At 34.5% G+C, this 72,089-nt stretch overlaps 4 protein-coding genes and 2 pseudogenes across 4 annotated transcripts; 1 reads left to right on the forward strand and 5 right to left on the reverse strand.

Moving 5' to 3' along the window:
- Nucleotides 1–1,012: 1,012 nt before the first annotated feature.
- On the reverse strand, nucleotides 1,013–4,211 carry LOC112765635 (receptor-like protein 49). Its single transcript, XM_072223810.1, has one exon. The coding sequence runs from the start codon at nucleotides 3,132–3,134 to the stop codon at nucleotides 1,407–1,409; it is 1,728 nt and encodes a 575-aa protein (XP_072079911.1). The 5' UTR covers nucleotides 3,135–4,211; the 3' UTR covers nucleotides 1,013–1,406.
- Nucleotides 4,212–9,123: 4,912 nt separating this feature from the next.
- On the reverse strand, nucleotides 9,124–9,920 carry LOC112765637 (pheophytinase, chloroplastic-like; annotated as a pseudogene).
- Nucleotides 9,921–15,826: 5,906 nt separating this feature from the next.
- Nucleotides 15,827–21,591, reverse strand: LOC112764715 (ABC transporter C family member 3). The gene is given in 11 exon segments (XM_072223046.1): nucleotides 15,827–16,267; nucleotides 16,368–16,607; nucleotides 16,672–16,735; nucleotides 16,822–17,127; nucleotides 17,250–17,464; nucleotides 17,576–17,870; nucleotides 17,969–18,133; nucleotides 18,248–19,004; nucleotides 19,108–20,770; nucleotides 20,773–21,212; nucleotides 21,214–21,591. Coding segments are annotated over 11 exon segments (4,500 nt in total). The 5' UTR covers nucleotides 21,444–21,591; the 3' UTR covers nucleotides 15,827–16,142.
- A 3,907-nt stretch (nucleotides 21,592–25,498) lies between these two features.
- Nucleotides 25,499–31,568, reverse strand: LOC112766421 (ABC transporter C family member 3-like; annotated as a pseudogene).
- Nucleotides 31,569–35,166: 3,598 nt separating this feature from the next.
- Nucleotides 35,167–41,281, reverse strand: LOC112766850 (uncharacterized). The gene is made up of 12 exons (XM_072223047.1): nucleotides 41,153–41,281; nucleotides 40,510–40,603; nucleotides 40,279–40,315; nucleotides 40,119–40,176; nucleotides 39,825–39,935; nucleotides 39,487–39,554; nucleotides 37,590–39,238; nucleotides 36,899–37,450; nucleotides 36,333–36,449; nucleotides 35,865–36,178; nucleotides 35,567–35,648; nucleotides 35,167–35,479 (listed from the first exon to the last, which is right to left on the reverse strand). Exons 1-7 carry the CDS (start codon nucleotides 41,168–41,170, stop codon nucleotides 39,175–39,177), a joined length of 450 nt encoding a protein of 149 aa, XP_072079148.1. The 5' UTR covers nucleotides 41,171–41,281; the 3' UTR covers nucleotides 35,167–35,479; nucleotides 35,567–35,648; nucleotides 35,865–36,178; nucleotides 36,333–36,449; nucleotides 36,899–37,450; nucleotides 37,590–39,174.
- On the forward strand, nucleotides 41,195–42,454 carry LOC112765639 (uncharacterized). Its single transcript, XM_025811522.2, has 5 exons — nucleotides 41,195–41,318; nucleotides 41,469–41,597; nucleotides 41,696–41,758; nucleotides 41,961–42,085; nucleotides 42,373–42,454. Exons 1-5 carry the CDS (start codon nucleotides 41,232–41,234, stop codon nucleotides 42,452–42,454), a joined length of 486 nt encoding a protein of 161 aa, XP_025667307.1. The 5' UTR covers nucleotides 41,195–41,231.
- The last annotated feature ends 29,635 nt before the right edge of the window (nucleotides 42,455–72,089 follow it).

A 72,089-nucleotide genomic window follows, 5' to 3' on the forward strand; every position in this document is an offset into this window, starting at 1 on the left:
TTTATCACAACTTTTGAATGACAAAAGAATCATGAGCACTACTACTCTACTAGTTAGATTGTAATTCCCCCTGAATTTTCGTCATTGTCAAGAAATTTCTAAGTTTTGGTATTTTGCACCCTTTTTCAATCAGTGATCAGCAGATTTCTCAAAAGTGGATTTAGACCTCATTGGATACTCTGCAACAAGTTGAGCAAAAGATGATGATCTATCCTCTAGCAATTTTAAAGGTGAATCATATTCCTCAATTAATCCTGCATCAAATTAATTTACAATGAAAAAATCAGAAAATGGGGTAATCAATAAGATACAATAGAGTTTAATTATGAATAATTGGTATTTGTTAGTTCTTACCTTGATGAAGAAGCAAAACCATATCACTGTCAAGAACAGAAGTGATTCTATGTGCAATGGTTATGACTGTTGAGTCGGCGAAATGTAATCTAAGAGTTTGTTGTATCAAATTGTCTGTAGCAGTATCAACTGATGCAGTCCCTTCATCAAGCATCAATACTTTGCTCTTCTTATGCCTTAGAAAATGATTTATTTATTTATTTTCTATTTTTTAAAACAGATGTGAGTTATGACATGCTGCCACAAAGTGCTTAAATAGATCAAACCTTGGATTAGTGCACAAGAAACTGAGATGATAGGAATCAAGAACATCATAATTGCACGTGTGATGTATTTAACATTGGGCTTTTATGTCCAGTGTCCAATTTTATTAATTATAGTTATCGAGAAAGTAATAGTGACTAGTTGTACAATCTGAAATTCCATTTTTTAGATTCATGAAAATGAAAAATCTAGATGGATCAACATTAAATAAGAGTTCCAATCTATTTCTGTTTTATTTAAAAGTCAAGCACCCTCTTCTAAATCAATAAGAAGGCAGAACCTAGCTTTATTGCAAAAACTGCTTCTTACTTTGCTTTTTTCTTCAACTTCTCATCACTATAATATATCTGTTTTTATAACAATAATCTTCTCTGTTTTGAGTCTTTATGGCCAAGTTTAAATTCAACAGAGAAATAGATTTCTTAAGATATTGACAAATGTGCATTTCTTAAGATATTGACAAATGTGTGCTTGGTTAGAAGTTGGAACACTAACCAGTAGAATGAAGCAAAATCAATGAGTGTTGTTAGATATGCATGAAAAAAAGAAAAATATCATAATTTACTTGCAGCATCATATATATGTAACAATAGACTTAAAAATATAAAAAGACAGAAACAGAAACAACCAAATTAAAGCCTCAAACGAAATATAAAAAGACACAGCAGCATAGCATACAAACTTAATTATTGCACATTTATGTTACAACAAAAACCTGAAACAGATTTCTCATGCAGAAGTTGTGGCCACTAAGTTGTTCTTGCACGCCGGTTCCACGGCTCCTCCTTTTAATTCTTTTGCCTCCAAAGATGATCACAAGCCATTGAGGTTTTCCAATTGAGAAAAACACAGCATCCCAAGCCAATTCCAAATACCATTCCACATGCATATCCTATTGCCACTGGTTTCCAACCAAATCCAAACTTGTCTTCAGCCTCAGAAGATGGATATTGCTGTTGAGGGACATTGTTGTTGCATTGAATTGACAATGGAAATCCACATACCCCCATGTTTTCCTCATAGGAATCATTTGAAAATGTATCAAACTGTTTCCCTCGAGGTATTGTTCCCTCAAGATGGTTACTGGAAAGATTCAAGACTTCAAGAGAGATCAGATTGGTCAATTCATCAGGAATTTTCCCTGTAACCATATTTGAGGAGAGGTCCAATGATTCGAGGTTTGACAAATTTCCCAGAGAGTGAGGAACAGGACCATTGAGATTGTTATGAGAAAGATTGAGGCCTATGAGTCGATGAAGCTCCCCAAAATCATCTGGAATCTCTCCTTCAAATCTGTTACTTGATAAATCAATACTTACAAGAAATTCTGGAATTTTCTCAAAATTGGTTCTAAGCCCTTTCATTGTTGCAGTCATAGACTCATGGTATTCTATCTCAATTTCCTTTGTTATAAAGACATAACTACTTTTGATGTAATAAAAACTTGTTTGCACTCCAACAACACTCTTCATAGCTTGAAAACTTTTTATGTAGACTTTTGGTAATTGACCACTAAAATGATTGGATGAGATATCAAAAATAAGTAAATGGGGAAACATATCTTTAGTTTTCAAGCTGACAATCGGCCCATACAATTTATTGGATTGTAAAACTAATATTTCCAAATACGGTAAACTTTGAAGCCAGTTTGGAAATGTATCCTCAATTTGATTGTTGCCAAGATTCAAATCTATCAAATCTTTGCAGTTGGATAGAGATCTAGGCAGATGTCCTTCCAATTGGTTCCCATTGAGATTTAATGAAATGAGATCCCTTGAAAATGTACTTGGTAAAGTACCATGAAATTTATTCATCGGTAAATCCAAATCCTGAAGATCTGGTGAATTGGCAAGGCATTGTGGAATGGTATCTTTAAACTTATTGTGTGACAGGTTGACAATCTGGAGAGAAGTTGCATTGCAGATAAAGGAAATATTGTCATCGGTTAGCAGATTGAAACTAAGATCAAGGTATTTAAGTTGATACCATGGGAATTGGCCTATTGATGACAATTGGTTTTGTGATAGTTTCAGACGCTCTAATGAATGTATATCATGTATCCATTTGGGCACATTTCCTTCAAGTTTGTTTTCTGACAAAACGAGAGTTTGCAACTTTGGAAATTTCCACAAGATTTTGGAAATATTAGTTAAATCAACCTGTAGCAACTGCAATGATAACAAGTTGGTGAACTGGTAACTTACATTGGTTTCAGAAGCTAATAACAATGAATTAAAACCTGAAAGAGAAAGAGCTTTAAGGTTTTGAAGCTTGGAGAAAAGTGAAAAGTAGAGGGAACCACTCCACTTGCTTGACAAACATAACTCTGTGAGGTTTACAAGGTTAAACATTGATTTTGGAACATTTCCTTGTAGCTTATTCCTGCATAAATCTAGATACTGTAAAGAATGGGATGAGATTGCACTTATATGCCCTGTAAACAGATTATCTGATAGATCTACGAATGTTAAAAATGGTAAGGAGAAACACCAAGATGGAATTGTTTCATTCAACATGTTATCACTTAAAAGCAATCTAATCAAACTTGAGAAACCAATTATTTTGTTAGGTAGAGGCCCCTGAAACTTATTATCAGAAAATCCAAGTGGGAAATTTGAGTTAAGTTAGCTAGTGAAGATAACAACAACTTCCCTCCTAGATTGTTACTTCCAAGATTGAGTGTTTTTAATCTGGTTAATTGACCAAGTACGTTTGGAAATTGACCACTAAATCTATTGTCTGAAAGGTCCAAGTGAGTCAGATGTTGAAGATTTGAGAGAAATGATGGAATTGAACCATTTAATTCACTTGCAGACAAGTACAAAGAAGTTAAATGTGTGAGGTTAGAAAAGGAAGAAGGGATTTGTGATCCTGGGAATTGACACAATGAAAGATCCAAGACACTCAGAAGAGATGTGCTACAATTCAACTTTGGAAGATAAATTTGAATGTCTTCATTGCCACCTAGATAGAGCTTTTGAAGATGTCACATGTCCCCTTATTCCAGTATTGGCAAGGCTAAGAGCAGTAACCAAAGAGGAAGACATGTTAGCAATCAAAGACAAAGGACTTGCTGTTGCACTAATGGAAGACATGTCTGTATCATCCAATACAATCTCTCTTAAAGCAGTTGCATTTTGCAAGATTCTCTTCCAAGTGGTTTCTTTCGACATCAAACCAAAGTTCCCAGAGAGATCAAGTGATTGTAAGCAAGACTAAGTGTATGGAGATGAGTCTGTTAGGATGGATATTACCTACAAGCCCACTGCAACTGAGATCAAGGCCAATCACGTGACCAGACACAGAGTGGCACGTGACACCCATCCATGAACAACAATCTGTTCCATTATCCCATGTCCTCATCTTTGGATAAAGATTGGGGCACACATACTCATAATATGTATTCTCATAAAAGGTAGTGTTTGTAATGAGTTGGGTCTTGAACTGAAGTAAAGCAGAACTTTCATAGGAATGACATGAATGTGAAGACAAACATGCAAAGTGAAATAGCAAAAACATATGAACACACACCACCACTCTAAGAACCACCAACATGATTAGTTATTAATTATTGCTTCATGGTTTTGCTAAGAATCAATGAATCATGATCCATGTATTTATGCCCAAATTGGAATTACAACCATATGCCTAATTTCTATATTAAAAGCTACACCTACCAAAAAATATTCATACTATATCCCAATCTATCAATACCAAAGACCAAATCATATTCTAAGGTTTCTTCTAACGTCATACTCAGATGTATATATGTGCTTCTCAAATTAGAGTACTATTAATTAAACCTACAGTACAATTAAATGTTGTTCTATCATGGCCGGCCTTGGATAAAGCCATAATGGTATTTTATATTTACTCCAATCATCAAATTTTAGAAACCATTATTGCTTAAACCATTGATTAGCTTCATAAAATAATTGAAATAGTAGACCTAAAGTTAAACTTTTATCCGGAAGGAACTTGGTCAAGTTTATTTCAAGGAGATGTGTGTTGCATGGTATTCGATAACATTTATATGTACAATATTTTACTTCTTTAGCAGATTTTTGACGTGGTTATGTATATGGCTATTTCTATCAGTCATTATATTAACTCAATATAATAGACAAACATTTCTTTATATATACATCATAGCTTCGTCATAATCAACAATATATGCCAAAGACTATTTCAAAATGAACATTTTTTCCCCAGCCCTTCAACAACGCAATCCCAAGTCTTCCCCATTCCCCAAGCAATCCATGATATAAGATTTCATGTTAACAATATAATAATGCAAGTTCTTTTCATAAGTTTGAATGAGCATTTCTGTTATACTTTAATCATGAAATGAAAATATGAACTTATCTTGATGCATTTTTACCATCAATTTCTGTTATACTTTAATCATGAATTTAACTTATCGAACGGTTAATAAGTCGATCTCAAACTCGTTTATAAATTGGCTTGACTTACTGCTAAACCTAGTTTTGTTATAAAATTAGTTAATGAAAATGTGTGTTTATTTTTCATTTAAAAATAATTCTCTGTGGGAAAAATTTTTATTTTCCATAATATATACAAGACATTTTGTGGATAACCTCAGTTAGGTTGACTGACCAAGCGTTTTGTCCATGAATTCACGTTAAAAGTTATATTTTTGTTTGCTGTGCTTCTTCCAAGGCCAAAAGAACAAATTAAGACGGGGTTATTATAATGGGTAATCAATAACTTTTTTAAATAATATGAACAATTACCAATCAAATTAAAATACACTACACCTCCAAATTATCCACCTAAATCTTAATATTAGAATAATCATCTGCACACCTAATTATATAAGCTGAAATCTAAGTCAATATATAATACAAAAATGTTATGTGGAAATTAATATAAAAGACGTCCAAGACAAAAGAAGCACCATCGAGAGGTCCATGCATGCAATGAATGGAATTGGAAACTACATATGAAAATAGCGTCATGGATGGGTTAGAATTTAGGAGATAATCTATTTTTAATATATAAAAATAGATGCATAAGTTTATCCACATTACTTTTAAGTTTTAAGACATTTTTCTTTTCCTATTAATACTATGTCAGCAGTATTGTTTACTTGACAAAATTTTAGTGTCATGGCCTAAAATGAGTCATGACCGGCGCTCAGGAAAATAATCCTATAACAAGCCTAACATAGTCAAATATAAGTTGAATAAGTAAGTTACAAATATTTTACAAATTCTAAAAAAAATAGTTATATATTTTTAACAAAAAATTAAAATAAGAGTAAAGGACAAATAGGTCCCTGATTTTTTTTTTCGCGGATATTTTCGTCCTTAAGAATTGGAAAATATCTTCATGTCCTTGACCCTTCCAAAACGCGGACAAATTGACCCTTCCATTGAAGTGACTCCGTTAGACTTAACGGAAAATGCTGACGTGACTCCCGTGGCATTGACCTGGCCGTTACGGAAGCACACGTGGCATGTAGCTTTTCAAAACAGGACATATTAGTCCTCTCACACCAAAACGTGTAATTTTTCAAAACAAGACATATTAGTCCTCCCACCCCAAAATGATGTCGTTTCTCCCAAACCCCCAATCTTTCACATTATGAGCCCTAATCCTTCCACATGTCAGCCACCTCTAACCCTAACCACCTCCTGCCCTTGACTCCCTCTTCCACCACCACCTACGTTGCCCCTCATCTCCTTGCCTCATCCTCATCCCTCTCCACTCCATCGCTTACCCTAACACACTCTACTCCCTTCCCCATGCCCACCCTCCACAACCACCGTGTTCCATGATGTTGACGCGTACTACGTAAGATGTTGATTCTGCCAGGAAGATGCCGACTTTTGACCCACTTTGCTTTCGGGTTCTGTATGTGGTTCACCCACCACCATTTTCATTATTATCCGCCGTCACCACCTTCATTTTCCTAGATCCCCCGTCCATGGTGGCCGGAGCTTCTCCACCACCGCACATACGCATAGATGACGACGAACCGTGACATCGCCTCTCTCCTTCTCACCCCTCAACAAGCTCAAGTGCTTCAAATCCCTCAAGCTCTGCATTTCAAAGTCTCTCCTCAACACTCCTTCCGTCTACGAAGCCGTTTCATCTCTCAATCACTTCCACCCTAAGGGCATTCGCTTACCTTCTCGTGTTCTTGCCATCCTCTTGCGCCATTGCTCTGCCTCCAATTCCTACCGTGAGGGCAAATTGGTCCATTTGCATCTCAAGTTCACCGGTTTCAAACGCCCACTACGTATTTGGCTAACCATTTGATCTGTATGTACTTTAGTTGCGGCAATTTTGTTAGTGCCCGCAAGGTGTTTGACAAAATGGAGGCTAGAAATTTGTACTCTTGGAACAATATGATTTCTGGGTATGTGAAATTGGGCATGATGAAGCAGGCTCAGGGTGTGTTTGATAGAATGCCTGAGAGGAATTTCGTGTCGTGGAATACGATGATTGTTGGGTATGCGCATAATGGGGTGTTTGGTGAGACTTTGGGGTTTTATGGGGAGTTGAGGAGATTATGTATTGGGTATAATGGGTTTAGTTTTGCAAGTGTGTTGATTGTTTGTGTGAAGATGAAGGACTTTGAGCTTTCTAGGCAGGTTCATGCGTAGGTTTTGGTTGTTGAATTTTTGACCAATGTAGTTGTATCATGAGACTAGAACAGAACAGTGGGACACGGCAGTTGTGGAGGGTGCGCATGGGTAGGGGAGTAGAGTGTGTTAGGGTAAGCGAGGGAGTTGAGAGGGAGGGGGATGGGGCAAGGAGAGGAGGGGAAGCGTAGGTGGTGGTGGAAGAGGGAGTCAGGGGCAGGAGGTGGTTGGGGTTGGAGGTGGCTGATCTGTGAAAGGATTAGGGCTCATAAATGTGAAAGATTGGGGGTTTGGGTGAAATGACGTCGTTTTGGGTTGGAAGGACTAATATGTCCTGTTTTGAAAAGCTACACATTTTGGTGTGAGAGGATTAATATGTCCTGTTTTGAAAAGCTACATGCCACGTGTGCTCCCGTAACGGCCAGGTCAGCGCCACGGGAGCCACGTCAGCATTTTCCGTTGAGTCTAACGGAGTCACTTCAACGGAGGGTCAATTTGTCCGCGTTTTGAAAGGGTCAGGGACATGAATGTATTTTCCAATCCTTGAGGACGAAAATGTCCGCAAAAAAAAAAGGTCAGGGACCTATTTGTCCTTTACTCTTAAAATAACTAAGAATGCTTGAATCCTGCCTGTGACATATGAAGCATACACTTCTAGGAATTCGACAAAGAATAAGTACTCATTGCAGATCGTTATTCTTGAATAGAAAGTCTTACATAGTCAAATATTTGTTCCTGAAAAATATTTTTAGAAAAAAAAGGTGAGTTTTGTAACTCAGTGACTAGACAATACATCTATAATTAACATGAGACTATACAAATATTATGGGATAATATTATGGGATAAGGTGAGTTTTGTCCCTGACCTTTTAAAACGTGGACATTTTCGTCCCTCAAGATTGTAAAATACATTTCGATCCCTCACCATGTAAATTCCGTGACAATTAAATCCTTCCATGGAATTGGTGCTCGAAACGGTAACAGAAATTGCTGAAGTGGAGGGGTGGAGAGTGATGTGTACGTTATGATTACTGAAGTAGATGGGGAACAAATTGTTGGAGGACAAATTGGTTCTTAATGACCAAAACAACGTCGTATGCATTCCCACTTTCATGCCCATGATCCCATACCTCTTCTTCTTCTTCTTCTTCTTCCATGGCAGTTTCATCGCGCCCTTTCTTCACTTGCACTCCCCATACTGGCTTCACCCATGGATCTTCTTTCCCATATATCAGGCATATCGGCACATCGTTTTCTCTACATCTACATTGCAAACAACAATCAAAATCCTCAAGGTTTGAACCATAAATCATAAATGCATATCCATAGCCATAGCAGTATTCAAATTCTTAATGCTATAATTGTTTTAGTATTCTGCTACCTATATAAAGCTTCAGCAAAAGATATTTTAGCCTGAGGAGCAAACATGATTGAAGCAAACGATGCTGCAGCAGCAGGGTGCCTTTGTGGTTTCAATTATGCGCGAAAACATATTATCTACATTTGTCGAATGATCTGCATAAACCTGATTAAGCACCTGAGCAATGCTTGCAGGGTCACTAATATTCTCCACCTAAAGGTCAAAACAAAATGTTTTATAAGAAACATGCCTTTTCAAAGAGACAAATGAATAACATTGAATGAAACTTACACCAATTCTGTGAACCTCCTTATACTAGAAGGTAGAGAAAAAGTTCCCGCCCATGGAAACAATTTCGCTGGATTCTTGATTGGATTAGGAAGAAACCCCCAAAAAGGTTTTGCATTAAGCAATGTGACACCCTTCACCAAATGAGGGTTTCATGCTGCGAAATACAATGCAACATATCCTCCTAGTGAGTTCCCCACAACATAAACAGGCTCCCAGATCACCTGCCGAAAACCGAAAACACAGTCATTCCACTAAGAATCAATAAATTTTCAAAGTAAGTAGTTGCAACCAGTCTAAGACAATGTCATTTACCTCTTCAATGAAGTATCTAACTTGATCTTGCCACAAATCAGCAGAGTAAACAAGCTTAGTTGCCCAAGGTTCAGCTTCTTCTCCAAAACCCCATGAAGAAGTACTATCCCTATCCATATCCCTTTCACCTTCCTTAATCTTAGGGGCAGGGTCTTCAAAAGCAAGGGACATTCCTTGGCCTAAAAAATCCAATGCCTACACTTTATTATCACGCCCCAAATCCTTAAGCTGTTTCTCATAATGGAAAGAACCAACACCAAAACCAGGAAGAAAAAGAACATTTGGTGAACCAATGTTTTCACAACCAGCTTTCTCATAGTGTACATTAAGTTTAGGTTTCCATTGCCAGAAACAACTACTTATAGGAGCACCAAATTCACCATTTGAACCATCTGGTAACACTGGAACTAGAATCTTAGAAGTAGCATGTTCATCAATCCCTGGAATTTCATCTTCACTACCAATCACATAGCCATCAGAAGTTTCACTATAAACCCTGAAACTCTTTAATCTTCTGGACTCTTCTGGAACACTTAGTGACCTATGATAAAATCTCATGGAATCACTTCTGGGTACGGTGTTGGTACAAGAAATTCCATGATTTACAAAGCTTGGAAACCTTGATTGGCGTGAATTGAAGTTCTTTTCAACCAATTTTCACTTTGTCTGCACCACTTGGCAGCATGGTGTGAAACCATAACAAAGAATTTTCATACCCAAAAACTCAAATCTGCACTAACAAGCCATAGCAAGTGAACTCAGTAGAAATTCAACAAAAACTTTTGTGATCATCATATAAAGATTTCAACTTTAACTGCATACATATTTAAAGGGTGCGATGAAACTGCCATGCAAGAAGAAGAAGAGGTCTGGGATGATGGGCATGAAAGTGGGGATGCATATGGCGTTGTTTTGGTCATTAAAGACCAATTTGTCCTCCAATAATTTGTTCCTCATCCACTTCAACAATCATAACGGACATATCACTCTCCATCCTTCCACCACAGCAATCTCCATTACCGTTTCGAGCACCAATTCCAAGGAAGGATTTAATTGTCATAGAATTTACATGGTGAGGGATCGAAATGTATTTTCCAATCTTGAGGGACGAAAAATGTCCGCGTTTTAAAAGGTCAGGGACCTATTTGTCCTTTACCCAAATAATTTTAATTAGAAAATAATAGTTGATTATAATAAGTGAATCAATAAGGGAGTTCTCATATAGAAATCAAATCAAAAGTCCACACTTGGCCGGCTCCACCTCTATGAGTAGCCCTTTCTTCTTGTGTGTCCTAACAGAATAACAGATCTAACGTGTGGCCTACACGTTAGGCTAGCAACACCCCTGCTAGCTGGAGTTAGATGCATCTAAGTTAATGTCATAACCGCCGTTAACTACGGTTTTCTAATACGAGCCTCCCAAACCAATTCAAAACATATAATTTCAAATACAACAAATATTTTATCTTTCAAATTTATAAGATATCGAATCAAATCAAATCAGATAATACTTTCTCATCAGAAATCTTTTTCAATCATACTTTTTCAATCATAAGAGATTTCAAATATATTTCACAATTTTTAAAGTAAGTAAGTACCAACAAATACTTCAAAAACAGATATTCAAGTAAAATCAAACATTTTGGAATAATGCAAAACTTCATCAAAAATATATATAGTCTTATGTATAGTTCCGAAAATATAAATTTCATAAAAATGAATTGTTTAATTTTAATAAATTAATTATTCTAATCAATTTAAAATCGTTCAAAGCAAATATAATGAGTATAATTCAAAGATCATAATAGATATATGTCAAAATAATTATAAATGTAAAGCCTACTCACAACGTGGTCCCAAGAGACCGAAGATACCAAACCCAGAGTGCCAAATTCAAGGTAAGGGGGATTGAAGTGGAATGGAACGAATGAACGTAGAATTTGGACCGGAGTAGCGACAAGATGGAGCTGGCGATAGTTCTCGATTGTTGAAACTATAATCCAAACGCGTCAATGGACCATTTCCTCTCAACCCGAAACTGCGGCTGCGGCAGCCGCAACCTCAGTTCCAACCCACTTTCTCAACAACCACAACGACTCGGACTTAAGGGAAACAAGTAGTGGCAGCACCGGTGGTGGTTCCGGCAACAACAGCGCCATACCCATTAACCAAAAACCTCGGCAGTAGCGACGGCAGAAGAACGGCGACCTCAATGTGACTTCCCGGCGGCCAGAGGTGCGGTGGCACTTGTGGCAGCGGCGAGCCACTCCAGCAACCCCCTGTGCAAGCTCTCTTCCTCCGGTAGCGACCCAGACGGCGACGACTCTCCACGGACGGCGATGGGTCTTAGCCGGCGGTGAGCTCGTCGCAGCAGCTCCCCCAACAGCCAGCCCTCCAGTACGACGACAACAACACAAAGGCTTCCCTCTCTCTCCTCGTGTTCGCCTCTTTCTCTCTCCTCCATCGTTTTTTATGACGGCGGCAACTGCCAGCAAGGTGTGGCGGGTTTGGCGGCTCAGTGGGGAGGGCAGCGGCAGGATACGTAGCAGCGGTTCTCTCTTCTCCCTCGCAGCGCAGCTCTCCCTCCATTCTTCTCTTCTTTGTTCATGTGATTTGTGTGTGTATTGTGAGTCTGTGTCCGTGTGTGAGTGAGGAAGGAGGGTTTGGGGAGGGTGACGGCTAGTGAGGGACTAAAGGTTGAGAGAGAGTGTTTTGTGTGTGATTAGGGTTAGGGAAAAAGAAAAAGAAGAGTGGCCCACAATTTTTTTTTTTGAGTTATTACATTTAGAATCAACCACTCAAATTTTGCCAAATCAACTATTATTTTCAAATCAGCAAAAAATAAAAATATACAAGTAATAGAAGTATATGGAAATTAGGCTGCAAAATTACCAATGATAATAATTAGAAATTAATAGTATCTAACCAAATTTGTAACCTACAAGAATCAATATCCTTATATTTATTATATTTTACCGTTATAAACATTACAATAAATTTATAACCCCAATCATTAATTTATTAATTTTTATAAATAACTCATTAAATATAATAAACATCCATATTACAAATGTCATAATCTATTAATCATAATAAATTTAACGTTACAAATATTCAAATTTCATACTATTTGAACTACTTATATAAGTCTCTTATCACTATTTCTTCAAATAACATCAAATTTAGCACAAGAAATTTATTTTCGCACTATACAACATCTCAAACTTACTCAATAGAGCATCATTCTTTGGACAATATCACCAAACAAATAGACAATTGGTTTATCAAAGTTCACGTGGTTCGTCTACGAGAAACATTAACACCCACAAATGAAGAAGAGTTTCTTTGCTTAGAAATGATTATATTAGATGAAAAGGTACAAAACAAACATATTTATTGTATTTTTAAATTGAACATTTCCCAACACTATTTTGAATTTGCAATACTTGAGACATTGTCCGATAGAGTGGGTCAAAAAAAAATATTAACAGGTAATTTCACTTTATACTATTTCAATTATTCTTATTAAAAATAACTTATTTAATAAAAAAATTCTACACATTTTTGTTCTTTTTATTGTAGATGTCATTGGAAAACTACATGCATATCAAGAGATTAAAGAGAAAGAAAACCATACAAATTCAATACTCATCTTCAGAAGAAGAACATACATGCAAAGATGAAACAAACAACACAATAGAAAATGCATACAATTCAACAATTCATAAAGAACATACCTCCATAAGAATCTACAACAGAAGAAGGACGACTAGCGCCACATAAGGAGACTAAATTCATCGACCAAAACAAATGCAAAAATCAAACCACCAAATAAAAATGTCACTTTGTACAACTCCAACATTCAAATCTTTTGTACTATAAATTAGTTTAAATAAAACACATTTTAAATTTAACTTTAATTTACACATATTTAATTTAATTTTACCAAATATAACAATTTTTAATATTTATTATATATTATCATTAATTTACCGTTGACGCATAGCAGATCTCATTCTAGTTTCATTTAATTAGTCTTTGAATGAGTTAAATGAGAAAAAGAGTTGGAGTGATGGCTTGTGAGAGTTCTTATACGACGCCTTGGAGTGAGAGTATCTATTCAATACAATTTGTTTTAAAAAAATAAATTATAATGGAAATAAATTATGTATGACAAAAATTAATTTTAATGTTTTTTTTTAATGCAAACTTTTTTACTTAGTAATTATCTGCTACTATATTTATTTATTTTTTTTTACAACAGACTAGAGTGAGACCCGCATAATGCGCGAAGAGGTAGATTATTTATATTATATAATATATTTTAATAAATATTATATTAAAAATATGTTAGAGAACATATTATAAATAGATTTTGAATTTATTTATTTTTAAAAAGGACATAGGTTATTTATATTAGAGTTATATAAAACTGCATTTTCATTTTTTTTCATGTTTCATTTTGCATTAATTGCTACACTTTGTCTTTTTTTTTACGTTTTTTGTTTGTTTGTAAATAAAAATGTTATATTAAATTTAAGAAATATTTTACAATTAGTATGAGAGATTAAGAAATGAAGAATAGTAAGAGTTTTAATATGTATAAGTTGTAAAATTTAAATATTTGTAATTGAAATTTTTTATAATTATTATTATTATAGCACTTTTAATGTATATTTATTGCATTTAATTAGTACTTGATGTTTCAATTGAATAATAATAGATAAGAGTTTTTTGTTTTAATTTTTTTAAAACATTTTATTTTACTAAATAGTGATTGGTTTATTTTCATCTTTTGCCAAGTCATTAGAATTGCTGAATTGCTGATGTGGCATCATTAGCAAAGAAAAGATGGCTTAAACTCATTGTGGAGAGAGTTTGTATCAACTTTTATATATTATAAATAGATAGACTAGAATGAGACCCGCGCGACGGTAAATTAATGATAGTATATAATAAATATTAAAAATTATTATGTTTTGTAGAAATAAATTAAATATGTGTAAATTGAAGTTAAATTTAAAAGGTGTTTTATTTTAAATAATTTGTAGTACAAAAGATTTGGATGTTGGAGTTGTACAAAGTGACATTTTTATTTGGTGGTTTGATTTTTGCATTTGTTTTAGTTGATGGACTTAGTCATCTTATGTGTCGCTCGTCCTCCTTTTTTTGTTGGTTGTTAGAGTTGGTGCTTTCTTCTTTTTGTCGTAGGTTCTTGCGAAGATATGTTCTTTATGAATTGTTGAGTTTGATGCACTTTCTATTGTGTTATTTGGTTCCATCTTTATATGTATGTTCTTCTTTCGAAGATGTGTGTTGAATTTGTATGGTTTTCTTTCTCCTTAATCTCTTGATGGTGTGGTGCTTCAATGTCATTATTTTTCTGAAATGTCATTAGATTTGAAGCAATTGTGCCCAATAAATTTTTTGCGTCGCCATCAAATAGTACAAAAATTGTTGTAACACTTTGATCTAAAACCTTTAATTGAATTCTGAACCTAAAATAAGTATTGGGCTAGCAACTAATAATTTGATAGATGAGATTATAAAAAGTATATAGAGTTACTTTATTGTTGGATATTGTGGTGTTTGATTACATGTGCCACAAATGTAGTTGTTTCTTTTTTTATATGCTTTCTTCTGACACTTTTTACATTTAACATAGTTCCATCCTAATTTGTCATCAATTTCGTTTATAGTTGCTAAAATTGTGAAGATCTTTTCCTATTCCAATATTCAATTTATGTTATCATTAGGTATATGATATTTGAGTAAGTGTGAATGGATGATGCATGTTGTGATTTTTTTTCTGTCATACATGATCATCAGATTCTCATTGCATGGCCATTAGATCTTGGATAGTTATTCGATTTCTAATCGTTCTGCTTTGAAAGAATGATGCTCTATTGAGTAAGTTTGAGATGTGCAGTTCGGAAGTGTTTATTACCTTTAGTGAGTTATTTATAAAAATTAATAAATTAATTATTGCGGTTATAAATTTATTGTATTGTTTATAACGGTAAGATATAATAAATATAGGAATACGAATTCAATGTATTTAGATGTTACAAATTTATTGGATTTTATTTTTTAGTTTTATATATATATATATATATATATATATATATATATATATTGCTGATTTGAAAATAATAGTTGATTTGGCAAGAATTGAGTTGTTGATTTTAAAATTGTGCCAAATAATAATTATTCTAAAGTTGGCATGCAATTGACGTAGTCAGTGGCCTAAACTTATGGAGTTGTGGTCAATATGGGAGACTATGCCATTTGAGGTATAACTCATTGACAAAAATTAAAATGATTATAATAAACATAATTATAATAATAAAATATAATTTCCATTTTTTAAACTTTTAATTTATAAATTAATTGTTGCGGTTATAAATTTATTGTATTGTTTATAACGATAAGATATAATAAATATAAAAATATAAATTCAATATATTTGGAGGTTACAAATTTATTGGATTCTATTTTTTAGTTTTTTATTTGTATATTTTATTTTTTTGCTGATTTGAAAATAATAGTTGATTTGGCAAGAATTGAGTGGTTGATTTTAAAGTTGTGTCAAGTAAGCAATATTGCTGATATAGCATTAGTAAGAGGAAAGAAATGTCTCAAAAGTAATGTAGTGCCTGCTTATGTATCTCCTTTTATATATTAAGAATAGATAGATAGATAGATGTGTAAGTATAAAGCTCTTGGCAATAGAATCATTAATGGTCCAAACTAATAGCTCAAGTAAGAAAGCTGCAATACGGTTTTTCAATGAAAAAGCATTTTTTTACTACGTACACTTTTCTATCACAACTTCTGAACGACAGAAGAATCATGAGCACTACTACTCTACTAGTTAGATTGTAATTCCCTCTGAATTTTCGTCATTGTCAAGAAACTTCTAAGTTTTGGTATTTTGCACCCTTTTTCAATCAGTGATCAGCAGATTTCTCAAAAGTGGATTTAGACCTCATTGTATACTCTGCAACAAGTTGAGCAAAAGATGATGATCTATCCTCTAGCAATTTTGAAGGTGAATCATATTCCTCAATTAATCCTGCATCAAATTAATTTACAATGAAAAAATCAGAAAATGGGGGAATCAATAAGATACAATAGAGTTTAATTATGAATAATTGGTATTTGTTAGTTCTTACCTTGATGAAGAAGCAAGACCATATCACTGTCAAGACCAGAAGTGATTCTATGTGCAATGGTTATGACTGTTGAGTCGACGAAATGTAGCCTAAGAGTTTGTTGTATCAAATTGTCTGTAGCAGTATCAACTGATGCAGTCGCTTCATCGAGCACCAATACCTTGCTCTTCTTAAGCAACACCCTACCTAAGCACACCAATTGCCTCTGACCCATACTCCAATTTTCGCCATTCTCGCTAACTGCAGCAATAAGTTCAGGATAGAGGTGCTATTTCATCATGTTCATGAAAACTAGAATACTTACCCGACGAGTCCAACTTTCCTTCTTTTTGTCTAACTTCATCACCAAGCTGACACTTGTCCAGGGCCTGTAAAAGAGAAATCAAATGTTTAATCTTGAATAGAACTCTGTTTGTGCATCTATTTAACAAATAAAAGTACAAAACTAACCCACCTCCCATATTTGTTCATCTGTGTACTCTTCTAGAGGATCAAGATTATTTCTGACTGTCCCTTCAAACATGGTTGGATCTTGAGGAATAATGCTTAGTCTAGACCTCAAATCATGAAGTCCTATCGAAGAGATGTTGATGCCGTCAATCATAACTTCTCCTGTGGTTGGTTCAACAATTCGGAAGAGTGTTTGTATGAGAGTTGATTTACGACTTCCTGTTCTCCCAACAATCCCAGTTTTCAGTCCTCCGTGAAATGTGCATGTGAGGCCACGCAACACAAGTGGAAGGTGCGGAGCATAACGAACCTTCATGGACAATGAATTGTTACAACTATGGCACAAACATTTTATAAAATAATAAAACTATTAACATAAATTTAGAAGCTTGCATGGTGTCTTACAAAATATTATGATATATCTTTAACTACCTGCAAGTTATGTATATCAACCTCTCCATATGATGGCCAAGAAGGAGCTGGTCGATTTTCTTCTATAACAAGGGGAGGCTCACTAGGAATGGAAGTGTACTGAAGTATTCTTTCTACTGATATAATCTTGTTCTCCAAGTTACAAAGATTCCATATCACCCAAGCTTGTATCATGTTTAAATTAAGACCATACGTAACAGCTAAACCGGCAATGCCTTCAATCACAAAATTAGATGGAAAGAAAACAATTACATTTAATCCTTCATCACCTATGCAATTTGAATTTTTTTTTAATTGATAATAAATAGAATATTTGAATCATATACCTGGATCTATGACTCCTTGAGGAATAGATATCAAGAATATCAAGGAAAAGGCAAATGTGATAGAGGACAACATATCTAATCGGAAGCACAACCACTCCATAGCACCAGCAATATTAAACTTTGGCCGAGAGTAGCCATCGGTCAATTTCATATTTGTTTCCTGAAATCTAGACTGCTGATCAAAGCTTCTAATGGTTGATGTACCAGAAATTGTTTCAGCAAAGTGTTGAATGATTGGAGCTTTGCATACTCCAACTAAACGTGATAGTTCTCGAGCCGATGGTATATAGTATTGCTGCAGAATTACAGGTTAGTTAGGACCATATAAGATCACTTAATGGAGTCAAATCCTCTGCAAATTCAAATTTGGTAATATACACATCTTTATTATACCTGATACCATATGCTGGCTGCTATCATAGGTATAAAGACAATGAAAACTTGCCATGCAACTTGGGACATCACTGCTATAATTCCTACAAGCTGGATCATGGAGAAGGCGAACGAACCAATTTGATAAGGAATATCAGTATCTACTGCACTTTGGTCAGTAGAAGCCTGCATAGAACAGATAGCAGAACACTATTATATCCAAACTTTAAAAGCAATTCAGATACAAAAATCACATCTATCTTAAAAACTAAAAGAATGGAGTAGCAGTGTAGCACATACTCTGTTAAGGATTCGACCACTCGGAGTGGAATCAAAGAATGACATTGGGGAACGGAAGATGCAGAAATGCATTTTATTGAAAAGTATAGTAGCCGTCTTATAACCAGCCGTGGCAAGAAACATTGCTCTAGAAAGGATGCAAAATGCACTTCCAATGGCCAAAGCAACATAGACAGCCAAAAGAGTTGTTCCTTCAACAGGTGGCTCCACATCTTGTGAGACTGGAGTTGCCCAAGCCATCCAATAGTTGCTTCCAATTTGGAGAACTTGGAAGAGAATCTGAGACAACAATATGAAAGGAACGAGAGCTCCTCCATACGCCATCGTGATGTATCTCCAATAGACTGAAAGTCCAACTCTACCTTTCTCCCTTTCTTCTTCCTGAACAAGCTGCCCTTTTGGCTCATCTTTCTCATCTGTTTTACCATTTTGCTCGTATCCGTTTACCTCTTTTACTTTAATACTTCCATTAGCACTAGAAACACTTCCATCTTCCATGGTGCTTATTTCATCTGATGTTGTTCCTCCATCCAAAGACTCGAGTGTAGACAACGCTTTCTTGTGTGCACCAACAAGTTCCATGAAATCATTCCCACTGTTAAGCAAGTCATTATACTTTCCACATTGAGTAATCTTCCCATCTTTCATGACCTAACAACAAGGCATTATACTCACCAAAATAAGATCAGCAGCTGGCAAGAACTCTACTTGATGAGTAACATATACTACTGTCTTTGAACTTAGTTGGCCAAGCAAGCTTCCTGCCATACACAAACAAAATAGAAAAACTCAGTTATTAAAATAGTTATGGATGATGTGTAAGTAATCATGTTGGGAGAACTAAATTATAGAAGACTTGAGTTACCTTAAAGAGGTGAGATCCTGTATGAGCATCCACAGCACTAAAAGGATCATCAAACAAATATATATCAGCATCTTGGTAAAGGGCACGAGCAATTTGTATTCTTTGTTTCTGTCCTCCACTCAAATTGATACCGCGTTCTCCTATAACTGTCTGATCACCAAAGGACAAAACTTCTACATCCTTCTTCAAGCAACAAGATTCAAGTACCTTCTCATACCTTTCCCTATCCATCTCCTGTCCAAACAATATATTATCCTCTATCTTTCCGCTTTGTATCCATGGAGACTGAGCAACATAGGCCTTTGTTCCACACACCTTCAAGATACCTGATTTCTTTGGCACTTCTCCTAATATACAGGAAAGTAACGTAGACTTGCCTGATCCTACAGTACCACAAACAGCAACCCTCATGCCATGTAGAACTGTGAGATTTATGTTCTTCAATGTTGCATTCGGTGCAGATAAATCCCAAGAGAAATTTCCATCTACCACTTCAATTGCTTTATCAGAAGAACCGCGAGGAAGCCTCTCTACAACGTCGGACTGCAAGTCGTCAAGTCGAAGGAATGATGAGATCCTATCAACGGAAACCTTAGTTTGTGCTATCATTGAAATTGTATCTTGAAGATTATATATAGGCTCTTGAAGAATCCGGAAGGTAGCAAGTGCAGACAAGATCTTCCCTGATTCAAGTGGAATCCCCATAAGCATACAAGTTCCAAAAGTAGCCACAGATACAAATGTTGGAGCACCCCAGAACACAAATGTGGTCATGGCTGATGTATAAACAAATTTCTTTAACCAGCCCTTCTCGGTTTTCCTGAGTTCAGTTATCTTAGCCAGAAACTTCATTTCCCACCCTTGAAGTTTGAGAATCCTCATGTTCCTGAGAATCTCTGATGTTGCCTTCATTCTTATATCTTTTGAATCCATCAACTTATCCTGATATTTTTCTTGCAATGATCCCAAGGGGACATTTGCCAACATTACAACAATGGTTGCAACAAATGCAGCAATTGAAGCAAGGCCAAGGCTTTTATACAAAATCAACAAGGCTAAAGAAATTTGCAGAGCTACCATCCACAAATCATGAATGTACCAACTGAAGACACCAATTCTATCAGCATCAACTGACATGAAGTTGATTACTTCCCCGGAAGTATGGCCTTGCTTTGATTGACATGAAAGTGTCAATGATTTATTATAGATCATGGTCACAAGTAGTGCTCGCATTCGAAGTCCAATTTGCTGCAACCTAAAGAACCAATGCCTCTGAGTCAAACACTCAACAAGCTTCGCCAAGAAAAATGTATAAACCAAAACATAGCCCTGATTCTCATATAGCCTTTGTCCATCAAGGTATTGAACAAAAGCAACAATGAGATAAGGACCAACATAAGAAGCCAAAGTGTTCAACAATGCAAGAACTGCTGTGAAGAGAATCTCCTTCCATTCCGAGATTATCAACAACTTCACCAACTTAATTGTGGTCAAATTGTTAACTGCACCACAATCTGCCTCCACCTTTTCTCTGAATTTCGGAAAGGCTCGAACCACACTATCGCTGCTATCTAGTTGTGGCACATCCTCAAGGTCCAAGGTCTTCTTATTGCCAACAGCAATAAGAGGACCAACCCAAGAGAATGTAAGAATGCTGAAATTCCAGCATTTGAATAAGGGGTAACAGTTTCAGCCCCTTTCTTATTATCACTAACATGGGCATCACCATTCAATAGAGTCTCCTCAAGAGTGCTAAATTCACACTCATTCCTCACAAAACACACAAAGTAGCAGAAGAATAAACCCACACAAGCTGAAACTACTTCAGAAACTAAGTACTGAGCAGGTAAAGCCACATGTTTTTCATACACAAGAACAATGTCTACTACAAAACAATAACAAAAAACAAACAGGTAGAAGACACACCAAGTTCTAAAGAGTAATGGAAATCTTCTATCACCTGAACTGAAGAAGAAGAAGAAACCTTTTTGTAAGCAAACACCAACAACACCCCAAGCCAGAGCTTTGAGTGCCAAATCCAAAAGAGTCACGAGCTCTTCTTCTGACCAACCACTTCTATACCAATAGAAGTAATTAGAGACATAGAATAAGGTTAAATGCTGAAACAAAAACAGAACAAAACAGAGCCTTTTTATTATAATTAGTCTTATTAGACTCATATCCAGTAGCAGAAGCTCCCACTCTGACTTTCTTCCAAATCCACAACACCAAAATCACCACCACCAATAAGAGGTGGAGGAAGCTCGAGAAAGCATGAAGAAAGAGTGGTTGGAGGAGAAAAGAAACGGTGGCAGAGTTCACAGAAAACATAGTGTAGTTACTTATTACGTGTACGAAAAAAGGAATAGAATTAAAACAGGAAAAAAGAAAGGTGCTTCTTTGATTGAAGTTCTGTGAAGCTCTGCCAAAAGGGTGTCAGAAAGTAGCAAAATTTTCTGAGTTTTTGAGAAAATAAGATTTTGTTTGAGGCTATAAATAAAGCAGCTATCATATAGTGTGAAGTCAAAGAATGAAGAGAGAGAGAGAGTCAAATGAGTGAAAAGAAGGTTCCTTGGAAAAAGGGAAAACGTGGTGGCCAAGGAAGAACGAAGGAATCAAGGAAGGAGATTCGAACTGAGTCAGAAAAGGAAAAACAGTGGTGGCTAATTTTCCCAGGAAAAAAAGAGAGAGAAAGAAAAAAAAAACAGTTTCAGAAAGTGACAGAAAAGAGATGCAAACAGAGAGAGTGTGTTTGTTTTGGCGCTTGTTATTTTTTATGTGGGAGAGAGAGAAGTGTATAACAAGAAGGTGGGAACAGAAGTGTGTTTTACATTGGTATGGGGTTAACAAATCGGATGCACCGATTTGTTTGTTTTATTTTTTTTTCAAACAAACAATTACAAATCGAACGGTTCGATTTGTGAATTCGAAAAAAAAATATTTTAATGTTGAAATCGAACCGTCCGATTTCTATTTTAAAAAATAAAAAAAAATAAAAAATGCAAAACGGACCCTCCGATTTGTAGTTAATCTTTTCCTCCATATTAGCCCTATTTATTAATAATAATTTTATAGTGTATTTTAAAGATATATATGTTGGCTAAATTTTTTAATTAATTAAAATAAGACACTCAATTAAATTATTACTAATAAAAATGCAAAGTAGATAAACTTGCTTTAATAAAACTGAATTGGATTTTTTTTCATATGTGTTATTATTATTATTATTATTATTATTATTATTATTATTATTATTATTATATGAGTGTCATTATTTTGAAGTAGTAATAATTCTCTCTTTAAGAAATAATGTATAAATGTATGATTGACGGATTGAGTGTTAATATAAAAGTTTTAACTTATATTTAAATTAAATCCAAATATTATATATATAATATTGATAAGCCTTTAATTTTTTTTACACTTAATATGATTGTTTATTAAATTAAGAAAAAATTTAGAGATCAACACTTTTATTAAAATCTAATCAGTACTTAATCAGTAAAAAAATAAATAATTTTATATTATTAGATATAATTTTATATCATTAAAAATATTAATAATAAATTCATAACTAATTAATAGTTACAAATAACAAAATTTACTGTCCTACCGTCCTAGTACTTCTCTTAAATTAAATAAACCTGTACGACAAATTTATCGGCCAGAATATGAATTTTATAATAAAATTTTTTAAAATTTAAGTAAGGATATGAATTTGAATTTTTAAAATTTAAGTAATGATATGAATTTGAATTTTAAATGATATAATACACTTTTGTATAGCAATTTCTTTTCTAATATTCCAAACTCGTTTAAACATTCTTATAAGAAAAAGCTATTTTCTAATTCACATTTATGAGTGAAATATTAATTATTTCCGGAAAAATAAATAAATAAAATAAAATAACACCTACATTAGCCAGAAGCTCATCAATAATGCATGCATGCATGATGAATGGTAAATGGTTGGCGATTATGATTCATGCATGAGTGATCTTATTTCCTTTTTGCTGCATGTGACATGCGTGCCACGCATGTATGCTTATGATACAGTACAATATCATATGATATTAATTAATTTCCATAATAATATATTGAAGCATCAAATCTTTCAGAATAAATCATAATATTTATGTAGTTTATATATAGTTTATTCATTTGATGCTGCTGTTGATTGCTGAATTATCCTTCCAGAAGGAATAACTATGGATTTATTTTGGATTACCTAACGTGGTATATATTAATTAAGTTATTGACACTGTCTGCATGACTGCATGCGTGGAGAATTGTCTCACGAAATGAAAATGATTATTATTAAATATTAATGACTTTGATTATATATAAAAAAGATTATTGTTAATGACTTTTAAGTTTTAAAGCTAAAGGGAGCCTTACTCTTAGCTTCGTCAATTTCGATTTAACGAGAAATATTAGGTCAGTAATTTTAGTGTGTTGTAACTATTAATTGGTTATTAATAATATTTTTAATAGTGTGAAATTATATCTAATAATAAAAAATCACTTATTTTTGTTTTGATGGTTAAATATTGACCAAATAACACTAAAATTACTGACTCTTAGACTTTTCTTTATTTTAAAACCGGAATTTGTTGATGAATTCTAATAAGTTGTATTGAAGATGTATATACTCAACAAAAATAATTATTATTTGAATCTATGAATTCATCAAAATTGTTAGATATCAATAATTTTTTTTGTAGAGGATAAAATACCGATATTATAAATATCACAAACAATAAAAGTAACTAAAATGTTAATATTTATATTTTGAATTCAAGCTTAATAATTATGTTATTAACGCAATAAACAAATAATCAAGCTTAATATTTATGGTATATAAAAATGTTATTCGTACACTAAAATCAGTCACTAAATTAAAATCAGTTTTCAATGTATTTATATAAATACATATATAATTTAGCTTAGTTTTAATATATATTTATATTTTAATACATATTTTATACTAATAACTAATTTTGATAACTGATTTTAGTTTACAACGTAATATAGTTGATATTATTATACGAATATTTAATGACTAATTTTGTATATATAAATAGTACAATTATTATTAAAAAATATTAAAAAATTATCAGAATTTATTATTTTTAATCATTAATATTTAAAAATATGAAATAAAATATATTGTTATATTATTAAATTAAAAAAATTAAATTAATAATTAAAAATAATAAATTCTTATAACTTATAATATTTTTTTATTATTATTAATTTATGAATTTATCATCGTAAAGTGAGTGGACTATAGTCTATATATATGATTCAGTTTTCGTTGTCATGATCCCCTCAAATACAGCCAAAAGTAGCAGTGTAGTTTGGACTTCAAAACAAATATATTTTGAGCATGATGTTGATATCTTGTATATATATAAGTAATTATTCAAAAATCATAGAAACCGCAATTAATGCAACTATGCAAGGTCACAGCGTCACCTTTTTCTAGCAATCTCAGTCTGATAGATGATTTAATATTCACAATTTTGGCTGCTAACAACCATACCCCACAACCAAAAACAGTGGTCTAAGAGCCAAAATTTCCAAATTCCTTGATCATCACATCTAGAAATTTCCTCAATTTTTTTAAATGGATAATGTTAAAAAAAAAAAACAACCAAAATTTATTTTATTTAGTCTTTATTAATTATTATTAATTGTTAAATAAGATAAGTTATAATTATTTTTTATTAATTTTTTTTGTTACTAAACGTTTTCGTTTTAAGAGAGAGAGAATTAAATAATGTTACTCAAATTCAATCTAATCCGGCCAATGTTTATTACAAGTTGGTTAATAATAATAATTTAGACCTCGTATCTACTATCACAAAATCTTCAATCTTTTGTTGCTATTGACGATTGTGTTCATAGTTGGAAATTTTATATGCAATATGTCTCTTTTGAAATTAACTTTTCCCATGCCAAAAATTCAAACTTAAAAGCATTTACTAAGAACAATCATATTATTTGTAAATAAAAATTTTATTATTGGTATAAATTATATTAAAATAAAAAATATAAATAAAAATATATTAAATTACATAGATAAATATATACAAATACATAATGATTAATTTAATAGCTAACTTTTTTAATATAATATAATATTTTTGTATTAAGAAAAATTAAAAAGTTAAAGAATACATATAAGACTTCAACTCCAACTAAATTTCTTATTTAATTTTATAAATAATGGCATATATTATGATTATCATTAATAGAAGTTTTCAATTTCTTAGTTAATAAATATATAAAAAATACATTGTAAACTTAAACTTTGTATATCTTTTATAAAAAAAAATTAATTAATAACTTTAAATGTGTACTTAGGACAAAAGCCTTTAAAAAACACCAAATATATCTCTCTCTAAATTTTAATTTCAAATTAAACTTTAGAGTTGCACTTTTCAGATATTTGCATTTATGTGTGTTGGGTAGATTAGATATGGGCCAAGAAAGAGACAGCCCAACATATGACCCATTATAGGCCCATCAGAGCTTCATTACATCTAACATGAACTGAGTGCAAGTTATGAAACAAATTACATTAACTGATTTAACAGATTTCTCAAAAGAATCTTCATTGATCAACATATTTATCAAAACTTGACTTGGACCTAGTGGAATATTCTGCCACAAGTTGGGAAAAAGAAGAACACCTATCCTCTAGCAATTTTGAAGGTGACTCATACTCTTCAATGACTCCTGCATTATATAAATGGACAATGAAAAATCAGAAAATAGCAGATAAAAAAAAGAGTTTAATTAGGAATAATAGGCACTTTATAGTTCTTGCCTTGATGAAGAAGCAAGACCATATTGCTGTCAAGAACAGAAGTGATTCTATGCGCAATGGTTATGACTGTAGAGTCAGCAAAATGCAGCTTAAGAGTTTGTTGAATCAAATTGTCTGTAGCAGTATCAACTGATGCAGTTGCTTCATCAAGAACCAATATCTTGCTCTTCTTTAGCAGCACCCTACCTAGGCACACCAATTGCCTCTGTCCCATGCTCCAATTTTCGCCATTCTCGCTAACTGCACATTAACAAGAAAGGGTTGAAGTACTATATAGAGGTAATCAAGATCAAGAGATCACCTAAGCTATAAAGGTTAGGTAAATTTAAATCACCATGTTCAAGAGAACTTAAACACAAACCTGGAGAGTCCAACTTTCCTTTTCTTTCTAACTTCATCTCCAAGTTGACACTTATCTAAGGCCTATACATAAAAGAATGTAAATGTGAGAATGTAATGACTTTATTCTTTTTATCTGTCACTTTGGTTGAATGTACAATTATTAAGAAACTTGTATTAAAACTAATATATCTTTAATGAAAAGAGAAGACAATAGAATAATTAACTCTTTTATAGATTAAGAGGATAATTAATAATTTAAAAACAAACTTTAAGTGTTTAACAAACTAAACCAACCTCCCAAATTTGTTCATCAGTGTACTCTTCAAGAGGGTCCAAATTGTTTCTAACTGTCCCTTCAAACATGGTTGGATCTTGAGGAATAATGCCAAGTCTAGACCTCAAATCATGAAGTCCTACTGAAGATATGTTGATGCCATCAATCATAACTCTCCCAGCAGCTGGTTCGACAATTCGGAATAGAGTTTGTATGAGAGTTGATTTACCACTTCCTGTTCTTCCAACAATCCCAGTTTTCAGTCCTCCATAAAATGTGCATGAGATTCCGCGCAACACAAGTGGAAGGTGTGAAGCATAACGAACCTTCATGAATCATTTCAAATATGGCACAATTTATAATGTTTTAGAAGCTAATTTCTAAGAGAAGTAACAATAACTTGTGTCGCAAGAAACAAAACAATTTCTTAAAATACCTGCAAGTTTTGTATATCAACCTCACCATATAATGGCCAAGAAGGATCTGGTCTATTTTCTTCTACAAGGGGAGGCTCACTAGGAACACAAGTATACTGCATAATCCTTTCGACCGATATGATCTTGTTCTCTAAGCGGCAAAGATTCCATACAACCCAAGCTTGCACCATGTTTAAATTTAGTCCATAGGTAACAGCTAAACCAGCAATGCCTTCAATCACAAAATTAGATAAAAGTGAAAAAGGATACATAGAAGTTAAAGTTCTTCATTAATATGCAGAGTAACCTTTGAATTGTTTGCAAAATATCATAGTTATGTTGTTACATACTTGGATTTATGACTCCTTTTGGAATAGATACCAAGAATATCAAGGAAACTGCAAATGTGATTGAAGACAACATATCTAAGCGAAAGCACAACCATTCCATAGCACCAGTAACATTGAATTTCGGCTGAGAATATCCGTCTGAAAGTTCCATATTTGTCTCCTGAAATCTGGACTGCTGATCAAAGCTTCTAATTGTTGATGCACCAGAGATTGTTTCAGTAAAGTGTTGAATCACTGGCGCTTTGCATACTCCAACTAAGCGCGATAGTTCTCGCACTGCTGGTAAGTAATATTGCTGCAGAAAATTTAAGTTCAGCACTACATATATTAGTTCAAGATCATCCATAATATCACATTGTAAAATCAAGTTTTTCTGCAAAATGATGTTACCTGGTACCATATGCTGGCTGCAATGACAGGTATGAATACAAAGAAAACTTGCCATGCAACTTGAGACATCACTGCTATGATTCCAAGAAGCTGTATGAGAGTGAAGGCTACTGAACAAATTTGATTTGGAATGTCAGTATCAACAGCACTTTGGTCAGTAGAAGCCTGCATTAATAAATGTTGTATGAAATGTTATAATGAGATATAAGTACACAAATTATACCTCAAAAATTAACCATGGAAGGAAGAGAAAAAGATAAAGGGTCAAAAGAATGGAACATCACATACTCTATTGAGAATTCTACCACTTGGAGTAGAATCAAAGAATGACATCGGTGCGCGGAAAATGCAGAAGTGCATCTTATTGAATAGCAGTGTAGCAGTTTTGTAACCGGCAGTAACAAGAAGCATAGCTCTAGCAAGAATGCAGAAAGAACTTCCAATAGCCAAAGCAACATAAACAAGTATAAGAGTTGATCCTTCAACAGGTGATGGATCCACATCTTGTGAGATTGGTGTTGCCCAAGTCATCCAATAGTTGCTTCCAATTTGGAGAGTTTGGAACAGAATCTGAGCCAACAATATGAAAGGAACAAGAATCCCTCTATATGCTGTGGTGATGTATTTCCAATATATCAAAAACCCAACTTTACCTTTCTCTCTTTCTTCTTCTTGAACTAGCTGGCCTTTTGGCTCACTATTACCAATTTGATCATCTTTTCTTGCCTCTTTTTGTTTCATAACATGAGCATTAGAGACACTAATATCTTGTTCAAAGGTACTTGTTGAATCAAGTGTGGACAAAGCTTTTTTATGTGCACCAACAAGTTCCATAAAATTAGTTCCATTGTTAAGCAATTCAATATACTTTCCACATTGAGTAATTTTTCCATTTTTCATGACCTAACAACAAGGCATAACAACATCAAGGGTAGTAACTAATGAAAACCACTTTTTGAATAAATGGCAATAAAATTCCAGAATCAATTTCCAACCATGCTTTTTCACTTTCCTTCTATTCAATTAACTAGTAGCATAAAAATTGTCATACAATATTAAGTTCCTAGAAATTAATCTCATAAGATTATAAGAACATATACTCACCAATATAAGATCAGCAGCAGGTAAGAACTCTACTTGATGAGTAACATAAACTATTGTGTTTGAACTCAAATGGCCTAACAAACATTCCTGTCAATCTACAAATAAATTAGAAAAAGATTAGTTAAAAAAAGTTATTCATATTTTTAAATTATGCATAAGAGACCAGATCATAGTGACACGATAAATAACAGAAAAAGTGTTACTTTAAAGAGATGAGAACCTGTATGAGCATCAACAGCACTAAAAGGATCATCAAATAGATATATATCAGAATCTTGATATAAAGCACGAGCTATTTGAATCCTTTGTTTTTGTCCACCACTCAAATTTATCCCACGTTCACCTATACTTGTTTGGTCCCCAAATGACAAAGTCTCAAGATCCTTCTTCAAGGAACAAACTTCAAGAACCTACTCATACTTTTCCCTATCCATCTTCTTACCAAACAATATATTGTCTTCAATTTTCCTACTTTGTATCCATGGTGATTGAGCAACATATGCTTTCTTACCACACACTTATAGAGTTCCTGAAACCTTTGGTACTTCTCCTAATATACAAGAGAGTAATGTAGATTTTCCTGATCCAACAGTGCCACAAACAGCAACTTTCATGCCATGAAAAACACTTAGATTTATGTTCTTCAATGTTGTAACTGAAGAAGATAAATCCCAAGAGAAGTTTCCATTAGTTACTTCAATAGCTTTATCAGAAGTACCTAATGGAAGCTTCTCTACAACATCGAATTGCAAGTCTTCGAGGCGAAGGAACGACGAAATCCTATCAAGAGAAACCTTAGTTTGTGCAATCATTGAAATTGTTTCTGGAAGATTGTATATAGGCTCTTGAAGAATTCTGAATGTAGCAAGTGCTGTTAAGATTTTCCCTGATTCAAGTGGAATCCCTACAAGCATGCAGGTGCCGAAAGTAACAACAGAAACAAATGTTGGAGCACCCCAAAACACAAATGTGGTCATGGCTGAAGTGTAAACAAAGTTTTTTAGCCACATTTGTTCAGTTTTTCTGAGTTGAGTTATCTTAGATAGAAACTTCATTTCCCATCCTTGTAATTTGAGGATCCTCATGTTCCTAAGAACCTCTGATGTTGCCTTCATTCTTGTATCTTTTGATTCCATCAACTTTGTTTGGAACTTCTCTTGCAATGATCCTAAAGGGACATTTGCCAACATTACAAAAACTGTTGCAAAAAATGCAGCAATTGAAGCAATGCCAAGATTCTTATACAAAATCAACAATGCTAATGAAACTTGCAATACTACTAGCCATAAATCATGCATGTACCAACTGAAAACACCGATTCTTTCAGCATCAACCGTCATCAAGTTGATTGTCTCCCCTGAAGTATGTCCCTTTTTTGATTGACAAGAAAGGGTCAATGATTTGTTATAGATCATTGTCACAAGCAGTGCTCTGATTCGGATTCCGATTTGCTGCAACTTAAAGAACCAATGCCTTTGTGAAAGACATTCAACAATCTTTGCTACAAAAAATACAGAAACCAAAACATAGCCCTGATTTTCATAGAGTTGTTTTCCATCAAGAAACTGAACAAAAGCATCAATAAGATAAGGACCAACATAAGAAGCAAAAGTGTTCAACAATGCAAGAAATGCAGTTAACAGAATCTCTTTCCATGCTGAAACTATTAACAATTTCACAAGCTTAAGAGTGGTTATGTGGTTTGTTCCACCACAATCTGCTTCAACCTTTTCCTTGAAAGATGGAAAAGCTTCAACAACACTATCTCCGGAATCTAGTTGTGGAACATCCTCAAGGTCTAAAATTTTCTTATTACCAAGAGCTATAAGAGAACCAATCCAAGAGAATGTTAAAATGCTGAAAATTCCAGCATTCGAATAAGGCGTAACGGTTTCTCCCCCTCTATTAGTCTCTTTTTTCTCCATGGAAGAAGCATGATCATCAGCATTCAATAGAGGTTCCTCAATGGTGCTGATATCTTCACACTCATCATTCTTCACAAAACACATAACATAACAGAAAAACAAGCCAACAAGAGTAGCTACCACATCAGAAACTATGCACTGAGGTGGTAAAGGAACATGTTTATTGTATAGAATAAGAACAATGGTGTCCACTAAATTCTGAATAGTAGTAAGGGAAATCTTCTATGATCATTATGCATGGAAATACCAAGAACACCCCAAGAAACGGTTTTGAGACCCAAATCCAAAAGGGTAAAAAGCTTTACTTGTGTCAAACTAGTTCTATACCAAATGAAGTAGTTGATGAGAGAGAGGAAAAGGTTGAAAGCTGAAAAACCAACAGAACAAAACAGAGTCTTTTGAAACAAAGCTTTATTATTATTATTAGTTTTCTTATCTTTGGATTCTACTGTGATGATCCTCTTACAAAGCAATGGCACCAAAACCATTGCCAACAATAGAAGATGGAAAAAGGAAGACAAGGCATGAAGGAAAATGGGTTTGAGTAGAAAACAAGTGGGAGAGTGCATGAGAGAAGAAAATAAAGATGAAACAAACCACATTGCTTAGTTGTATGAAGCAATCAAACACAAACAAGCAATGAGGCTTATTATGAGGAAAAATGAGAAACTCTATAGAGGTATATAAAGGAGTTCTAACTTGTAAGAAATGTGAAACTCGTGTGAAATGAAAAGGTGAATTATAGAAGGGAAAAAGAAAGCAAAGAGAGTTAAAGGGTTAAAGGAGAAAAGGAGGGTGATAACTGATAAAGGTGTTGCCCCATGCATGGATAAAGCTATATATACGTCAAAGTTTCACATTGATTATAAGAACATATTAAATAAACATTTGTATAATAATTATAGGAGGTTCTTATAGTTTTTGGTTAAATATACTTTGTATATTATATAGTAGTAGTAATAATAAAAGTGACATAGTATAAAGAGGCTCAAGAGATTCTTTGCATGCTTTAGTTTAATTGGAAAAAAAGGGGGTTTCTTTGCATTGGTTGTCACCTAACGTTTTTGATTAAAAATGTTGGAGTTTTGACCTATTGCTTTTGTTAAAGGACAAAATGTTGTTTCAATATATCTATAGATTTGACAATGCTCTGAATATTCATAGACAAAAATAATTAATTTTATTTATTCATATGTAGATTAGTGGATCAAAATGAAAGTTTATTCATCTATAGTTTATTTTTAGGATTTAAGTTATTAATTTAAAAAAAAACTTATAAAAAAATACAAAAGGTTAAATTTTTCAATATATTTGTATATACTTATTAAAAAATTAAAAACTTTTACTAACGATAACTTCAACATATATTTTTATATATTTTAAATGAATTAAATTTAATATAGACTCCACCTATTTTTTAAATGTGTCTATACAAATAAAAGAATATATCTGTATATAAATTTAAATTCACAATTACTTAATCCGAAATTCACTTACTCGTAAACAATTTAGTATAATTTTTTTTTATATTTTTTTGGATGATAAATCTAGGAGACCAACATTTTTATTAAAATTTAGTTGGTACTTAAATATTAAAAAAAAAAAAATAATCTCACACTATTAAATATAATCTCATACTATTAAAAATACTAATAATAATTAATTAATGACTATAAATCACAAAATCTGCTTATTTTCTTTCGTTCATGACACATTTTCTTTCATTGGACACTACACGCAAGTACACATATATGTAATCTTAGTTGCTAAGTATGCTTATAGGTATATTTATAATAATAAATAAAAGCAATGGGTAGAGCCTTGCTTTATCAACTTAATTGCCAAGAATAATGCTTTATAAGGCGTGCATTAGTGAAGCTTAATAATAATAATAATAATGACAATAATAATAAATATTATCCACATACAAGTTATTTATACATATAAATTCATACAAGTTTCTTTAATCTAATTTACCTCTCGCATTATTATCTAACAAATTTTTTAGTCAACGCATGAATATATATAACTGTCTTTTTCGAAAAAATTTTGTTTTTTTTTTCGAATTTCCTCAGCATTTTCAATCTACGTTTTTTTCGCGATTTTCTTTTTCTCTGCGTTTTTGAAATCAAGCTCTAAAATCAATTTTAAACAGTTATCTCGTTGTTGAAGATAATGAATTATTCAAGTTCAAATTGTTAAATGTTAATTGAACCAGAGTGAAGTGGATTATTGTTTTAAATCCAATCAAGTGACTGAAGTGTGGTTCGATTCTAGTTAATGTTTTTGTTAGTAATTTATAATTCTGTAAGTGAATAATGTTATTTTTTATAGTGAAAATTGCTATTCATCGTTGATGGTTTGAATTGAATGTAAAAGAAATTTTTTTGTGTATTTGTAACAAATTTTAGTGTAAAACTAAGATATTTATATGTATTGTTTAAGGATTTTCGGTGTATGTGTACTGATAAATTCCGTATAATTCAAAATTCTTCTTCTTCCTCCTCGTCTTTTGCTGCTTCTTCTTCTTTTTCATCATCATCATCTTCATATTTTTTTAATTCATCTTTTTCTTCTTATTTTACCTTTTCAAGTCTTAACAAGAATAAAAATAAAAAAAATCAAACAAAGAAGAAGAAACACATAATGCTACAAAATTACTTGGAAGATGATGAACCTACATTCATTCAACTAAAAAAAGAAAGAAATAAAAAACGAAGAAAAAAATGTAATATTAAAGAAAACATTTTTATGTATTTGCAGCAAATTTCAGTGTAAAACTAAGATATTTATGTGCATTGTTTAAGAATTTTCGGTGTTTTTGTACTGATAAGTTCTGCATAATTCAAAAGTTTTTCTTTTCCTCCTTCTCATCTTCTGCTTCTTCTTCTTTATTTTCTTATTTTATTTTTTTATAATTCTTTTCGAATTTAACTTTGAAACTTTCTTCACTTTTCGCGACAATTTTGAGAGATTTTTGAAAAAATTTAATCCTTGTTTAAATTTTGAGAGTTACGTTTTTTATTGAGGAAGAAGAATTGTTTGCGCTATTCAAGAATTGTAGAAGTACATTTTTACACTTAATCTAAATTGAGTTATTTTTGTTAGATTTAAATCAATTTATATAAATTTATATGTCAAAAAGACTTATATATGTAGTAAATCTGTAATAATAATGTTATGGGTTGGAAGTTGTAAGATCCGAATCCTAACCCAAAACATATTTTGGCAAGTTTAAATTTATTATTTTATTCAATAATATTTTTTAGTTAGATTTTAATTATATTTTGAATCAATCGATTCACCTCAATAAAAATTATATTATATAATTAAAATATATATTTTATGATAAAATTAAAATAAAATATTATGTTTCATACTTTAATTAATATATTTTTATATATTATATAATATTATTTTATTTATTTATTTTAAAAATAAATAAAATAATTTATTTTAATATAAATACATATAATATTTATTAAATTTATTTTTTTAAATTATATTTTATTAATTTATTGTATAAAACTTAAAAAATCATATATATTTCGAATCAACTTAGTAAATTGAATATTTTAAATTAATTTAAAAAATAGATCCGATAAGATATTAGAATGAAATTCTGATCTAACCCGTCTTAATCCGAGCATGCACACCTCTGTTACGGGAATCTTTGAATTCAGTAATTCAGCCCCATCAAAACATATGACATACATTACATCACACTTCATGATCATGCACGTCCAAAACAAGCAAATAATGGACTCAAATTTCCAACACACGTATTTGACTCTTTGTTCTTTCTCTTCTTTTTCTTGTTATGCTGGGACCATCACTGTACATTTACCCTATAATAATATACAATTTGTTAATCATTTTTTTCATTTTTCACAATTAGAAAATGAATTAATACAGACAGATTTATAGATAGATTTAGTCTTTATTACAGATGAATTTTTGGTTACCGACAAAATTATCGACGAATTTTGTCCCTCTGTAAAAGCCCCGTCGAAAATTATTTACCACGGATTTTTTTTCATCGGAAAATTACCGACAAATTTTTACCTGTTACCGACGAATTTTTCTTCTGTAAATTCTCCATTCATTTTCTGTCTGTAATTACAGAAGAATTTTCCGACAGATTTTTCATCTATAATTTGAACTTTGAAAAATCATCTCACACTCTGATTACAGACAGAAAATCCGTCTATTCGTCTGTAAATCCGTCAGTAAGGTAAAATATAATTTTTTTATTTTTCTAATTACAAAATAAACTTATTTTCATACAAAATAAATATAAATTTAATACAAATTTTTATCTAATTTGTATTCAAATATTTATAATATTTCAAAAAATAAACAAATTTATCGCATTATCAAATTAAAAGAAAAGTACTAAACAAGCAAGTCATAAACAAATTAAAATATTAATGTTTGCATTGTAATTCTATAACCAAATCAAGAAATATAAAAGAGACATGTAGGAGTCAAGTTTGCTGAATCTAGACCGAAATTTACATATTCTAATTCTTTAATTCAACATCATTCTTAACACTACTTCTTTGCTTCATGGAGGCAAGTTTGATGGATCTAGACCGAAATTTATTGAATCTTTCTATTTTTGATTGAAATGCTTAAATATCTGTCTCAAACTCCCAATAGCATTCAAAATTTGTTATTCTGGAGGTTACTAATTTGGGCACACAGTTTTTCTACTTCTTGCTGGTAATACTGCAAAATATAATATAATTTAATTAATATAAAGATAATTATGGCTATCATGAAATATATAAAAAATAATATGTTCTGTACATATACCTGAGCATTAATCTCGGAAGCAGATCCAGCACCAGATGAATCTGAACATGATTTCTTATACCTATCAATAGTTGCTTTGACACTGCAATTTATAATAGTATTATTTGATTAATTAATGTACATTATTGAGTATCAGCATTCTAAAATCTAATAAACAATAGGTATGTATTTACTATTTATCAATATCATTGAGTGGGCTAACCTGAAAATTTGAAGAAAAGAAAAGGAGTATTGTGTGCAAGCATAGGCTAATAAACCATAATTCTATTATTATATATTATGAAGCATAAGCACTTACACATTTTATCTTTTATTTTGCATTATAGGAGATCCTTATAGGAAAAGACAGGGACCCCAAAGTATACACTGCAACTCTCTGGTTCTGGATTTGAGTAAAGAACAATACTGCGTTTTGCTTTGCAATGCCATAGAATCAGCAACAACCCAATTATAGTAAAGAGCGGGAGTGCAATCCCTACAGGAAGCTTCCATGAGTAAGTGGTCTACTGTTCAATTCTTGGCAGCACCCTTTTTTGAATAAAATCAATTAGTTATATTCGAACTCAAGGTAAGTGTGCTTGTGCATTCTCCTTGCTTCAAGCCTAAAGGACTCTGGTGTAGGCAGGAGGTTTAAACATATTAAACAACTCATTTTTATATCTGACAATTAAAGCTTTTTGATAGGGAGAGATGATGAGCAAAGGCAAAAGGAATGGCAAAAGTCCAATATGATCATTTTGCATATTGCTGTAACAAGATAGCATACCTTACCACCAGGCAGGAGCTGCGAAAATGCATGCCAGTCAAACCGAGGAAATAAGTGAGCTAACACAACATGACCAGCTTCATGAACAGCAAGTAGTCTCTTCTTTTCAATAGATACCTAAATTACAGTAATGAGTTCAATATACAAGATGTTTCACTATCACCAATTCAGAATGAGAAGAACTAATGAGTTCAATAAAGGTAATAGAAGCACAACGTTAAATATAAATGAATATTTTTTAGAAAAGGAAGAAAGAAACGAAAAAACAAAGGAAGGATTGGGTTAAATTACATGAAAATTTGATCCTTATAGTTTTACCTCCTTTTTTCACTCTCATACCAAACTCACCCTCAATAGGACAATTCATCTAAAGGTAAACATTTGAAAACACTGAAATTGTGATTCCATTATTGCCTCTGTTCCAAAGGAAATAACATTTATCTCTTTTGTATAAAAATAAGTCATTCAATGATGACTCTGTTCACAGCCTTGAATCCATGGAGACAGGAGTACTCTTATGTCATTCCTTCCTACAGATAAGAAAATCACCCGTACATCCAACTTACCTTCTTGCTCCAAAGAGATGCTTCGAAGGGAGAATGCTAATTGGAAACATCTAGCCAAAACCCTGTAATTGGATGCCTAACAAAGATAAATTATAAAATTAATTAAAATATGAAAACAGATTTGGATAAATAGATTTTAAAGCTAACGGGATTAGTTAAAAGGCTATGAATAGCATTTTTTTTTTCATTTCTATAAAGATAAATTTTGCTGTCAAAATTATTGCCACTGCCACTAAATGCAGGCTCCATTTTGACACCAACTTGAAATATTCTTTTTAAGTTGCTGAAATAGCTAATTGCATTTCATAATAAATTGGAACTTGGAGGCTTTATGGTAACCAATGTATCTGCAAAATAAATTAAAAAAAAAAAAAAGCAACCCAGCTACTAGAAAACATATAATTCAAAATTTAGACTATATGAATGATGAACAAAATGGCATGCAGCTTGAGACATCACTGCTATAATTCCCACAAGTTGTATCAGTGGAAAAACAAATGAAGCAAACTGATAAGGAACCTCAGTGTCCACTGAACTTTGATCAGTAGAAGCCTACATGAGAACAGAACAGACCAGACCAGTCAGAAACAGAAAATGTCAAACGCGTTCTATTGCATAGCTGTCGAAATTGAAGCTAACTATATCACAAAATAGGAAAAACTGAATGGATTTGTAGATGAGCATGACATACTCTATTAAGAATTCGGCTGCTTGGAGTGGAATCAAAGAATGCCATTGGAGCGCGAAAAATGCAGAAGTGCATCTTATTGAAGATTATGGTAGCTGTGACATCTTGTGAGATTGGTGTTGCCCAACCCACTTCACAGAAACTAAACACGCTAATTACTTAACAAAACAGCTGATATCCAAATCAAAAGCAAATCAATAACAATAACATTATAAAGTATTTAAATAAACCAATAAATCTTTTAATTTTTAAAAGGCACATAAAAGTAAAAATAGTAGCGCACAAATGTCTTACACATCTGATGGTTTGATATCATCCCTAGTTAACTATATTTTTTTAAAACAAAACAAAAAGGAAAAAGAAAAAACGAAGACTTACAGTGGTATTTTTTTTTTATAAGAAAGAAAAAAAAAAGATATTAGTTACATTTAAAATGAAATAAATGGCAAGAGTTAACCAAAACATAAAAAAACGCGAACAGACTAATGCATGAGGGGGGGAAAAGAAGAAAAGAAATGATATTAAGAAGAAACCGCCAATTTTAAAGTGTGAGAGAGAGTTGCACTAACCGCCAATTTTATAGATTTGTTGTTCGTGATATGCCAGCTAACGAGAGTTTGTTAGAACTTCAGCTCTGTATAAAATACAGAGTAACAAACTCACAACTTCCTTTTCTTCACTTCTTCGAATTTCGAACTTCATTTTTCTTCTGCTTCAATCTCTCTGGATCTTTAGCTTCTGGTACGATCAGCTTTAATCACTGCACCATCAATCGGTAACTTTCTGAATTTTTCTCATGTGTGAAATGTTAGATTTGTGGCTCCAATTTAATTTTTTCTGTTCAATCCATTCAAATTGAAGAACATCAAGTATGGAGGAAGAAGCACTGTATCCGTGTGTTAATTGTGAAGAGTCTTTTCCAAATAAAATCGAATTGGCTTCCCATTCGAAGCTGAAGCACAAAAAATGTGTTGTTGTTTGCGAACTTTGTGGGAACAGATTCAAAAATAGAAAGAACCTTACATTTCATCAAAAGCAGGTAGCGTTCTTTTATTTTTACGTCATTACCTCTTATGAAATTTGACTTACTCTTCTATCTTCTCTTAGTGCGATTTTGTTCGAGAAGCCCGTTCAAGACCACTGCAAGAACGCATTATGTGCGTTCATTGCAAGAGAGGGGCGATTTTTGACCATCCGAAGGAAATGGAGATTCACGCTCGAAAGCACGGGAACTTCAAAGTTTCTTGCTGCTGTGGAAACCGATTTCAAAATAAGAAGATACGTGATCTCCATTATAGAGAGGTAAACTTTCTCAATGATCTTTTTTCTTTCTTTTTTTCCAAATTTTTTAGTTTGTGTCTTATTTGTTGCAGTGCGTCCATTATCAAAGGGAAAATCAAAGACACTAGAGGATAGTTTGGAGGTTATAAACAAATATGTGAGTATTTTTACTGATCAGAGGGCATATGTACAAACTCGCCTTTGCCTGGCGGTTATTCAAAATTAGGTGTAACCCTACCCTACTGCTGCCCCTTTCTTTGTCTTTTCTAATTTTCTGCGTATCTTAGGCACTAGTTAGCCTATCCTGTTAATTCACTATCACACAATTCATGATGTCGTGCTCCGATACTCTGTACACACACACTAGTTCCCTGCCAAATCAATATATACATTCAATTCCTTCGCTTAATTCTCTTTCATTATTACTTAACTCAATACTCATCTCAAGCTTTATTTATTATTATTGATTTCTTATAATTTACACATGTTCATTAGCATTGAATTGAGCTAGTAGATGAGATAAAATATGTAACAATACATATAGTCAAATGTGTGTGTGTGTGTATAAAGGCGGAAAAAGGTCACCAGAGTCTAATGTGTAACAATACATATAGTCAACCTGAAAACAGAGGCCCCCATGGTACACAATGCTATCTTTGCTCTTTGGCTCCTATCCCCCGTGCTTACCTGTAGTAACAGAAGTGACGTGAGATCATTAACATATTTGAATACTGCATATTCAGTTATTCACCAATAGCAGGAAGTTAGATTGCATATAGGTCTTCCATAATTCATCTAAGCATAAAAATTCCCATGATGACAATGCAGGTTGAGTTTTACTGCTAATTACACCATTTGCATACGTAACAAGTAGGTAATGTCAACCTTGACAAATACTGTAGTCATACCCTACAGGAAAAGTCATCAATACATAAGGCAACAGAGGATTAGACTGACCATGAATGCATGTGCTATATGCACACAGAACTCAACTGTAATCCCTATTGACATAACAAGGTTAACAACAGAAACCGCATTTAGTTGAATACCAAGAATCGCCATTACACCCTGCATATGTCAGAAAAAGGTAGAATGTTTAGCTTTTGCAAGGGTTGATAAATTAGAGACAAAAGTTCAGATTTTGCAAGAGATATTAGTTGCAAATAAAAATCAAGTGCAATTGAGTTTTACAAGAGAGATAAAAACAAATGAAGATGCAGCAAAATTCAGAATATTAGAGAAAAATTATACCATGATGTCCAAGACTATCATGACCAGAACAAGCAATATGATTGCTGAACTCCACAGGCTGCATTGGGATGCAACAGAAAAGAAAAAATTACATATAATACTGAAAAGGAATATACAACTTATCAATTATACGATGGGTCAATTTTAAATTTATTTATACCTGGATGTAATGACCAGACAAACCACAAAAACAGCACCTGTTAAACCAGCATCGTTATTGAATTACAAAAGAATTGGATTACAGAAAGACAACCTGATATTAGAAATTTAGACACCCAAAGAAGTAATAATTGGGAGTCCAAAGAGGAGCAAGGGGAAAATCCAAATAAGGTTGACATATATGATTCTGCCATACCCTGTGCATATAGAAGTTATTAGACTTCGTACGAACCTAGTGCTACAGCAAGGTTGATCAGCGCTATCTTCCATATGTCTAGGTATTGTTCAAAGAAGATATAAAACACAGAGTATGGAAATATATCCATCTGCACTAAAGAAGGTTGGTCAGCAAGAGTTTGAGATTTACAAAATAAATAACAAAGTCAGACACTAAGAAAGTTAGACAACATGTCATCCCATAAAAGAGTGCTTAATGAGAATGGAGGAAAAGCGGAAAGTATACCCATAATCATGCCACATATAATTTTGTCAGCATCAAGAGAGAGGTACACAAGTTGGGGCTCAAAGGTCAAGTAAAAATAGGTCAACACAATAAAAACATTATATTGGTGAACTCCCCCCCCCCCCCCCCCCCTCTCCTTTTTTTTCCTAAAACAAACACACACACACACACACACAAAAAGGACATGGTTATGTAAAGCAATACAGAATTTTGTGATCCTTCTTGTTATAGTGAGTCTCAACAAAAGGAAAATAAAAATAATGTGAATGTTCAAAGAACTGATTCAACCTACATGCAGTTTATAATATAAAGGAAAGATATCAAAGTATGAGAACTATATTCAGGAAAATTCTTGAATCCCAAAAGTTGGGTCAACACAGGTAAAATTGCGAGATGGAATTTGAGTCTACACCTTCAAAGAAGCAGACATTCTTGAGCAAAAATCCCTTGCAGCTCGAAGTGCATTCACATGTGTAATTTTTTCCTTCTATATGTGCAAAAACGGTACGCGCCCTGAATTCCAATTGGCTGCCGAGGGAATTGAACAAGCACACGTAGCTGCAAAACTTTTCCAACAGGTTGGTAGGTCTACAGTAGTACCCTGCCATTCAATTTCATTTTTATCGTTGCTTTATGATTTGATCCGATTCTATTTCGAAAATTCCACACTACCCCATATGCATCAAGTTACAACTATTCTAACTTCTAAGTCTAATTCATGTGGACAGGAGCTGGAAGCAAATAATATACCACTTGCCAATGTACGCATTTGCTATTCTCCATTTTCAAGAACAAAACACACGGCTCAAGTTGTTGCAGCTGCGCTCAATCTTCCTTTTGAAGGCCCCCAGTGTAAGGTTAGCCACTCAGGTCCAATTTTTATCCCTCAGTTATAATCTTTCTTTTATTCTCTTTCACGTACATCTGTTTACTTGAAGTCCATTTTACTGTGCAGGTGGTGGAAGATCTCCGTGAGCGCTATTTTGGTCCTTCATTTGAACTTCTTTCACATGATAAGGTAAGTGAGATGTTTAACGGCACTTTTATATGCTCTGCTGATCACTCCGTACCACCATAGTGAAATTGCCAATTGAAGAAAATTTGTTCTATACTCTGCATCATGTTTCATCATTAGTATATACATTAGATGAAATATTCAGAACATGTCACGCAGCACCACCGTTTAGAACTCATTGATTACTTGTTTCCATCATCAATAGTATGCAGAGATTTGGGAAATGGATGAAAAGGATCCACTTGTTGGGCCAGAAGGAGGAGAAAGTGTCAAGGATGTTGCCTGTAGACTTACAAGAGCGGTGACAATTATGGAGTCAGAATATGAAGGGTAATGATTCTTATCTTTAATCTTCATTAGGAAATAGGAAGTCTTACACTATTCATGAATTTTGTAACTCATATAATATAAGTTCAACAACAAATCTATTGGATCCCTGAGCATATTCCCTAGTTGCTGCCAAAAGACTTAAGACACACTTTGAAATGCCAATACACTTAATTGTGATCTAAATGGACAGTTACAAACTAATACTTTGCTTCTCGAGAATTGTATATAGATGTGTTGTCCTCCTCCGTATTCTATCAGCTTTTACGTTTTCTTGCCATATCCTACAGTTGTGCCATTTTGGTTGTGAGCCACGGGGATCCCCTGCAGATCTTGCAGACAATTCTGCCACGGGGATTATTTATTGTTTAAATTGATTTTCTAAAGATGTTTTAATTAATTTCGTTTTTCAAAAATTTTAAGTTAGTCACATTAATTCTTGTTATTTTTATTGCTTATGACTTCAAAATTTGTTAATGCCGCATATTAAATGATATCATATTGATCACAAGACACACTTAACAATTCTAATTGTTGCCAAGTTGATAAATTTATCCAATTAAATCAAATCAGTCTTAAATTAGAGAAATTTTGAGGAATTGAAATCTTTTAATTTTGTGTTAATTTCATCTAATTTTATAAATTTGTCATGCTAGCCATTAATTAAGATTGAAAGACTAATGTGATTAATTTAAAATTTTTGAAATACAAATTTGATTAAAAATTTTGTTCGAAAATTAATTTAAAGAACAAATATCTTTTATTCTTAAAGTGATTGATAAAAAAATAAAAGATAAAATATACATATTTATATTATTAAATTATCGTTATAATATATTATTATTCGCCTTAATTTTGTGAGTAAGTCATGAATAACTATTATTCTAGTACAAATCACTTTTAATGTTAGCTAAAATACAATTTTTTTATGAAATTAAAAAAATATTTATTATATAAGATTATATGATTTATCAATATAAAGTTATAAATTGATAAAGGATAAAAAAATAGAAAAATAACTATTAATAAATACATTTGATAAATTAAAAAATAATATCCAACCAAAAACTGTCTGTTAAAGCATGAAAAAGTTTAGACAACAAATTTTTTGTCATCTCTTCTATGTGGTATAAAAAAAATTATGATATAATTTTTGTCAAGAAGCCAATAAAAAATAGACAAACCTGACAAAATGAAACATGTTACGGGGCAGTCCAACTTTTATATGCTCTGCTAATCATCCTGTACCACCATAGTAAAATTGCCAATTGACTAAAAGAAATATTGTTGATAATCAAAGTATCCGAAAATGGCATTTTAAGTGAGTATTACATTTTTCTTTTTCTTTCTCCTTAGTCTATACCAACTACTTCTAAGCAACGCCCTATTTGTAGAACAATATCCATGTCCCCGCATATATATCACACCCATCCAATATGCATGTGCCTCTTAACCTTTATTCCATCCATTATTATATTGTTGGAATCATTATTTTCCTCTTTCTAAATATTTGCTACTTCAACTTTTTTTAATTATTAATATACCATAATTTTAATATTTTACATACAATGAAAGAAATATACTATTTATGTGTGACAGGATATACTACTAGTTAAATATAATAGGAATGAGGTGGCAAAAAATTAATTATATTCCCTAACTTTTTCTCTTTGTGTTTCGATGGGTTAATATATAGTCATTCATATATGAACAAGTAAAGACTATATATGAATTCTTCAATATATGTATCATGAATTATATAGATGATGTGATTTTATTTTTTATTTATCTTAGATGTGAATCAATATTTATCTTAGATGTGAATCAATATTTATTTTCCCTAACTTTTTATTCTATTTCTTTCTCCTTAGTCTATACCAACTACTTCTAAGCAACGCCCTATTTGTAGAACAATATCCATGTCCCCGCATATATATCACACCCATCCGATATGCATGTGCCTCTTAACCTTTATTCCATCCATTATTATATTGTTGGAATCATAATTTTCCTCTTTTTAAATATTTGCTACTTCAACTTTTTTTAATTATTAATATACTATAATTTTAATATTTTACATACAATGAAAGAAGGGGGATACTACGATGAAGTTGTCATCTTTTTGTAAAGACTTTTTTTATTTTGTGGTTGTTATTGATTTAAAAGCGTATTGTTAAAAGTGTTGTTTAAAGAAAAAGTGTTACCTTTAATCGTTAACTTGACTCTGATACCAATTTTTTAAATTCGACTTTTCTTTTAATTCTTCTTTTGAATTTTCTACTAACTCTTCATATTTTGTTTCGAATAAGTTTATAATTTGTCTTGGTGGTGCCCTATTCAAAGGATTTTGATAAAAATAATTTGCAACTTCATAATCTAAAGTATTGACCATTTCTACAATTTCTCTTGTATTTGTTATATGATTATTTATTACTAGTCCTTGATGTATATTTATAATTCTAATTTCATATTTATAATTTTTTAATTCTGTTCTAATTTCTATCATAATTGTAATATTCTTTTTTACATGAATTATTATATGTAAAATCTTTTATCTGTTTGTCTTTTTCTTTTATATAATTTCTTAAATCCTCAAAGACTTCTTTTATTTCTACACTTTCTCTTACTTCTAAATATCTTCCTAATTTTTCAATTTCATTTTCCATCTTTTCTTTCAACAGCTTTAATTCCTTTAAATCGTAATATGATTTTCCGGACATTTATAAATTTTCTAAATTTAGTTCCAACTTGTTTATATTTATTCTTATTTCTATCTTTTTTATTATAAGATCATCAATTTTGACCTGAAGATTATTTAATTCTTTTTATACTCCTTTATTTTATTTTTTAATTTTTTCGTTCTTATCCTTTTTATTTTATTTTCTGGTTTCTTAGTCTTTTTATACTTCATAAATTAGGTAATCTTATTCTAAAAATAGTTTTGTTTAGCATTATTTATTTTAGAATTTCTGCAAATTCTATCATTGATTCGTGACTATTTTCTAGAGATTCTATTAATTTTTCTAGCTCTTCAACTTCTTTTTTCAGCTTGTTATAGATTATTTTTAGAGCCTTAAATGCTCTTTGATTTATTTCAGAAAACTGCAAATAATTCAAACGATTCTCTCTTTCAAAGAGCTTTTGTTTCTTATCTTGATAAGTTACATATATTTCTTCCTTATTTATTGTCATAATTTAATATTTAGAGTTTTATTTAATTTTTCGACCTTTTTTGTTAGTTCTTTTATTTCAGAGTCTTCTTTTTTAATTTTTAATTTAGATAAACTTAAGGGACTATTGATTTTAGATTCTCTTATTTGAAAATTTGATGAAACCGATCTTTTTGATGGTTCTTTTAATAATAGAACTGGATTTTCAATAGCTTTATATTTTGGTATTTCTGTTTTTACGATTTTTTGAAATAATTCATCAACATAAATTCTTTCTCTATTTTTAAATATTATACTATGATGACTATTTGTTAAAGCATAATTTATTGCATATGTAATTGAAAATGGTTCATCATCTTGTTCCATTAAACGTTTTCTATGGAATTTATAAGCTAAACTTATAGATACCAAGATTTTCAGTTGATAAAGGTATAGCATTTCCAAGATGGGCATTAAATTTAACATTTACATTTGCCAAATTTCTATGAACAATCCTAATTATTTGATCTATTGGGTCATCAGTAATTCTTTTGTCACAGATTGCTAAACTTATTGGTGAATTAATTCCTTTCATATATGTAGATTTGATTAAAATTTGTATGGTACTAATATGGATCCATCCAATTTTAGATCTTTTCTGTTGATTCTTAATTTTCTCAATTTGTTTTCTTAATTCTTCATTATTTATCAAAGCTATTTCAAGTTCTCCATTAGCAAATTTTATTTTTACAGGGGCTTCAGGTTGAATTTTTCCATAGTATATTATATTTTTTCTACTAAAAACTTCTTTTAACAGATTTTGTTTATTAAAATTTTCATTTGATTTGAGATTTAGTTCTGTTTTTAGAACAGCCTATTTTTCATTATCTAATAAAGCAGTTAATCTATAATAATCAGATTCTTCCGTTAATTCTAAGCTTTCTAAATAATTCATAACTAAGAGATTAGGACAAAGACGTACCTTTTCTGGAGAAAAACTTCCTTTATTTAGTATATTTTACATAAGGTGTTTTTATCTCCAGAGGGGAGATTGTAAATATTAACTCCAGAGGGGAGTTTAAAACTATTTTTTCCTAAGAGAATTCTTTTGTCAGACTACAGAATCGCCTTGGCAGCTTCCTCCTTGCTCTCCTAGCATATGAGTACTCTTAGCTTTCTGCTTTCTGTTTTCTGATGCTTCTACATTTGCCTAAGCACTCTATTTATAATGGTTGGGTTTGATGGACAATTTCCATCCTTACCCTTCTTATGACGTCATTGCTTACGTCATTGTTTTTGCACCAGCTACATTGTTAGTGCTCTATGACCTAAGCGCTTACGTCATTATACAATAATGTTGAGGGATGCTTCAGATGCACTGTCCTCTTCTTTTATCATATGGGTGGATGTACTGTCCTCTTCTTTTATCATGTGGGTGGATGTGATGTCCTCTTCTTTTATCATGTGGGTGGATTTTATTTCATTATTGCTTTCTTCAGATATTTCTGAGAAACATAGCTGGCACTTGTGGTCTTCTCTGTCTTTTATCAAATAGCAGAGATTCCTTTTTATCCCTTCAGGAAGCTTTTCTAAGAGCCCGGATAAATTGTAGATTGCAGATTCAAATTCTACCAAGAGTCTCATCTCTCTTTCTTCAATTTCATTTCTTTTACTGGACACAAGCAGAGTATTTCTGCTTTTATAATTAATTCTTGTGTGAGATTCCCTTGTTATTTTTTGAGTTCTTTCAAAGACCCTTGCTAATGTGCTGGCTAGTCTTCCTTCATGACTGTAGATTGGTAAATCTTGAATTTGATCAATTGTTGAAAGTTTCCTGGGAAGACAGACATAAATACCACTTGGTGTGCTGGAACTAAGCATTCTTCTTCTTCATTAAAAATAGGTTGACTATTGTAAATTTTAGGGATATATCCCTTGGATTTACATTGTCAATCATATTTTTAAATCTCTTTACTGCATCAACAAATCCTGCAGGAAACTCATTAATAATTTTTAAATCATTAAAAATTAAAATTGTATCAATTAATCTATACTGAAAAAATTGATGAGTGTCAGATAGGGAAGCTTCTGGAAAAATAACCAGCTTTGTTAGCTGTTCTTTGGCAATAGGATAGTATCCCAAACTTGCCCTTTTTTCTTTAGTCCAATTCAGGACTATATTAAGGGTTTCTCTGAGATTTGATCTACAGACCCTTTTCTTTTCCTTGATTTCAGCCCTTGTAGGAATGCTTCTTATTATTCCTGTTCTCTGGGCTTGAATTGGAGCTTTATCTACTCTTTTTAGGGTTTGTTCTGGATGAAGAGCTTCATATTCCCTGAAGGATTCCTTTGCCTCTGCCAGTGTTAAAAATCCTCCTTTGTGAATTATCTTTGATTGATGTGTGAATGGTGCTGCTTTTTCCCAGGCATCATATACTTCTTTCATGGGGCCATTATAAATTACATAATATTTTTTATCTTGTGTGGATTTTTTAATAATTTCAGCAATTATTTTATTTTCTGAAATTTTTTCTTCACCTGATTTGTCCACCATGCTTAGCTGGCTGAACTCTGATGGTTTTGCTTGTTGTGTTGATTTCATTGTTTTAATGGCCTTCTTGAGGGATTGGATCTGTGTCCTTATTTGCTGACAATGCTTGCATTCTTCAAGTTCTTGCTGATATTTTTGTATTTCTTGATTTAATGCGTTGTAAACAAACTCCATTCTCTTGTTAATGTATCTGCAATAACATTTTTGTTACCCTTAATATATTCAATTCTTATTGGATATTGTAACAAAAATAATTGCCATCTTGCCAGTCGCCCATGATTATAATCAAATTTTAAATTGTATCGAATGAAACCTGTTAGGTAACTAGAATCTGTCCTTAATGTAAATTCTTTGGGTAGTAAATCAATTTTCCATTTCTTAAGAGATTTAATTGCTGCTAGAGTTTCCTTTTCATGAGTAGTATATCTATGCTCTGTTGGTGTAAAAATCCCTGAAATATACCTGCAAAGTAATTCCTTTGGAGAATATTTAGAATCTAGTGATTCTTTTTCTTGTTCCCAACTTTTTATAGCTTTCTTAGCTTTTAGACATCCTGACCAGGTTATGTCTGAAGCATCTGTTTCTACTATTAAGTAGTCGTTTTCTTCTGGAATATAAAGTTCCGGAAGCTTTTCACATAATTCTTTGACTCTTTGAATTTGCATACTATCTTTTTCTTCCCATTTCCATTCTTTTTTAGTACTTATTTTTGGAAATAAGTTTTTAGTGTATTCTGTTATATTCTTTAAAAATCCTTGATCAGAAATATAATTTATATATCCTAAATATCTTTGTAATTATTTTCTATCTTCTATTTTATTAGGAAATAAATTTACCTTCTCTAAAATATTTGGTTGAAGTTTTAGCTTTCCTTGAGTGGATAAAATTAACCCAAGAAACTCTATTTCTTGTCTTGCTATTTTTGCTTTCTTTTTGCTAAGAACTAATCCTTTTTCTTTACATCTTTCTAAAACTATTAGTAATTTTCGAAGATGATCTTCTTTATTCTGTTTTGTAAAAATTAATATATCATCAATGTAAACTAAGATAAATTCATTCAACTCTTTTAGATTTTCTTCCATAAATCTTTGATAGATACTTGGGACTTATTTTAATCCGAATGGTAAAACATTCCATTCATAGAGCAACACACTTGTTGATTCTTTTGTTGGGCAAGTAAAAGCAGTTAATTTCTTTGTTTCTTCATCTAAACGAAGTTGCCAATATCCTGATTTTGCATCAAGAGATGAAAACCAAGTTGCTCCTTTGATTTTTTCTAAAATAGAATCTTTTCTTGGAAGTTTATGAGCATCACCAACAGTTGCTTCATTCATTTTCTTATAATTAATTACCATTCTTCGTTTTTCCCTTTTAATTTCATTATTGTTTTCAACATAAAAGGCTGGAGCCACATGAGGACTTTTGCTTAATCTTATAATTCCTTTTTCTAAAAGATCTTTACATTCTAATGAGAACTTTTCTCTATCTCTTGCGGAATAAGGAATTTTATTTGGAACATTTATTTCTTTTGTAGGATCTTTTAATTTAATGCTTACTAATTCTTTATTTGTATTTTTAATATCTAAAGGATTTTCAGCGCAAATTTCATCCAAAAGTTCTTCTACTTTTATTTCAAGATTATTTTTTGGGATATTTATCTGAAAAAATATATTTAAATAACATGTTTCTAATATAGAAAATATTTTAAATTTTAAAATCTTATCTATGGTAGTAGTTGGTATCTTTATACGTTTTGATTTTTGATTTATTGAAGAATCGGGTGGAGCTTTTAAAACTATATATGTTAATTCTTGAATGAATGGATGATATAGCTTTAAGAAGGTATTTCCTATGATAAAATCCATCCCAGAATCTAACATATATATGGATGGAACAATGAATCTATAATTTTGAATAAATATTTCAACCATTTCTGCTTTTTGGTCAATTTTATGTACTGATTTGTCAGCTATTCTAACTCTTAATGGTTTCTTTAATTTTTTCCAATCAAGTTTTATATTTGTACTAGCAAAGCATTGTGTTGCTCCAGAATCTATGAAAGTATTTATAAACTTTTCTGTTATTTTTATAGTAATAAAAGTGGCATTATTACTCAGTCTCTGAGTTTGTTTCTGAGACATATTCAAAAATATAGTCTAAGTTATCATCTGATTCTTCTAATGGTTCCATAAAACAAGACTTAGCAATTTCTAATTGTTTGGTAAGATCTTTTTTATCCTTCTTTTTTGGACATTCATTTGCATAGTATCCTTCTTCCTGGCAATACCAACATTTACAATTTTCTTTTTTATTTGTGCAATAGTTATTTTTTTGTTTTTTGTTTTTATTGCTATTTCTTTTTCTAAAATACCTCTTTTTTCTCCAATTTGGATAGTATTTTTTTTCTAAATTGATATTTTCTTTTTCTTTGAAAATTTTTATTAAGACCATATTTTTGAGGTATTTCTTCATGATCCTGACAGCAAATTCTAATTATGTTTTCAAATCTTTTTTGAGTTGCTTCTTGCATACAACGTTCTTTTATTTCCTCTCTTATTGCAGAGGTTGCTCCGCCAAAATTATTTTCAATTGTTCCTCTATTTATTTCTCTTATAAATCTTCCCATTATAAATTCATTAGCAGGGTATAGAAGTTTTGTTATATACATATTAAGATAATGGTTTTTATCTTCTTCTTTTAGTTTATAATAATGTATTCTATATTCACATATATAAGATTTCACGTTACATAAATCATGTATTTGAATATTAGCTAAATGATTTTTTGCTTCTTGATATTCTTTATTATAGACTTCTTGTCTATGATCTATAATATTTTTTCCAAAAAATTCTTTATACAGAATCATCATTATATGTAATATTTTATCATAAACTATTGTTTTTGTTGCTAATTCTTCTATTATTTGGTTTTCTATTGATGTCATAAAATCTCTTACAGTTCCTTTAGTATGAAACCCTATATAATTTCAGATATCTCCTCCAGATAATTCACTAAGTTTTGGATTAGTAAAGGCTTCTAATAAGAAGGAGTTCAACCAGTTCTCGAAAATTTCTTTTTCATTCTTTTTACAGTCTAAATCGAGCATTCTTTCTCCTTTCGTTTCCTGAATTTTAGGAACGTACTTTGATGGTATTTTTGTATATTTTGAATTTTTATTTATAAATCCCTTTTTAAAAGCATAATTTTCAAAACCTGTTTCCCATTTAAATTGAGATTGATTATCCTTAGATGTTCCAGCTTCATTTTTCACTTGTATTGGAATTGCTGGTTCTTCATCACTTGAATAGTCTAGGATATGTTCTTTATTTTCTATATTTTCAGAATTTACTAATTCTTCTTCTATTTGAAATTCTTGTTCCATAATGTTATTTTCTTGAGCCATTTTTAATTGTTTAAAAAGCATTGTAACTTCTTCTAATTTTTCTTCGATATTCATAATTTCAATGGTGGTTTTACTTTTAGTTTCGTTATGTTGACTATATTTTGAATGTTTTCTTCTTTGGGATTCTCTTTTTCCTTATTTCTTTGAAATTTTATGAATACTAAAATTTCTTCAAGCATATCTACTATAGAATTTAATTGTGGGTTAAAAGTGTGATAGAGATGTGGGGAATCATTTCCATGGTAGCATTTTTTAGAAATTCCATGTGAAGTATAAGTTTTTTCAGGTTTTTGAAGTCCTTCAATAAAACTTATAGTAAAATAAAGATTTTGAGAAAAATCATTTTGGATTGATTTTAAGAATTCGGTGTCATTACAATTAACATTAGTTAGAACTTAGAATCATTAGTTTTTGATCTATTAATTTTGATAAATTAATTATTTCTTCTCTTAAATCTTCTAATTTACTTTTTTCCATTAGGTGACGCTTTTTATGCTATGGTTTTAAGTGTTATGTAGTTAAAAGTGTGACTTTAGAATGTATGGCTTAGGTTTTGCCATGTAGGCATCTTTAGATAAAGTTGTTTTTAGGATCTTTATTTAAGTGGTGCCTATGAAAGAAATATACTATTTATGCGTGACAGGATACACTACTAGTTAAATATAATAGGAATGAGGTGGCAAAAAATTAATTATATTCCCTAACTTTTTCTCTATGTTTCGATGGGTCAATTTCATGTGTGCGCGTCGCTGCCATTTTCTTCAAAACTCCATTTTGTGCGTTCCTTCTATTTTTGCGTGTTTTCTTTTTGTCTTCTAAGCCATTCCTGCCCTATGAAACCTGAAATTACTTAACACACAGATCACGGCATCGAATGGTAATAAAGAATAATTAAAATAAAATTTTTTAAGGCATAGAAAACATGTTTTCACATATATCATAGAATAAGGAAGGAATTATAAAACCATGCAAATCTTATGAATAAGTGGGTGAAGAATTGATAAAAACACTCAATTGAGCACAAGATAAATCATAAAATAGTGGTTTATCACTCCTCATGGGTGATCAATATGTGGCTAGGAGTTATATAGGTATGTGGTTGTTTGGTTGTTTGCTCATGTTGTTGTTTTGTTTTGTTTTTTATTTTATTAACCGTTTTACCGACTAACAAGCTTTGGTGCGTTGTTTCAGTATCAATGGCTGGCGAGCAGGTTAAACTTGATGCTTTATTCAACACATTTCTGCTTGGGGGTAGCGATGATGACTCCGCCACCCGTACTAACGAGGTGCCTCCCCCTTCTGCTGTCGAGGCTGACGCCCAGTCTCAGCCTACACAAGGAGAGGTGGCTGGGACCAGCTCTGGTCTGAGTCCCCGACTAGAGGTTGAGACGGAGGGTGGAGGACCTGAGGTTATCGTCGTTGAGAATCCGAGGAAGAGGAAACCGTCCTCCAGCCCTGAGAGGGTCCTCACAGTGATGGAGAAGAACTTTGATGCAAGTAGCTTCATTGATTCCCATCTCCTACCTGGCACAGAGGACTTCTTCCTTGGGCGGGATCTTGCCTCTCAAGCTAAGTGGGTGTACCGCACCTTGCTCTGGGCAGCTGCTATAGCGAGGAAGGCGGAGCCCGTCTTGGCGGGAGCTCGGAATATGGAAAACAAGCTTCAATCATGTGTCAGCGTCAATGAGAAGTACAAACTTGAGGTGAAATCACTGCAGGCTCAGTTGGCTGTTTCCGAAGAGAAGGTTAAGACCTCCGATGAGATGGTTGTGTGGCTCACCGAGCGAGAGCTTACTCTGGAAAGCCAACTTAGTGCTGCTCAAGGTCGGGTGAAGAAACTCGAAAAAGAGCGTGATGAGGCCCTCTCGTCGGTGACCGCTGCCAAGACTGAGGCTGTTGAGCTAAAGAAAAAAGTATAAAGAAACTGTGAAGCAAGGTAAGAATGCCATTCTGGTGACCGAGGAAGCGATCAAGGCTCAAGTGAAGCTGTTAGCTCACGATTTTGATACCTCGGCTGTCAGCATTTTTAAAACCATTAAGGATGGTAAGATCGTCAATATCCCGAATAAGTGATGTAACCTCACTTGTTGTATTTTGTTTGGATTTTTGTAATTTGTGTAGATCTTTGAACACTTGAGTAGTTTTAGTGAACTTGTTTTACCATTTTGTCGGTAGATAACAAATTGCTTGTTTACCATTTTAAGGATTTGCTGGCTGTGCTTGCTTACCATTTTATTGGTAATTAACTATTTGCTTGCACTTGTTTACCGTTTCGTTGGTAATTAACAAAGCCAGATTGTGGCTTTTTTGTTTGAGTGCTTGGAACTTGGCCTTATTTAACAGCCATTTGTTGTAGCGCTTACAACTTCAGTGGTTCCCGGGGTGATCAATCCCGGGATGCCGTGTCGTTATGGAATTGGTTACCTTTACTTGGTAAAGTAATTTGAATAATTTGAATAATATTGAAATATGAAATGAAAAAAGGAGATAACTAGCGTAGCCTAAACACGATTATATCATGATGAAATGCAAATAAACATGAAATGAAACAACTAATGGGAGGTAATGCAACATGAAACGAAACGGGGCTTACTAAAACGGCACATCGCCTGCCCGTCGGGTGTACTTCGGCCTTTAGGAGTAGAACCTTCTTAGTTTTCTCGCGTTCCATGTTCTGGGAACCTCCTTGCCGTCCAGTCGTTCCAGCTTATAGGCCCCGCTGCCGACCACTTCCTTTATCATGTATGAGCCTTCCCAATTTCCCGCCAACTTTCTTTCCCCAAGTGTCGGGAGACCCACTCATTGCGTCGCAAGACTAGGTTGTTTGGCTCAAACTCTCTTTTTAATACTCTGGCATTGTAATGCAGGGCCATCCTTTGTTTCAACGTAGTCTCTGATAAGTGGGCCATTTCCCTAGTTTCATCTACCAAGTCCTTCTCCACGGCTTCGTTGACTCCTCCCAAGAGTAGTCGTGGATTCGGTTCCCCAATCTCTACTAGTATTATTGCGTCCACCCTGTAAGTGAGCCGGAAGGACGTCTCCCCAGTAGATGACTGCTGCATTGTGTGATAGGACCAGAGGACCGATGCTAGCTCGTCTGCCCAGGCTCCCTTCTTCTAGTCAAGTCGCTTTTTGAGGCCTTGTAAGATGACCTTGTTGGCTGCCTCGACTTGGCCTGGGGGTGCTCAACGGACGAGAACTTCTGCTTTATGCCTAAGCCGGCAAGAAATTCTCCAAATTTTTTGTCAGCAAACTGTGTCCCGTTGTCCATGATGATGACCTCTGGGATTCCAAACCTGGCTATTACTTGTCTCCACATGAACTTTCGGCAATTTTCCGAGAATATGCAGGCCAATGGCTCGGCTTCCACCCACTTGGTATAGTAGTCAATGGCGACAATGAGGTACTTGACCTGCCCAGGTCCGACCGGGAAAAGCCCTAACAGGTCAACTCCCCATTGAGAGAATGGTCGAGAGGCCATCAGTAGGCTCATTTCAGCCGCCGGTGCTTTATGAAAGTTGGCGTTCTCCTGGCATCTTCTGCATCTCTTCACGAACTCTTTGGAATCTGCCATCATTGAGGGCCAGTAGTAACCGGCCCTGACGAGTTTTCGAGCCAAGGCTTTCCCTCCGATGTGGTGGCCGCAACACCCCTCGTGGACTTCGCTTAACACGTAGTCCGTTTGGTCAGGGCGTAGGCACTACAATAAAGGTTGGTTGAGCCTTTTCTTAAATAGATGGCCTTGTATTATTGTATACTTAGCCGCTTCCCTTCTCAGTGCCTTCGCCATCTTTTCATCACTAGGGAGTTTACCATTTTCCAGGAAGTCGCTGATCGGGTCCATCCATGAGGGGGAGTCATCCGCTCGGCTTATATGCAATGTTACTGTGGGCTCTTTCACCAAACCTTGAATGAGAGATCGGTTACCCATTCCTGGCTTTGTGCTCGCCAGTTTTGATAGGAGATCAGCCCATGTGTTTCTCTCCCTTGGAACGTGCTGTACCGTGACCTCGTCAAACTTCTCACTTACCTTTTTGACCTTCTCCAAGTATTTTTGAAGCAGCGAGTCCCTAGCTTAATATATTTTGTTAATCTGCAATGTGACGACCTGAGAGTCACTGCATACTTTTGCTCTAGTGGCCCCGACCTTCCTTGCCAAGAGCAGGCAGCCAAGGAAGGCCTCATACTTCGCCTGGTTTTTGGACACCGGGAACTCAAATTTGATTGTTTGCTCGTACACGACTCCGGTTGGGCTCTCCAGAATTATACCCACTTCTCCGAACGTTTGGTTGGAGGCTCCATCCACATGGAGCTTCCACCGAGTGTTTGGTGTCCCAGAGGGGTTTCCCGTCACTTCGACTGGAAAGTCGGCCATTGCTTGGGCTTTGATTGCATGTCCAGGATCCTACTGTAGATCATACTGAGACAGTTCGATTGCCCAGGTCATCATCCTGCACGCTAGGTCGGGTTTTTTATAGTACCTAGCGGATCGCCTGGTCCGTCCTGACGATTTTTTGGTGCCCTTGGAAGTATTGTCGTAGCCTGCGGAAGGAGGTCAGGAGCGCATACACCAGCTTCTCCAGCTTACTGTATCTCAACTCTGCTCCTTGTAGTGCCTTGCTCACAAAGTAGACCGGCTGCTGGATCTTCCCTTCTTCCCGTACCAGGACGATTTCCAGAGCCTCCTCGATTACTGCTAAGTACAAGTATAGTGCCTCTCCATTTCTGGGTTTGCTGACAGGTGGTGCTGAGATTATGTTTTTTAAGTGATTGAAGGCTTCCTCGCACGCTGGGTCCATTCGAACACCATCCCTTTTTTATTAAGTTGAAGAACGGCAAAGCCCTGGTGGCCGATGCACTGAGGAAATGGGATAGTGCCGTGAGCCTTCCCGTTAGTCTCTGTACGTCCTTTACGCATCCCGGGCTCTTCATCTGCAAAATTGCTTCACATTTCTCCAGGTTGGCTTCCACTTCTCTCTGGGTTATCATGAAGCCTAAGAACTTCCTGACTTCCATGGTGAATACGCATTTAAGAGGGTTGAGCCTCATTCTGTGTCACCGAAGAGAAGCGAACACGGTTTCCAAATCGCTAATGAGTGCTTTGGCCTGGGTGGTCTTCACCAAAATGTCATCTACGTATACTTCCACCATTTCGCCGATAAGATCACTAAACACCTTATTCATCAGCCTTTGATAAGTAGCTCCCGTGTTTTTCATTCCAAACGGCATCACCCTATAGCAGTACGTACCCCCGGCATTATGAACACCGTTTTTTCCTCGTCTGGCCGGTGCATCATTATCTGGTTGTAGCTAGAGTATGCATCCATGAAACTCAGAAACTGATACCCCACGGCCGCGTCCACTAGGGCATCAATGTTGAGGAGGGGGAAGGAATCCGTGGGGTAGACTTTATTGAGATCGGAATAATCCACACACATTCTCCATTTCCCATTGGCTTTTTTGACGAGGACTACATTCCCCAGCCAAGTCGAGTAGTCCAATTCTTGGATGAACCCCGCTTCCAGTAGACTGGCCGTTTGCCTAGCGACCTCGTCAGCTTTATCCTGGGATATTTTCCTCCTCCTTTGTGCCACTTGTTTAGCTTCTGCCTTCAAAACTAAGTGGTGAGACATGAATTGGGGGTCAATCCCTGGCATGTTGGCTGGTGTCCAGGTGAACAGGTCGCCATTTGCCCGGATCATCTCGACCACTTGTTCTTTCAAGTCATGAGGGAGGTTTTTGTTCACGAAGGTGAACTTTTCTTCCAAATCGCCAACCCTGAACTTCTTGAGGTCCCCTTCAGGTTCTGGCATGGGCTTGTCGTCGACCTTGGCGTCTAGATCGGCTAGGAAGACCCTGGATGCCTCTTTGGATTTCTTTCTTAGGGAGAAACTGGCGTTGTCGCACGCGACTGCCGTTTCCAAATCTCCCCTGATGGATCCAACTAACCCATCATCAGCAACAAACTTCATCATCAATAGCTTTGTACAAATCACTGCTCCGAACTCATTGATAGTTTTTCTTCCCAAGATGAGGTTGTAGGCCGTGGAGTCTCTTAGGACCACGAACTCCGCCTTTATTGACCTCTTCCCTCGTCCACCTCCTATGGATATTGGCAAGGAGACTATCCCATAAGGTTTGATAAAGTTATCACCTAACCCAACAACATCGTGTTAGTGGGTCTTTAGGTCGGTGTCACAGAGGCCCAAAGCATCAAACACGTTACGGAACATGATGTTCGAATCAGCTCCAGTGTCTACCAGAATTTGCTTTACTAGGCCAGTTCCTACCCTGGCTGTGATCACCATGGGAGGGTTCTCCGGCAAGTCGACAAACCATTGGTCATCAGGTCCGAATGATATTGACGGTACCCTCCTGGAGGGAGGCACGGAACTAGATGACGACACAGCCAAAAATTTGGCGTCTTTCCTACATGCCGACTTCGACCTGGGGGAACGTCTCTACCGACTACAATGTTTACAATAGTGAGGTCGCGCTCATTGTCCTCCTCGGGTTCCTGTCTCTGCCTCACAGCGCGGCTCCTGTCGTCGCCGAATCGGTCACGATCCCGCCTCCTGGGCTCCCTTATGAGGTGGGAAAATTCTGCCAGCTTACCTTCCCAGATTGCCTGCTCCAGAGCGTCTTTCAAATCAAAACAATCTTGGGACTTGTGATCGAAGCTCTTGTGGTAGTCGTAGTAGAGGTTTTTGTTCCCTCCAGTCCTATCCTTAAGTTGTCGGGGCTTCGACAGGATGCCTTTGTCGGCAATCTATTGGTAGACTTCGATGATCGGGGCTATCAGGGGAGTGTAGTTAGTAAACTTCCCCACCCGGGGGATCGGCTTGAAGGCTTTAGCTGGTGCCCCGTCTTTGGACTGCTTTTTCGGCCTTTCCCCGCTACCGGGATGACGAGAATGGTTATAGGGGGCTGTCGCTTGTTGGCTGCCACGACTTGGCTAACTTCCTCAACGTTGATATACTCCCTAGCCACATTTTGAATTTCTTGCATCATCCACACGGGCTTTGTGGTAAGGTGCTTTCTGAAATCTTCGTTCAGTAACCCATTTGTCAAACATAAACTGGCCACCGAGTCGGTTAGGCCGTCAATCTCCAAGCATTCATCATTGAACCTATCCAGATATTTCTTGGTCGGTTCCTGATGCGGTTTTTACAACCCACACTACTAACCGGCAAGTGCACCAGGTCGTACCAAGTAATACCTTACGTGAGTAAGGGTCGATCCCACGAGAATTAATGGATTAAGCAACAATAGTGTTTGATAGGGTTAGTTAGACAAATAGAAAATAATGTTTGTGCAATAATAAAGACATTAAACAATATAAAGAATATTGAAGGAAGGCAAGTAAATAAATTGGGAAGAAAATATGGAAGAAAACAGTTAAGGTTTTAGAGTTATCTATTTTTTGGATTGACTTTTCTTACTAACTATTCTAATTATGCAAGATTTAATTTATGGCAAACTGTATGTGACTAGACCCTAATTCCTTAGACCTTTCTAGTCTCCTCTAAAATTCATTAACTACCAATTCCTTGGTCAATTAATTTCAATTAGAGGGTGATAATCAATTTCTAGTTTATATGCCACAAAAACTCTAATTACCCAAGAAATAAAAGGATTATATGTCATGTATCCTGTTAAATTCAGATAATTAAAATTTAAGAGAATATGTTTTCAAGTAAAGAGCTGTTCCAAGTTTTATAAGAACTCAAATAGAAAGAGGGTCATACTTCCGTTCCACCCAAATTCATAAGATGAAGAGCGAAAACAATTCTTAAATCATAAATCTATACATGAATTAAAATAGAAAAAGTAATAAAAATCAATCCATATAAATAGACAGAGCTGCTAACCTTAACAATGGAGGATTAGTTGCTCATGATTTAGAGTAGAAAATTAGGATTGTAAATTGGAATGGAATAATGTTGTTCTGGAATAACCCTGTTGGCATTCCTTTTATATTTAATCCTAATAAATTAAAAATCTAATTATCTAAAATTAAAAATAATCATCTCATTTCCTAAAAGATAATATTTGAATTTAAATTATAATTAATTAACAAGTCTTCAGTTGATGGGTGGAGACCACTTGTTCTGTCCATTCTACAACTTCTAATCTGTGTTTTCTGGGCTGAAAACTGAGTTAAAACAGCCCAGAAATTGCCCCCCAGCGTTTTTCTGCATTTTCTGCACGTGGCGCATGTGACGCGTCCGCGTCGTCTACGCGTTCGCGTGGTTTGCGCAGATTCCAGTCTACGCGTTCGTGTCAGGCACGCGATCGCGTCATTGCGATCTCTCCATTCTGCGTGATCGCGTGAACCACGCGTCCGCGTCGATCTTCGCTGGTCATCTCTTTGGTTTCTTCTCTTTCTCTGCAGAAACTTCATCAAATCCATCCGAATGCTACCTAAAATAAATAAAATTGCACAAAACTCAAAATAGCATCCATAGTGGCTAAAATCTAATTAATTCTGAATTAAACTCAACAAATTAGATGCAAATTCACTAGGAAAAGATAGACAAGATGTTCACGCATCACAACACCAAACTTGAACTGTTGCTTGTCCTCAAGCAACCAAAACTAATATAGGCTTAGGATGTGAATTTGCATGAGAATGAGAGTTCGATTAAGCTCGTGTCTCTTTTTATAGTGGGATTTATAACTATAATCCTGAATAGTTTTGGCATCTCACTTTCCTTTGAATCAGAAGAATGTTACTGTCATTCGGAATTAGAATCCATATAATATTATAAATTCTCTGATCTTTTATTTTTCAGTTTAATCCTTGAACACAGAAAAATTTACTTTAATTTATTTTTCTTTAGTGCTTTGCACCTTGAGCCTACGCGTGACTTTAAATGTTTTGTCTCAAGAGTGACTTGACACAGAAACACCACAAGCACTTAAATGGGGAACTCTCTTTGAGTTCTGATTTTTTCTTTCAGTTACTCCCAGATAGTGGTGCTCAAAGCCTTTGGCATACTCTTGTTGAATGCAATTGATCTCGACTCTAAGTGTTCTGTCTCAAGAATTACTTGACACAATCACACCACAAGCATATGACTAGGGAAACAACTCTTTGAGCTTTTAATCATGTCTGACCTCCCTAGTCATTGATGCTCAGAGCCTTGGACCTTGCTTTTATTTATTAATATATATATATATATATATATATATATATATATATATATATATTTGCTGTTTCTTTTTGCTTCAAGGATTAAATGTTTGTTTATTTCAGAGAAGCCATAATAATTCTCTAAATTCCTGTTTCTTGTACCTCAACATTCTCTGATTCAAATTCAAATATGCACTGTTCATGTCATGCATTCAGAATTACAATTAATACCACCACATTTAAGTAAATAAGACTATTCTTAAAATTAACTCAATTTCCCATGCAATACATCACTTTTTTTCTTTTCTTTTTTAGATTCAAGTTCAGTAAGTGGTACATGAAACATCTTTTCAGAATTAAAGCAATTAAAAGAAAACTAAACTAGTCCTAGGATTCTAACTAATAAAGGATCATGCAACAAACAAAGCAAAATAGCAGAAAACCAGAACATATCATATAAAAAGAGGGAAGGAATAAAAAATGAAAGGAACTCAACCACCTTAGTTATCCTAGCGGTCATTTTATTCTTCAGGCTGTACTCCTCAATGAAGATGATTTGCCTCCCTTTTGGTGCCATAGGAAGAAATAGAAAACCTTTAAGCGAAGCGTCAACACCAAACTCAAAGGTTTGCTTGTCCTTAAGCAAAGAAGAACTGAAAATAGAAAGATATAAGTTATTATGAAGAAAGAAAAAGAAGAGGATAAAATAATAAGAGAAAATTAGGAGTGGGAGAAAGAGAAAGAAAACTGGGCGGAACTAGTGTGGCGCAAGCGACGCGGACGCGTGGGTCACGCGTTTGCGCGGTTAGCGCGCTATTGAAGTGATGCGATCGCATCATGCACGCGTCCGCGTGCCCTATTTTTTGTGCAATTCGCGCGAAGGCAGCCACGTGCCAGCACGACTTTCTGGTTAAAAACCCAATCTGCCAAAATTGTGGGTGACGCGGTCGCGTGGATAGCCTATATTGAAAAACGACGCGGACGCGTGGAGTGAATTGTGCTCCTAGCATGGTTCCAGTGCTACTCCAGCTAAACTTACTGCCATACACCATTATTTACGTCGATTTTGAGGTCACGCGTTTGCGTGAGCGATGCGGACGCGTGGGAGGCAGTTTTCCTACATGACGCGGACGCATCAGCGACGCGGTCGCGTGGATCAATTTGTGCCAAAGGCACTATTCCAGCGCCACTCCCTCGCAACTCTCTGTAATTTTAAATTTTTTTTAGGTTAGTATCCGGCTCCTGTTTTAAGATAGCTGCATGATCAGAAAATTAGCAAGAACTCAATGGAATCAAATAGGTAGGAAAACTACTACTACAAAAAATAACTAAGGATACGAAATTATCGGGTTACCTCCCGACAAGCGGTTCTTTAACGTCACTAGATTGACGGTTAGTTCTGCTAGTTCAGCAGATGAGTGGACCTCTGGCGATCAATCTCGCCTCCAAGATAGTGCTTCAACTTCTGGCCATTCACTGTGAATTTCCTGTCATAATTCTCTTCCTGTATTTCCACATGACCATATGGTGAATCTCTGGTAACTACAAATGGTCCTGACCACCGAGATTTCAGCTTCCCGGGAAAGAATTTGAGCCTTGAATTATACAGAAGTACTCTCTGTCCTGGCTCAAAGACTCTAATGGCTATCTTCTTGTCATGCAATATCTTATTTCTCTCCTTATAGAGCTTGGCATTCTCATAGGCTGAGTATCTGAATTCATCAAGCTCATTCAACCGAAGCATTCGCTTAATTCCTGCAGCTTCTGAATCAAGGTTCAGGTACCTGATTGCCCAGTAAGCTTTATGCTCCATCTCAGCTGGCAAGTGACAGGCTTTGCCATAGACCAACTGGTAAGGGGACATGCCAATGGGAGTCTTATACGCTGTCCGGTATGCCCAGAGAGCATCATCAAGCTTCCTAGACCAATCCTTTCTTGAAACACTGACGGTCTTCTCTAGAATCCTCTTAAGTTCCCTGTTGGAAACTTCAACCTGTCCACTTGTCTGAGGGTGATAGGGGGTTGCCACTTTATGACGGACTCCATATCTCTGCAAAAGAGAGTCCAGCTATCTGTTGCAGAAATGGCTTCCTCCATCACTAATGAGTGTCCTTGGGACACCAAACCGGCTAAAGATATATCTCTGAAGAAAGCTCATTACCACTTTGGTATCATTGGTGGGCAAAGCCACAGCTTCCACCCACTTGGACACATAGTCAACTGCCACTAGAATATAGTTGTTTGAATGTGAGGGTGGAAAAGGTCCCATGAAATCAACACCCCACACATCAAACAACTCAACCTCAAGAATCCCCTGTTGTGGCATTTTATGGTTTGCAGGAAGATTTGCAGCTTTTTCACATCTGCCACAGTGCTTCACAAATGCTCTTGAGTCCTTGAAGAGAGTCGGCTAGTAGAAACCCACTCTGAAGGACCTTTGTAGCTGTCCTTTCACCACCAAAGTGGCCTCCATACTCGGAACCATGACAGTGCCAAAGAATCTGCTATTTTTCTTCATCTGGGACACATCTTCGGATGATTCCATCTGAACACCTTTTAAAAAGGTATGGTTCCTCCCAAATGTAGTACTTTGCATCAGTCAATAGCTTCTTCACTTGTTGCCTACTGTACTCCCTTGGGATAAAATTCATGGCCTTATAATTTGCAATGTCTGCAAACCATGGTGCCTGCTGAATGAGGAACAATTATTCGTCCGGAAATGTCTCAGTCACAGCTGCTGGTGGTTGTACTCCTGCTTTAGGCTCAATTCTGGAGAGATGGTCAGCTACTTGATTTTCTGACCCTTTCCTGTCTTTTATCTCAATATCAAACTCCTGAAGGAGCAACACCCATCTGATTAATCTTGGTTTAGAATCCTGTTTGGTTAGAAGATACTTCAAAGCAGCATGGTCAGTATAAATAATAACCTTAGGACCAAGTAAATAGGACCTAAACTTATCAACAGCATACACAACAGCTAATAATTCCTTTTCTTTAGTTGTGTAATTCTTTTGGACACCATTTAACACATGGCTGGCATAATAAATGACATGTACAAGCTTACTATGCCTCTGTCCTAAAATAGCTCCTATAGCAAAGTCACTAGCATCACACATTAATTCAAATGGTAGATCCCAGTCAGGGGGAGCTATAATGGGAGCAGAGGTAAGGTTTGATTTTAGAGTTTCAAAAGCATGCAAACAATCAGAATCAAAGACAAAAGGAATATCAGCAACCAACAGGTTGCTTAGAGGTTTAGCAATTTTTTAAAAATCTTTTATAAATCTTCTATAAAATCCTGCATGACCCAAGAAACTCCTGACTACCTTAACATTAGTTGGTGGTGGTAATTTTTCAATTACCTCTACCTTTGCTCTATCAACCTCAATTCCCTTACTTGAGATCCGGTGTCCAAGAACAATACCTTCTATAACCATAAAATGACATTTTTCCCAATTTAAAATAAGGTTTGATTCTTGACACCGTTTCAAGACAAGAGATAAATGCTTAAGGCAGGATTCAAAAGAATTACCAAAAACAGAAAAGTCATCCATAAATACCTCGATAAACTTTTCAACCATATTAGAAAAAATTAAAAGCATACACCTTTGAAAAGTTGCTGGAGCATTGCAAAGTCCAAAAGGCATTCTTCTGTAGGCAAATACTCCAAAGGGGCATGTGAATGATGTCTTCTCCTGATCTTGAGGGTCCACTGCAATTTGATTATATCCAGAATATCCATCTAGGAAACAATAAAATGCATGACTAGCTAACCTCTCAAGCATCTGATCAATGAAAGGCAGGGGAAATGATCCTTCCTTGTGGCAGTGTTGAGCCTTCTGTAGTCTATACACATTCTCCAGCCTATGACTGTTCTTGTAAGAATAAGCTCATTCTTTTTATTCTTGATCACTGTCATCCCTCCTTTCTTGGGAATTACCTGCACAGGACTTACCCAAGGACTGTCAGAAATAGGGTAAATAATTCTTGCTTTCCATAGTTTCATTATCTCTTTTTGGACCACCTCTTTCATGGTTGGATTAAGTCTCCTTTGTGGTTGCACAACTGGTTTAGCATCATCTTTAAGGAGGATCTTGTGCATACACTTGGTTGGACTAATCCCCTTTAAGTCACTAATGGTCCACCCAAAAGCTGTTTTATGGATCCTGAGCTCTGAAATAAGCGCCTCTTCCTCTTCAGACTTCAGGGAAGAGCTAATAATCACTGGATATAAGTCATTCTCACCGAAGAACACATATTTCAGAGGAGGTAAGGATTTGAGCTCAATTTTGGGGGGTTCCTCCTCTGCTTTAGGCATGTGAACCATATCCTTCTGGGATGGTGAATCATCAACTTCAACCAATTCATATTCAGAAGTGGGATCCAGAATGTCGTCCAGCACCTCAGCTTTCAGTACCTCTTGAACAAGTGGTTCAATAACATCTATTCTCATACACCCTTTAGAATCATTAGGGTGCTTGAGAGCTTCAAAATAATGAAGAACCACCTATTCTTCATTGACCCTCAGGGTTAATTCACCGTTTTGCACATCAATCAGAGTTCTACCTGTAGCTAAAAAGGATCTACCAAGTATAATAGAGGATTTTACCTCCTCTTCCATGTCTAATATAACAAAATCAATAGGGAAAATGAATGGTCCTACTTTAACAAGTAAATCCTCAACAACACCTACAGGTAATTTAATAGAAAGATCAGCAAGTTGAAGAGAAATACGAGTGGGTTTTACCTCCTCAATTTGAAGCTTTTTCATCACAGAAAGTGGCATTAAATTGATGCTAGCTCCAAGGTCACATAAAGCTCTCTGAATGGTGACATCACCAATGGTGCAAGGAATTACAAAGCTCCCTAGATCTGGCCTCTTCTCAGGAAGGTTGTGTTGAATAATGGCACTGCATTCCTTGGTTAACACCACTGTCTCTTGTTCCTTCCAATTCCTCTTGTGGGTCAACAATTCTTTCATAAATTTAGCATAGAGAGGCATTTGCTCAAGAGCCTTTGCAAAAGGAATGTTGATCTATAGCTTTTTGAAGACATCTAAAAATTTAGAAAATTGTTTTTCTTTGGAATCCTTCTGAAGCCTCTGAGGGTATGGCATTTTTGGCTTGTATTCAGGAGCCTTTGGCAAGGTAGGATAAGTGTCAAGAGAATCAGGGAAAGGGTTGTCTGCACGCTTAGGAGGTGTGTGCTCTACTTCTTCCTTCTTCTCCTCTGGAGCTTCTTTTTCAACTAATTCTTCATTGGCCTTGGTCTCAGAACCAGTTACCTTACCACTTTTCAACTGAATAACCTTGCAGTCTTCTCTTGGGTTCACCACTGTATCACCTGAAAATGTGCTTGCAGACCTCTCAGGTAATTGCTTGCTTATTTGGCCCATTTGCATTTCCAAGTTTCTAATAGAGGCTCTGGTTTCCTGCACGAAACTCATCATCATCTCCCAATTAGAATCTTCTTGGGATTTAGAGTTTGCCTGATAAGGTGGTTGTTGTTGTTGAGCCTGAAATTGGCGGTTATTGTAATTATTCTGTTGGAAGCCGCCTTGAGAATTATTGTTAAAATTCTGAGGTCTCTGAGATTGGTCTCTCTACCCAAAATTTGGGTGATTCCTCCACCCTTGATTGTAGGTCTTAGAATAGGGATCATTGTTGGGATTTCTAGGAGCATTCCCTATGTAATTGACCTGTTCAGAAGAAGATTGAGCATAATCATAATTATCATTCTGCACAAAATTACCTATCATGTCATAAGAGGCTTCTTGAGGGGGGTTTGGGTGTTGATAACTGAGACTTGCATGCCACCCATATGTTGAGTAAGTAGACTTATTTGCTGAGACATAAGCTTGTTCTGAGCAAGAAGAGCATTAAGAGTCTCTACTTCCATGACACCCTTTTTTCTGAGGAGCCTCAGAGTTCACAGGATTCCTTTTAGACGAGTATAAGTATTGATTGCTAGCAACCAATTCAATAAGCTCAATATTCTCCTCCGGTGTCTTCTTCTTGTGCAATGAACCTCCTGCAGAGTTATCTAGGCACATCTTGGACATTTCACCCAAGCCTTCATAAAAGATATCTAGTTGGGTCCATTTGGAGAACATGTATGGAGGGCATTGCCTAGTCAGTAGCTTGTATCTCTCCCAAGTTTCATAAAGAGTTCGCCTTCCATTTGCTTGAAGGTCTAAACCGCCACCCTAAGCTTAGTCAGCTTCTTTGGTAGGAAAAATTTAGTCAGAAACTCAGTGACTACCTTGTTCCAAGTATCCAAGCTCTCCTTGGGTTGGGAATCTAGCCATAGTTTTGCTCCATCTTTCAGAGCAAACGGGAAGAGCATTAGTTTGTACACATCTGGGTTCACTCCGTTTGTCTTCATAGTATCACAAATCTGCAGAAAATTTGAAATTAATTGATTTGGATCTTCGTCGAGAAGACCATGATACTGGCAGTTTTGTTGTACCAGGGTGACCAGTTGTGGTTTTAATTCAAAGTTGTTTGCAGCTATAGGAGGCACCACACTGCTTTTTCCATACAGGTCTGCAGTAGGAGCAGAGTAAGAGCCAAGTACTCTCCTTTGTTTCTCATTCACATTAGGATTTGCCACATTGGCATTATCAGCATTATTAGGATCCATAGTGAATTCTGCAGCCTTATAAAGTCTTGCCTGTTGTAAACGTCGCCTGAAAGTCCTTTCAGGTTCAGGATCAAAGTCTAAGAGATGTTCTTTGTCTCTGTTCCTGCGCATAAACAAGCAAAAAACAAGAAAAGATGGGAATCTCTATGTCAAAGTGTAGAGAATTCCCAGTGAGGTAACCTGTGTAAAGAGATAAAAATATTTTTTTTTTCGAAAATAATAAAAACAAAATTTAAATAAAATTAAAAATAAAACGCCTAATCTAAGCAACCAAACAACTGGTAGTTGTCAATCACTATCAATCCTTGGCAACGGTACCAAAAACTTTATGCGGTTTTTACAACCCACACTACTAACCGGCAAGTGCACTGGGTCGTACCAAGTAATACCTTATGTGAGTAAGGGTCGATCCCACGATGATTGATGGATTAAGCAACAATAGTGTTTGATAGGCTTAGTTAGACAAATAGAAAATAATGTTTGGGCAATAATAAAAACATTAAACAATATAAAGAATATTGAAGGAAGACAAGTAAATAAATTGGGAAGAAAATATGGAAGAAAACAGTTAAGGTTTCAGAGTTATCTATATTTTGGATTGACTTTTCTTTCTAACTATTCTAATTATGGAAGATTTAATTTATGGCAAAATGTATGTGACTAGACCCTAATTCCTTAGACCTTCCTAGTCTCCTCTAAAATTCATTAACTGCCAATTCCTTGGTCAATTAATTCCAATTAGAGGGTGATAATCAATTTCTAGTTTATATGCCACAAAAACTCTAATTACCCAAGAAATAAAAGGATTATATGTCACATATCCTGTTAAATTCAGATAATTAAAATTTAAGAGAATATGTTTTCAAGCTGTTGTGCAAGTAAAGAGCTTTTCTAAGTTTTACAAGAACTCAAATAGAAAGAGGGTCATACTTCCGTTCCACCTAAATTCATAAGATGAAGAGCGAAAACAATTCTTAAATCATAAATTCATACATGAATTAAAATAGAAAAAGTAATAAAATCAATCCATATAAATAAACAGAGCTCCTAACCTTAACAATGGAGGATTAGTTGCTCATGATTCAGAGTAGAAAATTAGGATTGTAAATGGGAATGAAATAATGTTGTTCTGGAATAACCCTGTTGGCATTCCTTTTATATTTAATCCTAATAAATTAAAAATCTAATTATCTAAAATTAAAAATAATCATCTCTTTTCCTAAAAGATAATATTTGAATTTAAATTAGAATTAATTAACAAGTCTTCAGTTGATGGATGGAGACCACTTGTTCTGTCCATTCTGCAGCTTCTAATCTGTATTTTTTGGGCTGAAAACTGAGTTAAAACAGCCCAGAAATCGCCCCCAGCGTTTTTCTGCGTTTTCTGCACGTGGCGCATGTGACGCGTCCGCGTCGTCTACGCGTTCGCGTGGTTTGCGCAGATTCCAGTCCACGCGTTCGCGTCAGGCACGCGATCGTGTCATTGCGATCTCTCCATTTCGCGTGATCGCATGAGCCATGCGTCCGCGTCGGTCTTCGTTGGTCATTTCTTTGGTTTCTTCTCTTTCTCTGCAGAAACTTCATCAAATCCATCCGAATGCTACCTAAAATAAATAAAATTGCACAAAACTCAAAATAGCATCCATAGTGGCTAAAATCTAATTAATTCTGAATTAAACTCAACAAATTAGATGTAAATTCACTAGGAAAAGATAGACAAGATGCTCACGCATCAGTTCCCCACTCCTCTGCGTCACCCCTAACAAGTTGAGGGTGCTTCGCTTTGGCGATGCGTGCGGTGAACTGAGCCAGGAATGCACGGGTTATGTCAGCAAAGGTTGTCACGGAGCCCTGCGAGAGAGCGTTGAACCAGCGGATTGCCGGCCCCGCTAATGTTACGGGGAAGGCGTGACATCTTACTTCATCACCCACCCCTTCCAAATTCATCCTGGCCTCGAAGGCCGTTAGATGTTCTTGGGGGTCTTGAGTCCCATCGTACCTCATGTTCATTGGCTTATTGAAGTGCTTCGGTAGCCGGACCTCAAGGATGGAGTGGTGGAAAGGGGTTGCCCCCATGATTATAGGGTGTCGCCGTCTCCTTGAGTTGTCTTCCCGGGTTTCCTCCCCGGTGCGTATCGCTGGAGCTCGAGTGTAGATGATGGGATCTCGCTGCCTTCTCGGCAACTCCATGCTTTCCCCTTGGCTTTCTGATTCTGATGGGGGGTCGGGGTGTGTCTGGAATGGTCCCTTCGAGGGATTCTCCCTCTAGACCCCCTCCTCTGGGGAGACTGGGAATGGTCTTGCCCCGGAGCTGGTTGATAGCCCTCTCTGCTTGCTAGCTCTCGCTCTAGATTCTGCGCCCTATGGTGCAGCTCCTGCATTATTCTGGCGCTGTCGCTCCCCATTCCTCCAAAGGGGCACCACTCCTGAGAGTACGAAGGGAGCTCAGGTCGTCGCCGGGGGGGGGGGTGGTCTTGTGCGTTCACGGGAAGAAGCCACAAAGGCTACCCTACCAGTTCGGGTAGCCATCTCTCCTCCGCGTGGTTCACCTCCGTCATCTGCCTCCATAGGACCCAACAGAAAGTCCATTCAGGCCAGTCCCCACAGACGACACCAATGTCCGGGTCTTCGGCTTCCGGTCGGGTCGGTGGAGCTCTAGGGATGTGATGGTAGGAACCAGCCTTGATCTGGGCCCGGAGGATGAGGACATAGACTTCATGACCTGCAATGACACTCTGACTTTCAAGTCAGAAATGGTACAGATGACAGTGAGAGTAAATGAGGTAGTGACGTACTGTGGGGGAGGGGTAGGGTCATCCCCATATATACTCTGTCAGTAGGACGGGTCTCCCAGGAGAGGTCCCTTTCCTGGAAGCTTCCTTTTACAGCTGTCGCATAACTGGCTGCCAGGGAGCAGGTGTCTGGGTTGCAACTCTGGTGTATGAGTCCCACTGGGTCGGTTGCGCGGGTTGGGTCGAACAATGCACCAGTTGGGCTAAACCGGAACAAATAATAATAATAATAATAATAATAATAATAATAATAATAATAATAATAATAATAATAATAATGAGAAGGGAAAATGATTTTAAAATTAGGAGAAGGAAAAATGATTTTAAAATTCACGAGTAATGGTTCAAACTACAAAGGAAGTAGAAGATGCATCTGTTCGTCGGACGGAGATATAGACTCTGCTACTTGTTAACAATCGTGTTAAAAAATATATATAATTCATACTATGTCGAATGAGTAAAAATTGAAGATCAATTACCCAAGTTTGCAATAAACAAAAAACAAAAAACAAAATAGCTCACACCTAAGAATGGAAATAGGTCACACAATCTGTCAAGAACCGACGGTCTAATCTGTATTTGAAACTCAAATTATTATAAAATTTTAATATATTAATAGATCAAATTTAAATTCGCTAATTAATATTATTAGTTTGTTAAACTTAATTAAAATATAATTAAATATATAAATAATTTTTTATTATTAATAAAATTATAAAATATTTTAAATTTATTATATTTTATTATAAATATTTTTATATATTTTAAATATTTTTAAAATTTAAAATTTTTTATAAATATTAAATATGATATATTACATATAAATATTTTTATTAAAAAAATAATTTTTTTAAATAATTTTTTTATTTAAAAAGAATTAATAAACTTTTTAATAGAATTTAGATTAAGCTAAACTGAAAAACAGGTCAGGTTTAATATTTTAAAAAAATTTATAACAAATTGTAAATTAAAGCCAAACCAATTAACTACATGATAGACTATATCTATTAAAAATAAAATTTGACCTATTTCTACTAAATAACAATAAAAGTTACTGATTCCAAAATAAAAAAGCCAAAAAATATAATCATAATCATTAACAGAAAATTATACTGATCTAATTAATTTTCTCATGTGGTATCGTCTGCATCTTCTACTTTTAGTCAGAATGTGCCTTCGTTAAGAGAACACGTAACACGTGTTCATAGGGTATTTTTTCCACGTCGTCTCTTTATCAGCTAAAGAAGAATTTCTCCTTTTTTACAGTAGAATTGACCTTAGTGATTTAGCCTTTAGGATATGTTTATAGGTCTTTTGGTGGGTGAAATTCAAAAAATTTATTTGGAATTTAAAAAAATAAATTAAATAATTAAACAAGAATATTTTTTTTCACAAAAATAAAATTCTATTTTACATTTAATATTTGATGTTTCAAATTCAAAATTTAAATATTAATTTAAATTAACATTACAACATTTAAATTAAAAATTCATAATTTTTTTAAAAAATTATTTATCCTATAATTCTCTAAAAAAATTTTAGTATCTCTTCGCAATTTTCAATATTAATTTTACAGAATATGATAGAATCATATGCAAAAAATAGATGATTTATTTTGAAATACTTTTTAGATACTTAGATTTTTGTAAAAATGTTGTTTTGCTCTGTCTTGTATAACAAAAAAAAAAATTCTTTTGCACAAATCAGGAATAGATATGAAGATAGAAAATTACCCTATCAGATACCTCTACTTAGCCCAAAAAAACAATAGAGTTGTCATTTCACAATGACTGAATAAGAAATAGTTGAAACTAACTCGTGAATCCAATTAAACCATCTAATGTCAAATCCAAGTTTTTCCATCATGAGCTATAGAAGCTTTCATTCTACCATATCATAAGTCTTGCTCATATCTAGTTTGATCATCATTTTATTACCAAATCCCTTTTTTTTGTTCTTGAGATAATGCATGCATTCGTGTGCAACTAGGATATTATCAGAAATAAATCTTCTTTAATGAAGGCATTTTGGGTTAAACTGATCACTTTATTTATCATGTTGCATTTTATGCACCAACACTTTAAAAATAATCTTGTAAACAATTGAAAATAAACTAATAGGTCTTATTTATGTCATATTACTCGCACTTGAAATATTTAGAATGAGGTAAATGTGGGTGTTATTAAAACTTCTCAATATTCTACCTTTTGCAAAAAAATTGTGAATAGCTTTGAAAATAACCTTCCAACTAAATTCCAATAGTACTGAAAGAATTTCACAATTATTTTATCATCACCCGGAGCACTCTCTAAGTTGATACTGAAAGTAGCTTTT

This window comes from Arachis hypogaea, chromosome 17, assembly GCF_003086295.3.
Source record: "Arachis hypogaea cultivar Tifrunner chromosome 17, arahy.Tifrunner.gnm2.J5K5, whole genome shotgun sequence".
Lineage (NCBI taxonomy): Eukaryota > Viridiplantae > Streptophyta > Magnoliopsida > Fabales > Fabaceae > Arachis > Arachis hypogaea.

Bases quoted from the DNA above. Each gene is read 5' to 3' on its own strand.
- LOC112765635 (XM_072223810.1), bottom strand. From the start codon at position 3,134: ATGTTGAATGAAACAATTCCATCTTGGTGTTTCTCCTTACCATTTTTA.
- LOC112766850 (XM_072223047.1), bottom strand. The intron at 40,177-40,278 runs GTATAAATAAAT...ATCCCAATGCAG, and splicing joins TGTCTGGTCATTACATCCAG to CCTGTGGAGTTCAGCAATCA. The intron at 39,936-40,118 runs GTATAATTTTTC...TGACATATGCAG, and splicing joins TGATAGTCTTGGACATCATG to GGTGTAATGGCGATTCTTGG.
- LOC112765639 (XM_025811522.2), top strand. From the start codon at position 41,232: ATGTGCAAAAACGGTACGCGCCCTGAATTCCAATTGGCTGCCGAGGGA. The intron at 41,598-41,695 runs GTTAGCCACTCA...TTTACTGTGCAG, and splicing joins TTGAAGGCCCCCAGTGTAAG to GTGGTGGAAGATCTCCGTGA. The intron at 42,086-42,372 runs GTAATGATTCTT...CATATCCTACAG, and splicing joins ATGGAGTCAGAATATGAAGG to TTGTGCCATTTTGGTTGTGA.